Below are 70,963 nucleotides of genomic sequence, written 5' to 3'. Positions count from 1 at the left end.
TGGCTACGGCAGAACATCCAGTTTTGGATTTTTTTTTTTTTCCATGATCCCCTGCTGAATTGAAACCCAGAAGCCAGCGGCCCACCTGCCAATTATTACAGTTAATTCTGTGCAAGCTTGACTCAGGAACTGAGACAGAGAGTTCTGTTTGCTGCTGGAGTGCACAGCACGGGTTGGGGGTGGGCTGTGACCACAGGGCTGTGAATGCCCCTGTGTGTGCCCGAGCTGGTCCTGGCAGCTGCGGCGCCCTCCCTTGCGCCGGGGGTCTGGCATCCAAGTGTGACTTCGGAGGGGCCTCCTTCTCCTTGAGTCTGCTTCTGAGATCAGAGATGTTGACAGTCAAGAACTTTTCTTCCTTCTGCTACACGCCACGGCCACCCACTTCCCCCTCAGAACTCGGTGAAGAACACTTGTGTTTATTTTTTCCAAAAGAAAAGAGAAAACGACATTCAGGTTAAAACTCTGGGGGTTTTCTGTTGCCTTTTCTCCTCTGACCCATTGCCTTATGAGATCTTGTTAATTTGGGCAGAGAACAGTCACCCTTTGTTCCCCAGAAGCACCTTTCATGGTGGGCCATGGGCAAGTTCCAGTTCGGTCTCGCCTCATGGTGACCTCAATTCTGGTTGCTCAAGGCTCTCCTAAGTTCCTTCAGGCCTGCTTTGGTTGATTCATTAGTTTATCCAGTCATCAGCTCATTTGTTCATTTGTTCCTAGCAAACCAGACAACTGGGCTGGGCATCTGGATGACAGTGGAGAGGAAGATGGATTTCCTGCTCTCCGGGAGTGAAGTGGGAAAATAGAGAGTAAGCAAGTAATTACAGGAATAACCGAGTACCACGTGGCCAGTGCCAGGGGGGGATGCACAGGGATAAAACCCCGCTCTGACCCTCAGTAGGTGATGCCATGGCAGTACCCAGTATGGTACCCAGTGGTGCAAACCTACAAGAAGGAGACATAATCTAGACCGTGGGGAGGTACAGTCGGGAAATGGTCCCTAACTTCCTTGGCATTTAGGTGGACAGCTGAACAGTGAGTTGGATGAAGCAGAGAGTGGATCTGGGTGGTGGGACAGCAGGTCTCAGGAGAGGAAACAGTGTGCAAAGGCCCCCAAAGCCCATGGCTCCTTCCAACAGCTGAAGTCTACAGAGACTGGAGCACGAAGGAGAACAGTGGCAGTCCAGCACGAGGTGAGCTGCAGCGGGCAGCAGGGCGGCCATGCCCGGCCTTGTGAGCCATGAGAATGGGGCCTCCTTCTTCAGGACACAGGGAGTCGATGGGGTGAATTGAAGCAGAATTCGCAGCGCCACTGCTTCTGCTCCCGTCCTATGGCCACTGGATGTTGTCTTCCCCTGACTCAGCAAGATAAGCCATTGACCAATGTGGCTCCCTGTGTTGGAGACTATGCCACGGCCAAGGCTGGTATAAAGATGATGAGACACAGACCCTGATTCCAAGGAGCTCACCTAGGAGTGGGGTGGATGGACCTGGAGGTGGGTGACCTCATCACCCAGAGGAGGGAGCCATGACTTCTTCCAGATGGGGAGGGGTTGGAGGACGTCTGGAGAGGAAATAAGACTTGAATGAGTCTTGTGGAGGAAGCCAGTCCAGTCCTGAGGCCAGGGGTCCAGAGGTAGGAAGGCCATGGTGAGTTTGAGACCAGGCTTCGGAGGGAATGTTAAATTGGGCTGTCTCCTTACCCTAGAACATTCGAGCCTCCCGACTGACCCAGGCAGTGGGTGGCTGATTGGAACCATATGTTGGAACAAGTCTTCTCTTGTTGGTGCAGGAGGGGGGCTTCATTCCAAACACAGTGTTGAGAAAGGAGCTGGCTGGGAAGGGCAGTGCTGGGCTGGTCCCTCTTTGATGAAGAGCTCCATCCTCTGTGATGGACAGGAGACCAAGGCTCCCAGGTTATGACTTCTCCCTTGCATTTTGGAATGTGCTGACCCTGGGAGATTTCTAGACCAGAAAAGTCATCTTTAAAAAAACTCATACCTGCCCAGGGTCCCAGGGGATCCTGTGACCTGTGCTCTCTTCTGGTCTCAGCTGCAGCAAATGTCTCCCGACCGTGACCCAACTCCCAGTAGCCACCTTAATCACACGGTATAAGCGTCTATTTTAGTTACATAAACACAGTTGTCTACATTTGGACTCCGGGGCTGGCTGCAGGAATTTGTAAACAGCGTGGTGTACGTGTTTCACAGAAAGTTGCCAGGACGTGCTCCTTTCCTGCTGCCTGTTGCCCAGTTTTCCCTTTTATAGAGAGTCTGGCTGGGAAAGAGAGACAGAACTTATTTGGGAAGAGTGGGCAATCTCTCAGGCAAATTCCTGTCTCCCACTCCTGCAGCCACTACCTCCTCTTCTGAAATGTTGAGGTCTGGTGGGGAATTAAGGCTGCTCCTGAGTTATGAGTCCCTTGTAAATACTGGCTTCTCACAAATATACATATAAACCCCACGAAAAACAAATTTGGGGAGATTTTATTCTCGGAAGAGTAACAAGGAATTATGAAGTTTGAGGCAGGTTCTAAAAAACTGTTGGACACTGCTGTCTCTATCAGGGCCAAGACCCCATGTGACATCACGACATTCCCTTTGCTACTCCCACCTAAGAGCTTTCTTCAGTTTCAAGCAGGGGCTGCTAACGTTCTAGAATGAAGGTATGCTTGGAGCCACAGAGAAGTGGTAGCCCCAAGGGGAAGAGAGGCATTCATTCTTTCCCTTCATTTAACAATCATTAATGAAACATCTATCTGGATTAGATGCTGTATTCCTCACTGTGGACCTTGGAAGATGTCTAACACCAACCATCAGCATCAAAAAACTTCAGTGAGAGGTGGGAACATTAAAAGTCATGTAGATGGGACTTCCCTGGTGGTGCAGTGGTTAAGAATCTGCCTGCCAAGTCAGGGGACATGGGTTTGAGCCCTGGTCCGGGAAGATCCCACAAGCCTCGGAGCAACTAAGCCTGTGCGCCACAACTACTGAGCCCGCATGCCACAACTACTGAGCCCACGTGCCACAACTACTGAAGCCCATGCGCCTAGAGCCCGTGCTCCACAACAAGAGAAGCCACTGCAATGAGAAGCCCACACGCCGCAACGAAAAGTAGCCCCCGCTCGCCGCAACTAGAGAAAGCCCGTGCGCAGCAACGAAGACCCAATGCAGCCAAAAGTAAAATAAATAAATAAATACATTTTTTTCAAAAAAGGGCTGTGCCACTTTGCACCCTCACTAACAATATATGAGAATATCTATTAAAAAAAAGAGTCATGTAGATGGATTTGGAATGGCAAAGGGAGTTGAGTTTTATTTAACACACACACGTTTGCTAAATGAATGAGTGAATGAATAATAGGTCTGTGACTGAGACTGAAGCCTGCTACAGTGAATTCAATTAGGAATTGAATCCTAATCTTAATTTCATTGCAAGTTAACTTTTACTAAAACTTAAAGTTAGAGTCCCAAACTGTCCCTTTCAGCCTGGAACTCAGAGGGTTCCCAGGAGGCAGAATGGAAAAGAATTCCCAGGCAAACCAGCACAAATTGGTCACCCTACTCAAAACTTCAAAGAAAAGAGAACTAGGAAGAAGAAAAGTTCCTGGAGAGGAAATATCTGAACTGGGAAAAATGAGAGGTCGTTGGGACATGCAGCATATATGTAGCAGTTGTATTTCTCCTTTCATGTTTTAGGAGAACAAAGAAGCAGACAGTAATTTATCCACATAGAAAGAAACAGGGAAATTAGTAGGTTAGGAGGAATTGGGCATTGACAAGCAAAACAAGAGAGCTTCAGTTCTTAAAATATTCTCAAACAAACTCCACAGTAAAACAAAGCTACAGATAGGTTTTAATTTCCTCTCCACAGAAAACTGCAGAGAAATCATGGCTTTTAATCACTCAAAATGCTGTACGTGTCTGCAACAGTTACCTATGTCTCAGAAGCATTCATATAAGGAAAAGTTGTAGTTAAAATAAGCAGCAATTTAAAGCAATTAATGTTTAGTGTGCACGTTCTATCTTCTACCTAGATGCTGTATTTCTTTACTTTTTGCTGTAAAGTGTACCCCTTTTAGAAAGATGCGTGCATGTTCATATTTAGTGATTTGATTTTTAAGAAAGCAAGGATGTCTGCTCTTTTAATAAAGAGCTTAATGTGCTAGAAATACTATAGTAGAGTGGGAAGCACAGGATATGAGAATCAGTGGAGGGCTTCTGTGAAAAGTCCAGCTGGTCCACGCAATGAAAAAAAGCTCAGCTTTGGCGCCACCTGGTGTCAGCTACATAAATAAGAGCAAGGCACATTGTTCATTTAAGCTCGAAAAGTGACAGGAAAGGCCATTTAGATCACCAAAAACAACATTACATGAATTTTTGTACTGCAAGTAGTTGTGCAACAGAATGACCCAGACCTGGTTCTTTCATTCTAAAACTTTTGAGTCCAAGATTATGACTTCTGGTAGCCATTTTTTTCTCATCTGTCAGGTGTCAGACGGGGCTTGCAGGTTGGGGTAAAGACCAGAAGTGCCTTGTACATTTCCTGACACACAACAGGTGCTTAATAAATGGGAGTAGCTGAGCTAGTGACAATAGCTGTTGACATTATTGTTGGGCAGGGGACAGGGTGAACCTGGGAAAGCTAACTGGGGGCTGTGACTTCAGACCGTATTTGAACTTCGGTGATGTTAGTAATTTCCTGAGCGAGGTTAATGCAGTGGTGCATTAGAGCCGTGCGAGAATCCACAAGTGCAGGTGGAGTCTGGTTTCTTCAACGTCAGCAAGGCCGAGGTTGAATTTCCCGGGCAAGACTTTTCCCCGAGGCTTGAACACAGCTCTTATGTCCTGCTCTACCTTAGACAAGTTTGCAGAGACATCAGAAACATGAGACAGCTCTGCTTGAGATTGTCAACGGGGCAAACAGGGAAGATGGTAATAATAAGAGAAGAAATGGAGGAAGGGGAAATGATGTCCCTTCCCAGCGTCTTGGTTCCTCCCTGTGTAGAATCAATGTGCTGGACTAGAAAATCTTTAAGGCTCCATATGGTCCTAACGTTCTATTCAGGGTTCATAACCATGGATACAAAACACAAAGCTTTGCTGGTGAGGATACGGAGCAACTGGAATTTTTACTCATTCCTGGCTGGAAAGTACAACAACTCTGGAAACTAATTCAGCAGTTTCTTACAAAACTAAACAAGCATCTACCATATGACCCAGCAATTGCACTCTTGAACATTTATCCCAGAGAAATGAAAACTTATGTTCACACCCAAACCTATATAAGAATGTTCACAGTAGCTCTGTTCACAATAGCAAAAACCTGAAAACAATTCAAATGCCCTTCAGCAGGTGAAAGGTTGAATATCCCTATAACACTTCTCAGAAATAAAAAGAAAATAGCTGTTGATATACAGAGCAACTTGGATGGATCTCATGGACATTATGCTGAGTGGAAAAAAGCCGGTCTCAAAAGGTTATTTACTGTATAATCCTATTTTTAGAACATTCTCAAAATGACAGGTTTATAGAGAGTGAGACCAGAGGGTAGACAGTGGGAGAAAGGGGTACAAGTGTAAAGTGGAGTACGAGGGAGTTTCTTAGAGGTGAGGGGGAAGTTCTGTACCTTGATTGTGGTGGTAGTTCCATGAATCTATACATTAGAGGAAATTGCACCAAACTATACACACACACACACACACACACACATGAATGTAGGTAAAAACGGCGAAATCAGAATAAGGTCTGTGGTCTAGTTAACAACATCGTATTGGTGTGGATTCCCTGATTTTGATACTTTATTATATATAGTTATGTAAGATGTCATCATTGGGGGAAGCTGGGTGAAGGGTACATGGGACTCAACATTTTTGCAACTTCCTCTGAGTCTATAATGATTTCAAACTAAAAATAATTTAAAAAGAAATGTATAGAATGATTGTATCCATCACACTCTAACATAAAAATTTTAAAAATAAATAAGCCCAAACCTTGTTAAGGGCTATCGGCAGTTAGATCAGGCAGGGAGGAGAGCCCACCAGCCAGAGTATGGCAAGGCTCTACCTTATGCCCAGAACTGACCACGGCTGGACCGGTCTGCTTTGTGAGCAGTTGACAGCACTGTGGGGACACAGTGTGGCCGTTTTGAGCACCCCAGTCTCTGGTTTAGATTTTCTTTCTCTGGTCTGAGCTGAGGAGAACCTATTAAAAACACCCTGCCTAGTCAGGCTTGGAAGACCATGAGCTAGAAAGTGGTCTTTGGGCCATTCTCCAGAGGTGGACAGCAGGTTCCTCTGGGACATCCCTTTTCGGGATACTCATAAAGCTGTGCTGTCTCCTTGAGGTCGCTAACTGAAAGCAAATTCTTTTGTTGTTAGTTTTATTTTATTGTCATACGAACACTTAACATGAGATCTACCCTTTTAACAAAGGGTGCAACACATCATTGTTGACCCTAGGTGCAGTGTTGTGCAGCAGCTCTCTAGGGCTTATTCATCTTGCTTAACTGAAAGTTCATGCCTGGTGATTAGTAACCCATTTCCACTCCTCCCAGCCCCCTACAACCACCATTCCACTTTTTGATTCTATGAATTTGACTATTTCAGGTGTCTCATGTAAGTGGAAGCATGTAGTATTTGCCTTTCTGTGACTGGTTTATTCCCTTCAGCATAATGTCCTCAAGGTGCATTTGTGCTGTCGTGTATCACAGAATTTCATTCTTTTTAAAGGCTGTATAGTATTCCATTATATGTATATACCACATATTCTTCATCCATTCATCCACTTAAGTTGTTTCCACAGCTTGGCTCTTGTGAATAGTGCTGCAATGAACATGGGAGTGCGGACACCTCTTCAAGATCCTGATTTCAGTTCTTTTGGATAAATACCCAGGACTGGGATTACTAGATTACGTGGTAGTTCTAGTTTTAATTTTTTGAGGACCTCCATACCGTTGTCCGTAGCGACATTGCCATTTTGCTTTCCCACCAACAGTGTGCAAGGTTCTAATTTCTCCACATCATCCCCAGCACTTGTTGTCTTGGTTTTGTTTTGTTTTTAAATAATAGCCACTCTGACAGGTGTGAAGTGAAGCAAATTCTTAAAGCTACCAAACTTTGGAATCCAGGAGAGTCCTGGAGACAGTTTTCTCCCAGACAAGGCAAGGACTTGTTCTAAATGTTCAAGGAGATGGAATTCTTAGAAATGATTTCTTAAGGGAGCAGGTGCTTGGGTTGGGTCCTCCCTTGAGGTCTGACCTGAGTGCATCAAGAGGGCAGAAGGGCTGGGAGTCCACAGTGATAGGGCCGGGGTGGGGTTGGTGGGGTGCCTCGGGGACTCTTCCTGAGCTGGACACTCTCCATCCCAGGCTTCTGTCTTTGAATCATACACAAAAGTTCCAAAGAAAACCCACTCAACAATCTTCCTAAACAAAGGGCTCAGGAACAAGGAGAGATGTGGGCAAGGATACATCTGGAACGAGTTTCACTGGATGTGTTAACAAGAAGCTGGGTTCTAAGCAGAGACCAAAAGACAGGTCTCATTCCTGGCAAAACTGGAAAGCAGACAAAGTTTGCTGGTGAGACCCCCTTCTCTCTTCCCTGGTCTGGGTTGATCGGCTTTTCCCTACAAGGGTCCACGGGCCTCCCACTCCTTCTAGGGGAGAAGAAGCCCCCACGTCTCTCCCTTCTCACCTTTCCATCCAGTTTCAGTCCCCACACACCTGTGGCCCACATGCTGAGGCTTCTTTTCTCTTTGTTTTGATTCTCTTCCTCTTTGAAAATCATCTTTGCAAAATAACCCTGGTATCACAGTAAGGTATCGTGCACTCCAGATTAATGCACAGGGAAAGAAATGCTCTCCGAGACCATGGGGTGAGCTTCGTGCAGCCCTCGTTTTCCGCTCACAGAAATTAAAGACAGTACCCTGCCATTAGGCCTTGGTGCACGTGGGCCTCGCTGACATTGAGTAAGGTCAAGGAAAATAGAACACCATGAAGTTGAGACGTCCTCTGGCTTTACATTCCAAATTAGGCTCGCAGCTTCTTGGTGGCAAGATTCTCATCCCCAGAAGCAAAGCTGGCAGAGCACCTTGGGTCAAGACTCCACATAAAGAGGATAAACTTTAACAAAACTTGGTTTGCTCTATCAGTAAAGCAGCATCTCCAAAGCATCCTACAGGGTTGCTTCTCTTGTTGCTGGACCAAAGAATCTCCACATGTTTGGGGAGTCCTTGGTGAAGCCTTCTTTGTTGGAAATGGTCAAGTTTGTTTGTGGCTCAGAGAAGAAGAAAACTCCAGTAGTTCCTCAAATAGTGTCATCCACTCCAGAACTATTGTCATCTCTTCTAATATTCTGCAGCTGGGCAGAGAAATCTAAAGCTCATTGTGCAGCTGCATGAAACTCACAGTGTTTCTCAGCACAGCCAGCTTCAGCTTTTCACAAAACCATCATGCTCACACCAAGACCATCAACGAAAACCTCCTATTTTGTGAGCTCCATCTGGAAACTTCAAGTACCGTTAATGTTTCTGAAATGGTGAAGAGGTTTTTTTTTTTTTTTTTCCGAGAGTTTATTTTTGATTGGAAGAATAACCTTGATACCTTGTAAACAGGTGGGTTTTGATTTCATCAGAGGTGAAATCTAGAATTGTTACCTTTTCCCATGAATCTGGAAGGCACTGAGAACCGTTGTTCAACCAGACTCGGGATGAGCAATACAGACAAGGTTCCTGCTGTCATGGAACTCAAGTTCTAGTTAGAGACAGAAAAGAAAGCAATAAAACAGGATAACTTCAGAATTCAAAGATGCCATCATGTAGGGTGGTGGACATCAGTGTTACAGATTGGGTGGGTAGGGAAAAAACTTGTCTGAGAAGATATCATTTGAAGTGAAGAAGAAGCAAGCTGTGCTAAGATCTGCAGGAATATCGTTCCAGGCAGAGGGAACAGCTGATGCAAAGATGCTGGGGCAGGCTGAATGATGGCCCCTCGAAGATGTCCACCTCCTAACCCTTGGAACCTGTGAATTAAGTTAACTTACATGTAAAAGGGACTTTGCAGTTCTATTTAAATGAAAAGCCTTGAGGTGAGATTATTCTGGTTGATCTGGGCAGGTCAAGTGCAATCACAAAAGTCCTTGTAAGAGAAAGGCAAGAAGGTCAGAGTTAGTGGTAAGAAATGTGATGATGAAAGCAGAGGTTGGAGTCATATGAGGAAGGGGCTGTGAGCCAAGGAATGGGGGCAGCCTCTAGAAGCTGGAAAAGACAAGGAAACAGGTTTCCCCTGCCAGAGTCTCCAGAAGGAATCAGCCCTGCTGACACCTTGATTTTAGCCCAGTGAGACTCATTTTGGACTTCTGACCTCCAGAACTTTAAGATAATAAGTTTATGTTGTTTTAAGCCATTAAGTTTGTGATAGGTTATTGCAGCAACAATGGGAAACTAATACAGATGCTAAGGCAGAAACAAGAAGAGCAGGGAAGCAGGACCAGGCTTTGAGGCGAAGATGAGATCAGAGGGGGAACCAGGGGTCCTCTATGGCCTTCTGGGCTGCACTAAGGAGTCTGGATTTTATTCTGAAGGTGATGGGAAATCATTGGAGAGTTTTAAGCAGGGCAATAGCGTGTCCTGATTTATGTTTCTAAAAGGTCATGCTGGTCGCTCTTAGAAGTGGATGAATGAGGACAAAGAGTGGAAGGCTGAAGGCAGAGAGCAAGCCACGACATAGTCCAGCCAGGAGGCGGCTGGTTCAAAGTAGACTGAGTTGGGATGTGTTTTAAAGTGTCAGCAAACCACTGATCACCACCAAAAGCACCAAAGCAGTAAGAAATGAAGCTGAATCCATTGCTTGCCAGACAAAGGGACATGTTCAAAGGGTCTGTCTGTGCAGAAATAGGAAGACTGAAGCTTAGGGCAACAAGAAAAAATGTACAACAGAAAAGGGCAAGTTTCTGAGAAAGGGTGTCTGATTGGCTCATGAGACGGATTGTAACTCTTCTTTGCAATTGGCCATCTCAGTAGTTTACAACATAGAAGCCCAGATGCAGTTTCCAAAGAGGTTGAGCTGGGTTGCTACAGTTCTGGCTGGTTCAATATCACTCAGAGGGCAGACTCACACATCCAAGATCAAGATTTGGAGAGGCTTTTCTTTTCTTTTTTTCTTTTTTTAAAATCTTTATTTATGGCTGCGTTGGGTCTTCGTTGCTGTGCGCGGGCTTTCTCTAGTTGCGGCGAGCGGGGGCTACTCTTCGTTGTGGTGTGCGGGCTTCTCATTGCAGTGGCTTCTCTTGTTGCAGAGCATGGGCTCTAGGCGTGCAGGCCTCAGTAGTTGTGACCCGCGGGCTCAGTAGTTGTGACTTGCAGGCTCTAGAGCGCAGGCTCAGTAGTTGTGGTGCACGGGCTTAGTTGCTCCACGGCATGTGGGATCTTCCTGGACCAGGGATCGAACCCGTGTCCCCTGCATTGGTAGGCAGATTCTTAACCACTGCGCCACCAGGGAAGTCCCGGAGAGGCTTTTCTTGATGGGAGTCAATCAACAATATCTGCTAATGGATTGGATGCGGGAGGTTAGGAAAAGCAAGGAATTGAAGCTAATTCTTAGGTTTGCGGCTTAGGGAACTGAGAGGATGGTGGGGACCCCTTTACTGTGATGGTGGGAGGAGCACATGTGGTGGGAGGACTAAGCATTCTGTTTGGAACTTTGAAGCTGAGATGACCGTTAAACATGTAAGTGGAAAGGTTAAGTAAGCATTTGGACATTTGAGACTGAAGTTTAGAGGAGAGAATTGGGCTGGAGGTATAAATTTATAAATATGGATTTTTAAGATATCAACTTTATTGTGGTATAGTTTACATCAAATTACATGTACCCATTTCAAGGGTACAGTTCAATGAGTTTTGACAAATGCATACACCCAAGTAACCAAGACCACCATCAAGATATAGAACAATTCAGTCACCCCCAGAAGTTCTCTCTCCATCCTTTGCATTCAACCTTCCCCTCACCTGGCTCCAGGAAACAACTGGTCTGCTTTCTATCACTGTAGATTACTTTTGCCCTTTCTGGAATTTCTAGAAATGGACTTACACAGTAAAACCTCTTTTCTGTCTGACATGTTTTGCTCAGATAATGTTTTTGAGATTCATCCATGTGGTTGCATGTATCATTAGTTTGTCCCTTTTTATTTTTGAGCAGTATTCTATTGTCTAGATATACCACAATTTATTTACCCATTTGTCTGTTGAGGGATATGTGGGTTATTCCCAGTTTTTAGCTATTACGAATAAAACTCCTACAAACATTGATGTGTAAGTCTTCGTGTGGACATAATTTTTTCATTTATCTTGGGTGAATACCTAGAAGTGGGATTGTTGGGGGGTCTTACAGTAACTTACTAGAAAACTGCCAAACTGTTTCCAAGTGGTTGTATCATTTTACATTCCTGCCAACGACGATGAAAGTTCCAGTTACTCCACATCCTCACCGACACTTGGTGTCGTCAGTCTTTTTAAAATTTAGCCATTCTAGAAGGCATGTGGGGCATCTCACTGTGGTTGTAAGTTCATTTCCTGCTAACTAATGATGCTGAGCCATTCAGAGCCATAGGAAGAGGTTCAAGAATAGCGAGAAAAGAAAAGAAATAATTATCAGCTCCAAGAAAAACAAAAAATTTGTGTAGGAAAGATGTAATTACAGCCCACTACGTGGGTCATCAAAGAACAATGTTTCTATCATCATAGAAATGCAAACTCTGAGGTTGGATTTAACCCTAAATTGTGATGGAGCTGTACTGGGAGGGTGTGGAGGAGGGAAGAGGATGCGGATGTAGAGTCACCTTCCATCACAGGAGGGCAACAGACAGAGTCTGTGCAGGATATCTCTCCTAGCAGGATTGAGGCAGAGGCACTAACTGATCTGAGACTCTCCAAAGACAGTTACCAACCCTCTACCTTCACCATTATCTGTTACCAGAGTTACGTTCTACTTAAGGAGAGTTGTTAGCCCTTGGTTTGTATCCATAGAGATGCTCGAAGAACAATGCAGGTGACTTGAGAGGCAGACTTGATTCTAAATAAAGTCTTCCATGCTCTTCTCTTTCGAAGGAATTTTGGGTTTTTTAAGTGCTGGATATCAGACTGAATAACATTCCATTTAAATCCAAAGGCAGACTCAACTCACTAGATTTTAAAAACATGCCATGTGTAGGCAGAGGTAAGTAAAGATGTATGTAAAGATGTGGGTTGCAATTTAGTTTTGGAAGAGAACATTTGCTTTTACGTGCCTTGCTTTCTGGGCAGATAGCATTTTACTGTTGGGGACGATGCAGAGTGAGTCTATCGAGAAACTTCTGCAGAGGTCAAGAGGGTTGATGCCCATGGGGGAAACAGGAGACAGCTCTGTCCCCTTTCTTCTTTCTTCTCCAGCCTGTAACAGATACTTGGGTCACATTTACACTCTGCTTCTGAATCCGATTGCAGTCATATGGATTGTATATCAGGCTTCTGGAGGAGCTATGTAAAAATTAACCATTAAGGAACTAGTCTTCACCAGGTGCTAGGAAGCTCTTTTCCTTAATAAGGCTGGTCAAGCTCTGCTTCTCACTGTCACGTCCCCTTGTTTATTTCTCTTAAAAATAATAACAAAAGTTAGTATGTGTAGGGCACTTACTCTCTTACTATGTGCCAGGTCTGTACTAAGTGCTTTATGTCCTTTTTCTCATCTAATTTTTATGACAACCCAATGAGGTAGAAACTCTTCTTCCTCTCCATCTTACAGATGAAGAATCCACAGAACAGGAACACTATGTAATTTGCTCACCTGGTTTGTCAGCCTCCAAAGCCAAGCTCTTAGCCTCCAGGATATATCGTCTTCCAGTCCTGCCCTAATTACCAAAGTGTAGACTTGCACACTCTTTTGATTCTTCTTACATTTGCTCTTAGGAGAATTCAAGATGTGCGGTGAAATGGCCAGGGCTGCCTTAGGAGTGAGATTGGGCTCTGTTCCTTGTTTCATCAGCAGGGGGCACAGTCACCTCAGTTGAATTTCCCAGAGAGCCATTTGAACCTCCTGCTTCTGTTTCTACGGAGGCACTTTCAGTCCAACTGGACCATCGAACAATTCCATTCTGGTTGGGTTTGCTCAGTCTTGTTCAGTGAAGGCAATTTTAGAGAACAAATGGTGTCATGAGAAGCTGGCGCAGAGTTTTAGAAATCCTTATATTTCTTCAGCTCACACCTCATATTTACATTAACTACTATACTTTGTAGGTAGTTTTAAATACCAGCCATCTTCCTCTTGCCACCCAGTGTACTGCAAACCATACTGTTCAAGGCATCATTTAATGAGAAAATCCAAAATGAAGCAAAGTTAACCTTCCTTTACACAGGTACATTACAGAGTACTGGCCAGCCCCGTGACCTTCAAGTGACTTTGGTGGTGTGTAACTTCTGCAGCTGCCATTCAGGAACCGGACACAAATCCTGGCTCTACTTCTATGTCATTCTGACCTCTTGAGCTCGCTGTGCCTGCATTCCTCAGCTGTAAGGTTCATAGTACCTTCTACACCGGGTGTGGCAATGATCCCATGATGCTGATACAATAAAAGCGTTTGAGAAGAACCTGGCACATGGTAAGTACTCAGTAGGTATCAGCTTTTATTAAGTCCCACTCTGCCCAATTCCAAGGACTCCCACTATGATAGAAAAGGATCTTTTCGTAAGTAGAATTTGTCAGCTCTTTGTATACTTTGCAGACTTGCTTCCATCTCCTCCGTATAACACCTTTCTGTGGCAAGTTTCTATTTTACCAGACAACCGTGTAGTTATAAGTCATGTGGAAATTGTCCTAGAGAGGACAATTAAACGAAATTTGGCTAATCAGGAAGTGGTCAGAATAGGGATGATTGCCACAAATCATACTGGCCTTCTCCTCAACCCACACCAACCACTCAGGGATGGCCATATTCATGTCTGCTGTCTGGGACGCTTTTCCTCCCCACGAGGTCTGCAGGGAAGGGTGCTGTCCACTAAGACTTGTCCCAGCCTGGGCGGCTCCCTGTGCCCCCGCACTGCCCCAGCTGGAGCTGGCATCACTGGGCCTGAAGAGGGAACTTGTGCCCAACGCCAGACTCCAGCAGGCACACCGCCGCCGGCACCAAGGTTAATTCCCAACTGCCGGTCAGTATTTAACTTTCCTCATAAGATTAGATTAAATATTTGGGTTCATAAAAGCCTAGGATTGCAGACTGCGGTGAGCGAGGGCTCAGCTGGCTGCAGGCTGGAGCTGCCCACAGGCCAGGTTTATGCAGCATCCTTCGAGCTCCTGGCGCCAGCGGGAAGGTGCAGGACAGCCTGACTCTGCAGCGAGGAATTCCCTACTGCTGCGCGCCGCACAGGCAAGTTTCCATTGCAAATACTTCATTGTTTTAGGAATTAACTAACAAAGCTATATTTTTTTTACAGAAAATTATAAAAGGAATGATTTTTCCTGGTACAGACCTGGCCTTTCCTCCCTTCCCTTCCCTTCCCCACCCCCTCACCCCTCTCCCTCTCCCTCCCTCCCTCTCTTCTTCGCTCCTTCGTTCCCTCCTTCCTCTTTTGCACACTCTGTCTCTCTCTTTCTTCTCCTCCCCTCCTCCTCCCAGTCCTCTTCCTCTTTCTTCTTCTCCTTCTTTCCTCCTCCTCCCTCTTCTCTCTGTAGTGTTTTCCTTACTCATTTCTTCAGTAATTGCCTTTGGATGAAAATTTTGAGCGTTTATTTTTTAACGGGAGTTTCACGGTACATGTAGATAATCATCTGTTTCTATTCCTTGTTGTAACAATGAAAGACTCTGCTGCATTTTGTAGGTCCAGATGATAGTAGTGATCCGCAAGCTCTCTAGAAAAGAGAACTTTGGATTTGGGGATCAAGTGCATGTTACTTTCCCTCATAGTGTCAGACTGTCCTTGTCATGAATTACACACATTTGTGACAGGCACAGCTGGAATTAGGGGGTCATTATGTGTCCTGAAGAGAGGGCACAATCAATTGATGTACATGGGCTCAAGCCTTGGTCTTGGCCTCGTTTCTCTTGCCCAGTGAGCTGACCAGTCACAGGCGATGGAAACAGGGAGTTAGTGGACTTCGTGACCTCTGCTAAGACAGAGCGGGGGCTGAGCACCAGCCTGGGTGACTTGGGTTTCTAGACTTAGCACTGTGACCTTGGACAGGGGATTTAAGCTCGCTGGGCTGTAGTTACTCCCCCTGCCAAAGGAGCAGACCAGCCCAAAGTATCTCCAGGGCCCCATCCTGTTATATGACTGAGCAAGAACCATCTATTAAAAATGCCTGAAAATGTAGAACCACGTGTATTAGTTTGAACTATATGGGACGTTGCCAATATTTGACCATTTTTAACCTCTATAAAGGGCAACTTCAAATGGTTCAACAGACCATAAATAATAGTTGCCTTCACATTCCAAGGGTGAATGCCTATTATGGTATTCTACTTAGAAGAGGGATAAGTATTTATACCAAATGTGGTCAACGTCTATCAGTTAAATAGTTATTCTGGGTAGCAGAAAAGTTAATCTGCTTGTTTTAGCAGAATGTCCATCAATGAAATAGCTTTCATGCACTGTAATTTGATTTTTGCCTGTGGACGATGGGCTGCCCAGCCATGCCTCATGCAACAGCGTCCGAATAGTGACCCTTCCTTGGACTCCACTTTTTCAGCCTGGCTAGGGGTCAGCACTTAGGCAGTTAATCCCCATAGGCCCTATTTAGCTCTGTGATTAAGTTTTATCAGAAAGCACCTCCTGACCTGCTTAGCAGTGGGCCTTTGTCCATATTATATAGAAGAGCTGAACAGATAATCAGTAGTATTAGCTCTAACAGGCCCATGAATGCTGCCTCGCCCACACCTGGAAACAAACCCAAATCCAGGGGATCTCGGCACTAAAGTCCTTCACCTCAAAGACATTTCATGGCAGAGATTTTTGATTGGGATTTAGGGGCCCCAGGAGTCCCCTGAAAGTGAACGTAGAGCTTCATATGTGCATACGTACAATTTTCCGGGGAAAAATAAAGTCAAATTGTTTTATTTCGTTTTTCAAGGAATCTAGGGACCCTCCCCTCCCCACAAATAAGTTAAGAATCACTATTGTAGTTTCCAGTTGAATTCTGTAGAACACAGGAGAGGAGCGTTCATTCATTCACCAAACCTTTAATCAAGGTCTGCTATCCATCAACCCCAGTGCAGTTCCGGGATTCGAAGGTGAATAAAACAATCTCTGCCCTCCAGCAGCTCAGTGCTTATGTCATTTGGAATCAAAGGACTTTCTCTGTAAACATCAGTTTCCTCGTTTGTAAAATGGAGGTACTTGCTTACATTTTAGAGTGGTTTTGAGCATCCCATGAATAGCACACAGTAAATGGGAAAATTGAGAACAAGCAAGCAAACAAACATGACGGTTTGCAGGAGTAACACAGAAAAGGGATCTCCAGCCCATACTGGGAGGTCGGGGAAAAGCTTGTGGACAGGGTGCCTGCCGACCTAGGTTTCTGAAACTATAAGAGCAAACCATCTTTTTAAAAATGTGTGAGTGTGATGGATAAAGAAGATGTGGCACATATATACAATGGAATATTACTCAGCCATAAAAAGAAACGGAGTTATTTGTAGTGAGGTGGGTGGACCTAGAGTCTGTCATACAGAGTGAAGTAAGTCAGAAAAAGAAAAACAAATACTGTGTGCTAACACATATATATGGAATCTAAAAAAAAAAAAAATGGTTCTGAAGAACCTAGGGGCAGGACAGGAATAAAGACGCAGACGTAGAGAACGGACTTGAGGACACGGGGAGGGGGAAGGGTAAGCTGGGATGAAGTGAGAGAGTGGCATGGACATATATACACTACCAAATGTAAAACAGATAGCTAGTGGGAAGCAGCCGCATAGCACAGGGAGATCAGCTAGGTGCTTTGTGACCACCTAGAGGGGTGGGATAGGGAGGGTGGGAGGGAGAAGGGCAACCCAGGGAAAGTCCTGGAGAAGATCAGTGCTCTCTCCTCTCTCCCTCCGCCCCACTGCCCCTTCCCCTCAATACTTAAAGTGCCCATCCACATCCCAGCGTGGAAAGCTGGGGCTTCCCTTGAGGCACCCTGTCCTGGATGGTCTTGCTAAGCCTCAGAACATGCCTCTCCTGTGTCCGCTGTGGTCTCTCGGAGCCCTGAAGGAACAGGCCCTGGCCCAGAGTTTTCACAGGTGGTAAAAAGCTTAAGAGTCGCTTTGATGAAAGCATTCGCAGAACGATGTCGGCAGTGAGCGTGACCGACCCTGCTGTCCTTCCCCTGTAACACGGGGACTTTACTCCCTCCACTCAGGGGCGCCACTGGAATTCCAAGCACAGCGGCACAGCCACGAAGGATATGCACAGGAGGGGAGGCGGGCGGGCAGAGGAGCTCAGAGCACAGAGGAGCTCGCAATGCCCCCTCCTCTCTGGGGGAGCCCAGATCCAAGGTGGCCTCCTGTAGCCACTGCCTGCTGGCCTTGCTGCAGAGAACCGCTGTCCAATGAGCAGAAATAAGTAGACTATTTCCCATCTTGGCAGGAAGAACACGAAGGGGACCCAATTCTCTGCCCTGAAGAGGTCCCCTTCTTCCCCTTCTCAGTTGCCTCTTAGTCCACAGTCGCTTGGGGTCTTCCACAAGACCAAACTTCCCTCGTCACCCCCCAGTCTTTGCTTTTGTACACTTAGCTCCTCTGGGATTCTTGTTTGTTTGTTTTCGTTTTTTGTTTGCTTGGTTTTTGGTTTTTTAGTTGTCTCTATGTTCTACCCATTCTTCAATTTGGCTTCATAGAAGGAAACTGAATTCTCTCCAGAGGGTGCAGCAGGGGGATGTATAAGCTGGAAGAATCACAGTTTTCTTTATTGGATGAAGCTGTGGAAAAGGGTTGGCAGGAACAGAGGGTGAGGGCACTGGTGGGTGAAGTGATCCTGCCCCGTCACATTTGTAAGGTGAGCCCTACAGAGCACGGGAAGGGGGGGGAGATGGATTTTTTTTGGATGGATGAAACAAGTGTGACCTCCCCCCAAATGAGTAGACCTGGGCTCTTCAAGGGTTAAGGAGCCAGTGGTGAAGTCTTGACTCGGATTAAAGCCGGCTTAGCTATACTCTTTCACAGTGAACTGTGTTATTTTAAGGGGGAGAAAGCGTGCCTCTGTCACACTGCTTGGAAAATATGCTTGGTGAGTACTTTGGGGCAATCTTACCTGTTTGTTAAGTTTCTTTTCAACCCACTCTGTTCACACCTGTTACAACCCTCTGCACCTTGCACAGTCGTTTGTTTGCATCTCTCCCACTACACTGAGCTTCCACAGGCAGAATTCTCGTACTCGTCATCGCTGCATTTCCGATGCCAGCATGTTCCTGGCACATTCATTTACTCATCAGACATCCATTGTGTGCCTACTGTGTGCCAGTTTAGTTGGTTTAGTGCCAACATTCACTAAACCGAGGTAGACAGAGGCGATGTGAGCCCTGCCCCCACAGACATCATGGTCGAGTGGGAAAGGTGAGACCATAAGCCAATCATCACACACACACAGCGACATATACACAGAAGCACCACATATTGGGAAGAGTGCTTTGAAGAAAAGTAATAAGATGCTATGGGAGAAAAGTGATGATGGGGGTGGGGTTTGAGAGCAGGGCCGGGGGAGTTTTCTCAGAAGTGACAGTTAAGCTGGGCCCCAAAGGGTGAGGAGGTAGCAGAGGGAAGAGAAGGGGAAAAGTATTCCAGGTTGAGGGAACAGAATGTGCAAACGTCCTGAAGCAGGAGAAGGTTTACTGATGTGGAGGAAGGCAGGCCAGGAAGACCAGTTGCCATGAGCGGAGAGTAACTGGGGAGGTGGTCAGGGGCCAGCTGGGCCAGACCAGGTAAACCCGTTAAAGAATGAGGATTTTATTTTGTGAACAGGAAGGTAATGCATCATTTTAAAAACAGGGGAATGATGTGCTCCCATTTGCCTCTTAAAAAGAGCACACTGACTGCCGTGCAGGGCAGAGAGGGGCAGGTGTGACCCTGGGGGGGTGGTTTTGGGGAGGGTCGCATTGCATTGCATTGTATCAGCCAGGTGAGAGATGCTGGGGCTGGGCGGCGAAGTGAGGGTGGAGAAGAGAGTGGGAGTTGAGAAATATGAATGATCTCTCAGGTTGTGCCTTTGTATCACTTACCTAAAGCACTTCTTTCAAATATGATGCACATACCCATCTCTTTGGTACAACTGGAAAAAGCACTGCCTAGATATAGGAGATGGAGCAGATTGCAAAGTCTGTCAATGCCCCTTGCAAGCTTCTGACCCATAAGTCTCTGAAAACACAGAACGTACGTCAGTCATTGCTTCATTCAGCTGATGTCTGTTGAGTATCTGTTATGAACAAGGCATTGTGCTAGCCATTGTGAGGTGAGCGACCTATTTAGAAACAAAGTAATGAATGCAAGGTTATTGATGAAAATTTTGAACGGAAGAAAAATATAAGGAAAAAAGAAATCTGTGAGTATACCATCCACTATTAACACTTTGAACTATTTATTTCTCCAGTCTTTTTTCCATTTTCATCTGCATGTATATTTATTCACATAGGTAAATTGGGATCATAATACATATAGTTTTCTGTACTCCACTAAACTTTTATTGTAAGATATCATGAATGCAAACAATGCATCAAGTATATAGCAAAATTTAAAGAATAACAAAATATGCACTCACTCAGTCACCAGCCAGGTGAAGAAGAAATAATATTACTTCCCCCCCTTGCATGCCCCTCGCTCCATCCCTTAAGGTAGCCAAATGCAGAAAGAATTCATTTTCTTAAGCTTGTTCATATATTTTATTCTTTAAATTGCAGCAGGAGGGAAATATGCCTACTCCATCCAATCTGACACAGACACTGGAATATGTCTTCAAAAGGATTTTTGTTACTTATATGGACAATTGGCGCAGGAACACAACAGCTGAGCAGGAGGCCCTGCAAGCCAAAGTCGATGCTGAGAACTTCTACTACGTCATCTTGTACCTTATGGTTATGATCGGAATGTTCTCTTTCATCATTGTGGCCATCCTGGTGAGCACAGTGAAATCCAAGAGACAAGAACACTCCAATGACCCGTACCACCAGTACATTGTGGAGGACTGGCAAGAGAAGTACAAGAGTCAAATCTTGAACCTAGGAGAACCAAGGGCCACCATCCACGAGAACACTGGTGCAGCAGGGCTCAAAATGTCTCCTTGATTAGCGAGAGAGGCATACAGCCAACGTCTGATATGCAAATATGAAGATACGCCAGTGTCATGGAGTCAATCCAAGTTGCCATGCTTAGAAGACACTAAGTTCCTCGCTCTCTGTTGAGAATTTTCATGGAGATCAGGTGGCTGGTCAACTAAGACAGGGGACATTTCAATCTCAGTGATTTATGCTTGCTCACTGGAGCAGTAATTTATGCTGAAGAGCTCTTTTCCTTTCCGTGCAATGTCAATGTCATTTTAATCAATGTCAATAGTGAAAATAAAGCCAAATTTGAAGTAACATGCCTGGGCAGTGGCAGTGGGGATAGAAAGGAGAGATTAACAAATCATTGAATCTTCTTCCTCACGAAACATTTTGTTTGTGACTAAATCAATTTATAAATAACCCAGGTGTATTACCCAGAAGCTGAGGTTCAGAAATCTGTCACTTGCTCACTGGATTGATGTAGGAGCATTTATTTATTAATTCATGAATGTAGAGTCTGAAGTGATGAATAAATAGAACCACGGGGTTCCTTTATGTGTATTGTTTCCCTAGCATTGAGCTTATTTGGAAGTCTGAAGACTTAACAAACATTTCACAAGGGCAAAGAGTCCACACCAGAGAAGTAGAATCTTTAAGAACTACTTGGTGCAACAGAAACATACCTTTTAATTAACATTTAAAATTTCACAGAAAACTTTTAAAAGTCCTTGTTATTATAGAAAAAGTAGTAAAACATTGTAATACTGCTTTATGAACAACTCTTTTCACTCAATTTATTTTCCATATTTACAATTACTTATTTCCACTTAGTTTCAAGAAACTTATTTTCACTTACATACGGAAAGTGGCTGAATTGTTGCTGTCTGTTGAAGAGCTAGACTGTTAACTGCTTAGTATTTTGAAGCTTGGGGTTCACAATATCACAGAATGTCAGGGCTGGAAGAAGACACCTTGGAGATCATAGTATTCCTTTTTTTTTTTTCCCCAGATGTCCAGAGAGTCTGGGTGCTTTAATACCAGAAAATTAGACACAGGAAAAAACAAGCAAACAAACAAATAAATAAGCCTAGTCAAGAGTTAGCCAAAGACTGTCAAAACATACTCCTTAAGAAAATAGCCTCTGTGCTTCCTGTTTTGGAAGTTATTTGCTAATGGAAACAGTTGTGTCAACATTAGTCTTGAAGCAACCATGGCTGTAAGGGGTAATTTACATGAAAGTGTATGTTCAGAGAGCAGGCACACCAAGGGTTCATGGGTTATCTCAGGACGGTTATGAGCAGGTCTGGAACCCAAGGTCAGCCCCATGCTGCTTCCTAATCCTGTATTAGATTCTTACTGCTGCTGTAACAAATCACCACAAATGTACCGGCTTAAAACAAAGAGATATATTGTCCTACACTTCTGGAGGTCAGAAATCTGAACTGGGACTCACTGGGCTGTGTTCTTCTAGAGCTTCTAGGGGAGAATCTATTCATTTGTAGACGGGAATCTCCGGTCCACAGATTAGGCGACTTCATTCATTAATTCAAACAAGCATCATTTAATATCTATCTACTTGGGTCACTGGCCTAGACCCCAGGAGTATAGAGATGAATGGGACTCCCAGAGCTGCAGGAACTCACTCAGTCGAGGCGGAGTCAGACACGTGAACATCAAAACGATATAATGTGACAACGTTATAACGTAGAGCAACACAAAAGGGGCAGAGCTAGAGCCGGGACAGAGGCCCCGCCTAAGTCGGGTTAAGGTCTAGAGAGTAGCTGAGAGGAGGAAGCCAATGGCAAGACGGACTTACGGGCTGTAGCTTCACAAAGCTTCACGCCCCCTTACACTCTTCTCTTCCTCCAGCTTCCCATCTACTCAGCCAAGCAGAGCAATTGTGAGCAGAGCCTCAAGTCTCAGGGCACTAACACAAAATTCAAAACAGGAGTCCTTCTTCAACGTCTTATACGGATTACAAGCTTTGTGTCTTTAGAGTGAGATATATACAAGGTCTGTTTCCTAATAACAAAGATGCAATTATGCTAACAGAAGCGTTAAATACAGTTTTGGAGAAAACCATTCATGTTCCAAGAGCAGATATGGCAAGAGTGATTTCCCTCCTTAGATCAGAAACCCAGAAATGCTGTACCACACGGAACATTCTCACCAGTGTGCCCAGAGCAGCAACCCAGGCTACAAAATCTCAGCCTTGGGTCTGGATCCAGACAGGAATCCAAGGTTTCTACCATCTGACAAAGACTATCTCTTTGCCCAAACTCTGGTCAGGCTCCTCTGAGCCTTCTTCTTGACTAGACCTCTTGCCCTATAAACACTGCACATTCTTGGCAAAAAAGATATCATCCACCTCCCCACATCTGAACAAACACTACCATAGTTTCTAACAGCTCTAGGTTGCGTCCCTAAGGGGACCCCAGCCCGCTTTAAAGTGCTTGCCTAAGAAAACTCAATTTACTTTTTTTGCCAGCCAAAACCTGATGGTAGGCAAATCAGCCCCCTGAATCCCTCCTAGGGCAGTTATTTCAGAAATCTTACAATTATAAATCCTTTGTCTCCCCCTTTGAGCTGTAAATCTTTTACCACCCAGAACTGTCTTGTCTCTTTGAAATGCCAACATTCAAGGAGTAACTCTCCCCAACCTGTGGGCACGTTGCTCTAACATGCACCACTGCGGACAGTCATAAAGATCGAACTTTGTTTCTCCTCCAGATAAGCGTCTGTTAACAAACCCAGGTCAGGTTGACCAATCCCCTCTGCTTTTTGTAAATTTCCACTTCCCTGACTCTGCTCAAGTGCCTGCCGCCCCAATCCCTCCTTCCCCTTTTAAAATGCCCAGTTACCTCTGCACAAGACAAAGCTGAGTTCAGTTCATGCTGGACTCTCTCCCCTATTGCAATAGTTGCTTAATAAAGTCTATCCTTAACACTTGAACTGGTGTCCAGCTTTGTTTATCTTTGACATAAGGAAACAAATTAAGGGGGGGAAAACCTAGGTTTTCCTAATTAAGTATGTTTTCTTATCATCACTAAAGTATATGGGGCCAACATAGATGGTTATCAGTATCAACTTTACTTTTGGGGAATGGGAGAAATGCCCAGTGTCTACGAGCATTCTGGGTATACAGTTGCTGCCACCTGCCCCCCGTTTGTCACTCCAGCATCAATTTCCACCAAACCCAGGCTTGCCACTTTCAACCTGGCAACTGAAAATTCCATTTCGAACTTGTTAGTTTTCTCTTCCACCCCGTTTGCTTTTAGAGTTCCTTCTGCTTGGTCTACTGGCTCCAAATGACCTGAGCCCCATTTACTTCTTACAGCATAGATCAGGAGCGATTTGAAAAGGAACCTATGGTAGTGGCTGTCCTGAGAGAGTCCAGCTCCAGATTACCCAGAGTCAGACCCCAGCTCTGGCGCTTGCTGGTTTTAAAACCCTGGACAATTTACTTTAATCAGTTTGTGTCTCCATTTCCTCATCTGTGAAGTGGTTATAGTCATATTATGTCCTTTATAGGCTTGTTAGGAGACGTCAATTAGAAAATTGCCGCAAAGTGCTATTTTTGTTACTTTCTCCAGGAAAATTTCACTTGTTGACAGAACTAACCCCCCTCTCCCCAATCCTCCGGTTTGTCCTTTCCTCTGCACTCGCGAACATTTCGTTCTTCACCACCACCAAGATGTCCCAATGGGATTCGGGGTTAGGCTGCCTGGGTTCAAACCTAGATTTTGCCACTCCCAATTCACACGTTGTCTTGCGCCGGCCACATCATCTCCCCTTGCCTCAGTTTCCTCAACCAAAAAATGGCGAGCCAAGCACGTAGTAAGAAGTCCGTGAACTTCCCTCTCGTTATCCTTGAATTGGGAGGGGAGGGTATCCAGTTTGCGCCATCCCGTGCGGCAGGGACTGAGTGGACTCAACCTCCGCTCCGGTTTTCTAAGCGCTTGTTGAATGAAGGAAACTGGGAACCTAGTACCGGGCACCCTACTGCTATCCCAAGGGAAAACACACGCATTTTTGGCAGAGAAAATGAACGCTAAATTTGGAAACCTCTGGGGAGCCACGTGCCCTCAGTCGCACACAGCGAGGAGCGTCCAAGGATGCGAGACGGCTGAGCGAGAGGAGCCCCCGCGACGCCCGCCCTCCGGCCGCTGTCCTCCAGCTCAGGTAAGTTCAGAACGAGAACCTGCCCGGGGCCAGGCCGATTCCGCTCCGTGACCCACGTCACTGCCCAACGAAGACCGTCCGGGCCCACAACGCATGCGCGACGAGCGGCGCACCCACCCAGGCGGCCCGGGCCCACTGCGCCGGCGCGAGCAGCGGCGCGCCCTCCTAGGCTGCCGGAGCCCACTGCGCCGGCGCGAGCAGCGGTGCATTTCGGGATATGTTGTTTCCCCGCGGCATTGTGGGAGTCGTGGTTCGTGTGCCGGCGGCGAGCTGGATCTTCCGCGGCCTGGAGCTGTAAGTGGGTGGCGTCCGTGTCGGCCGAATCGTTCCGAGACCCGGCAGCTGTTTGGGGGCGCTGTGGAGTTCGGCGGCCCGCTCCGCTTTTGCGCTTTCTCTGCGGGACGCTCTCCAGCGGGCCCCGGGGGACCGCGGGGTTGACAGCGGTCACGGCCCCCCCCCACCCCCGCAAAGCGTCCTGCCTGGCTAGGTTGTCCAGGCGCCGCGAAATCAGCGGATCCGGCGCCGGGGGCGGCGTGTTGAGGCTGGCACGCAGGCCGAGGGGGCGACCCAGAGGTAGTTCTCGCCAGAGAGATTTGGGGGCGAACGAATGCCCTGGAATGTTCTGTAGAATGGGGGGGGGGAAGCAGTGGTCGCCCTTGGTCCTCATCCTCGGGTCTGAGCGGGGCAGGCTTTGCTCCCAGGTATCGCGGCTGTAGCGGACCCTCGCCCGGCCCTCCGGCTACGGAGGAGCCGAGGCTCAGCCCGTCGCCCTGGGAACCCCGGCCGACCCGGGCGTGGGGCAGAGGTCGACCAGGTGATACCCAAGGTTCATCTGGAACGCTCTCCTCCCCGCACCTACCTCTACTTCAGATGACTGGGTGAAGGGTTGGGGTGAAAACGGTAGAGACGGGGAATGAGAACAGCTTCGGACAGTTCAAACTAAGGACACCGCCTAATGAGTGGCTGGAATGAGACACCCAGAGGCAGACCGACCCTTGGGTGTGTTAGGTGTGCCAAGAAGAAAATTGTGGACTACACATTGTCCATATTGCTGTAATTGGCCTAATCAAAATAAGCCACTGGTTCTTCTGTTTTTTAGGAGAAATCTGGCAAAGGAGGAATCAGGATATTTTTGCAGTGAAGGAAAGAACTATTTCTTCCTAAGCCATTGTTATTTTTGGGTTTTAAGCTAAGACGGTGGATAGTTCTAGGGGTTAAAACTTCCTGCACTTCACAGATTTTATGCCTCTCAAAATTGTCCCGGTCTTGTTGGCTTTTGCAGTTCAGCCCTCAGATGCCAGCTGTCTCCTGCTTCTAATATTGCATCAGGTGTACATATGGCAGCCGAGCAAATAGCCTGATGATATTTTTAGCTTTCTCAGTTGTTCTCATTTGCTGAAGTCCGGCAGGGTGCTACAAAAATGGCTGAGTTGGAGCCTGTAATTTAAGGGAGATGGGGAAAAGTTATCATTTGGAGGCAGTGGGTGGGGATGAGTTTGATTGATTTGCCCTCTCATCTCCCACCCTCAATGCACTCCTTCCACTGCTTTGCAGATGGACTTTAAATATGTTTCTTTCCTAAAGAGATTGAATTTTATCACTCTAGATATGATGTTGAGGCAGCTGCCAGTATATTTTTAGTCAGATTCTGTGATATCAAAGAGAGTGGTGACTTAGGCATTTCAGCGTTACAGCGTTGTTCTTTGGATGCTGGTTTTTAAAATAACACTTTGGCTTAGAGAGGCTAATGGCTTGCCCCAGGTCACATGCCTTGCCATTGGTGCCACCAAGAATAGAGTCCAGATCTCCAGTTCTCCTGGTTGCCCAATGGTGGTTCTTTATACCATACCCTGCTGTCTCACTTTGCCCTGGATGCCACCTGCTTATGTTCTGCAGCTTGACATTTCCATTAGTGGAAAGAGGTATTTATCATAACAGTTATGGTTGATAATTTGTTCAGTGCTTTTCATGTGCTGAACATGGTGCTTAGTGTTTATGATCCAATCTTTGAAGGAGAATTTACAGACAAGGGAGCTGAGGCTTAGAGAGGCCCAGTGACTCGTCCAAGGTCACACTGCTAGTAAACCTAGTACATGTTTACCAGAGGGCCAGACCACCGGGCGTTCTTTTTATTTCCCCCTATAACCTTTTTGGACCTATTCGTGGTCCTTGACCTTGGGAATTAATATCTTACCTACTTCAATTCACTGAGTATGTAATTTGGGCTCAGAAAATGTGTGGGGAACAGCCAAACCTGTCTACTTGTATCTGCAGACAACTCAATAAAAGCAGGAGTTGTAAAAATAAAATTTGCACAACCTTAATCATTTTAATTTACAACATGGCTGATTCCTGAGATTACTAGAGATTTATTCAGAGTGAAAATTCCAGCAACAGGTTATAACTTGGTAGGAACATATTTCTCCAGTGCAGGGCAGAATCTGCTGCTACTTAAAGACAAATAGGCCATTTATACGTGAAGGTAATGAGCACCTTCAATCATGGTCATCGCATTTAAACAGATTTGTGGTGTAAATTCCTGTTGTTAGCTTATCTGACTTTGAAAAAGTCACGGGGAAAACTTGGCTATCTTGTGCCAACTGCCAGCTTGTTTTCAAGATACTATGACCTTGAGTAAATGAGGTCTGAACTTTTTCTATTTAGATGTTTTTGTAAGTGAAAGTTTTAAAAACCATCTTCCCTGAAGTTTATCTCATTAGCCCCATTCTAAAGGCCTGTGAAATTTTCTGCTTTCTTGATTCTAATTGTAAGTATATTTAAAGAGAAGCATCCCCATGATTTTTTACTGCAAAGCTCTCTGTCTGCATTAGGATAAGACTCTGGAGCCTCACTGGATGAGTTCGAATCTCAGTCCCCACTGTGACTCTGGACATGTCACAGAAACTTTGTTTCCTCATCTCCGAAGTGTAGACGGTGAACTGCACCTCATGGGGCTGGTGTGAAGACTAGCTGAGTTAACACATATAGTGCACTTCCGCACAGCCGGGCACAATAAAGTGAAGCTGTGACTATTATGCTGAAAGTCGCCGAACTGCAAAAAAACTAGGGGCCCCAGAGCCCGTCTAGTTGACACCCCCATCTTCATTTGCAGATGGGATGGAGACCCCCAGAGGGAAGTCGCTTACCAGAGTGTGTAGGCTCTTCATCCAGAGCTCAAGTCTTCTGACTCTTGGGGCATGTGTCGTATTCTAAAAATAGTGGCGTAGGAGGCCTCAGAGCAAATCCTGTGCTCCAGCCGTGTCCCTGCCTTGTCACTTCCTGCCTCACCTTCCCCTGGGTCTCCTTCACGTTTTAGAGGGAATTCTAGATTTGAATGGCTTTCTTAGGATATTTTGTTCCCCTATCACTTATTCCCTTCCTTCCAGATATTTTTAAAAACCAAGATTACCTAAATTAACACTCAGAGGACCTGAGAAATAAAATGACACTCATCCCCAGACCAGCTCTCGTTCAAGGCAGGGGTGGCTGGAGGAACAGATTCTGGACCTGGGCTCTTATGTCTACAGGTGGATGGAGCGGGAGCATACGTGCCTCAGGAGCAGTGCCGGCCCCTCTGCTTGGCGGGGCTCCCCTCCCCCGTCAGGAGCACCCAAGGGGATCCTCCTGCTCAGCAGGAGCCAAGGCTGTCTCGACCTCACCCAGGCCTTCCGCTTTCCCCCAGCCTCTGGTCACCTTGCCGGGGACGCTTACCTCCTCTCTGCAGAGCTTGCTGTCTCTGTTCATGGGCCTTCTCTCCATCAAAGAGAAGTCTTCCTAAGGCGGTCTGCTCTAGAAAACCCAAACTGACCTGTTTCTTCTCTTCCCCACCAGAACAGTGAGATCTGCCCTTCCGGCTCCCTCTCCTCCTTGTCTGAGTGGAGTGGCCCGCACTGACCAGGAGTGAACTCCCAGCTGGCCCAGCATGAACTGGAAGGTAAGAATACCATTAAACATTTATTTATGGCTTGGGGTTTTTCTTTCTCCTGATGGTAAAAATTCAGAATAATAGTTCTGTAGAGATGGGTTGATTAAGAAGAAAGAAAAGAAAAAAAAAAAAGTAGGTTAAAGCAGGAATCATAATAATATGTAATATTTTAAATAAAAACAGATAAATGTACATTTATTCGCCAGACTTTTGGAGGAAGGCTAGGCCTTTTCTTTGAGAGGACATCGACTGCCCTCAGATCTGCCTCCTCACTTTTCTTGCAAAAACCACGCCTTTGAAGTTTCACCTATAATTTCACACTTTGGTTTCTTTAAAGTGGATGAGGAAGATCTGATGAAGCAATCTGCATACAAAAGCTTTCCTGATTTTTATGCTCTTCTTCCCTAATCTTTTACATTTGTGTTGTCAACAGTATCATTTTTTTCCAGTTCAAATTGAGTCTTTGAAAGCATGCAACTTAGTTTTCATGGAGACAGCCTTTCCTTTACATAGTCATATTTCATGGATCTCATGTTTAAATAAATTATCTATTATAACATCAAGTGCTACTTAAGTAAACTGGCTGCAGAATAAACACAACTGACCCCTGTAAAACCTTAGATGCAGTTGGTGGGAGCAGAAGTTCAAGGGCAACCAAAGAGTTTCCTGTTAGCCGCAAGCATTGGGAGGGCTGTGGGCGATAGTCAGCAGGTCTTAGAGAGGGAAGGGGAGTGTCACGTTACCTCCCGGAAGGAGATGGAGTGGGGTAGGTTGGAGGTTGGCTAAGAGAGCAGTCAGGAAAATAGATGCTTTGAAAAGTATCAAATCAAATCAAAATCATGTATCGTCTCACTATCCAGAGATGGCTACTATTAACAATTTTGGTGTATTTTCTTCCCGTGCTTTTTCCACATATATGTGTAATGTGTGTATTCTCAAACTTAGGATCTCATTGTATGTATTTTTTCAATTATCGTAAGCATTTCCTTGTTCAGAACAGCCACTGGCTTTCATCGCAAGAAGTGGAAAGGTCTGGAAGCAGGATCAGGGAGGCGGCAGAGTACAGACCCCCCTCCTTCCCCAGCTCCATGGGGCTTGGGGGGCCCTGCGGGAGGGCTCTGGGGACTGTTCAGGAAGAGCCTGGTTGAGATTCAGCAGGCAGAATGAGCATTCTGTGCAGGGCTTGGAGATGCGGGAGCGTTTGTTTCACCTGTGTTGGGGTTCCAGAGCAGCCAGTAGAAAGGCTGGGAAGGAAAGACAAGGCAATAAGAGGGTGTGGGGTAGGGGAAGCAGAGAGCAGTGTGGGGTGAGATGCAGGGAAGGCTTTTTAGCCTCTGCAGAGCCTGACAACAGGCGGTAGCTGGTACCACGTGGTGTCAGCCAGCGAGGCTCAGACCGTGTGCTTGGTGCTGCGAGGCCGCAGCATGTAGCACAACCACCTTGAGGGCTAGTTAAAATACGGATTGTGGCCCCATGCCCAGAGTTTCTGTTTGCGTAGGCCTGGGGTTAGCAAGTTCCCAGGCGACTCTGATGTATACCGATGAGGCACTACGCAGAGAAAGTTTTCTTTTTAATTGTGGAGTGACATCGACCCACTTGACCACCCAGGCCAATCCTGCTTGTCACAAAAGGAGTCCTTTCCTGTGTCAGGAACAAAATCTGCCCGTACCGTCCCAATTTCGGGCAGACACACAGCTCCAGGGCTACCAGGGAGCAGCTTCACGTTTAAAGGGGGGCGCCCTTCCACGTAGTGTCAGAAAGGAGTGGCCTCTCCTGCCCTGACTGCGGTGACCCCCCAGGAGGTTGAAGGATTACGGCGCCCCCGGTGAATCCTGTGCTTCCCTTTCCAGCTCGGTCGGCCTATGGCCATCAGCGACAGTCAGCCCTACCTGTGTATTAGGACCTTAACAACAGAGTGTGTTTAAAAAGTCAGTCATTCGCATGACACAGGTATTGGGATTTTGTTTAAAAAATTGTTATAGATCTAATCCACCCAGCTATATTTTACTCATTTACCTCCTTGAAGATTTGCAGGTTTGGGGAGTTAACGTGAGGGGTCTGTTAGAAGGAAATCAGAGGAAGAGATTTAACACGACTGAAGATTTAACAAAACTGTCCAAGAGCGTTGCAGGAACAGGGGCCCTGAAACCTTCGCTTTAGCCCTTGTGGTGTCCTTGACTTCCACTGCCATTGCCCTGCCCCTTCTCAGTCCCGAAACTTCTGCCTCTTGTCACCTTCTCTCCACAGCCTTTAAAAAGAAAGTAAATACTGAAACCACTTACCTGGGTCCATTTGTTGATGTGTTTCCATTTCAGTGGGTTTCTAACTTCTGGTTGCGATGTACATTCCTGTAACTGCCACAGCTTAGTTTTGGGTTTAGGTCACGGGAACCATGGGCGGTGATGGGGGCTCGGTTATAACAGGACTCCAGAGGGTCATCCATAGAGATTGAGAGAATTGGAAGAGGGTAACTTTTGCCAGAGTAAGCCAGGGTTCGGTTAGCCTGGAAAGTCCTAGTGGACGTAAAAAGAAGTTTATATCTCCAAACTGGTGATCTTTGCCTCCAGGGAGGTGCAATTTAGCAATCTTTCCTTTCTTAGCTGGCTTATAAACATAGAGCCAATCCTCATCCCTAAAATGTGAACCTTCAAGAAAGTAGATGAGTTAGAGGGTTACTGGGGAGAGGTCGGGGAGATTAGCCATAGGTCTGAGGCAGGAAGGACCTGGACACCAAATCAGTATTCTAAGCTGCTTCTATTTGTCAGGATAAAAGGTTTCACTTTTGTAACATTTTTAGTCTTTTATACTGTTGCCAGAGTGAGTGTTCTGAAGTGCATATGTTGTGCTTATTCTTTACCTTAAAGTGATTTTGTGGTTGAAAACCATTATCTAGTTACTCAGAGTGTTCTTGGGACATAATTTGTTGATTTCATTAATTCCACTACATTAAAATCAAGAATCAGTGGAAAGACAGCTGGCGTAGGGGTTGGAATGTTCTGTTCCAACTCTGGCCTCCTCATGAATTAGCCGTGTAACGTGGATGGGCCTTTCAATGGCCCTGAGCTTTACTTTCCTCGTTTGTATAACAAGGTGTAGACCAAGTCGTCTTTAAAATCCTTTCTAGCCCTCCACGTCTGCAAGCATACTGTTCTCAGCTAAAGGTTTCACTAACTAGTTTCAGACAAGCTTTAGTTAAACCATTGGAGGGAGGGACTAATGCACTGTCCATCGCAGAGTCTCATTATACTGGTGCTGCGTATAATAAGTGATGTTTGGCATTTAACCTAATGGTTTCATTGGACTAAATCCTACCTAGTCCTCTAGAATAATGATCTCTCAACGAAGGCATACCTTTTCACTTTATTTGGGAAGGAATTTTTAATCACACAGAAAGCTCATAATTATCACTGAGGTCATACTAATCATGTTTACAAAACTAGTATAGTATTTGCCTTGAGATACTTGTGATATACAGAATTTCATAATAAAGCCTGCTGGTGCAAAAAGTGAGTAATTCCAACCCCTAGTTATTCCCCAGACTTCATTCTAGCCAATGGGTTAAAACTTCCCTCCGACAGGAAATTATAGGAACAATAAACAAGTAGCTAAGTTTTAACGTTTTAAGTTTTATTGTATTTTATTTATATATTTATTTTATCTTCAAATACCAGTGCTAATGAGTAGCTGGAACCAAGAGAAAATCATAGCATCCTATAAGGGTGGAGAATTCAGAAGGAAGTTTTGATCCAACCTCCCTTTGCAGATGAAGAGGCAGAAGCTCAGGAAAGTCAAGTGACTGACCCAGGTCGCACGGTCTGTCAGTGGGTCAGTCAGTGGCAGAGCTGGGCTGGGGCCAATCCCCTGGCTCCGGCTCCTCGCACTGGACTGAGCTGCTGCCTCAGACGCAGGGGGCCAGGTGATCGGCAGAGTGCAAGGTCAGGTTGTGAGGGAGCAGAGTTATGACATCTGCAGGCCACTGGTGGTCCTCTCTGTGAAGCCAGCAGCAAGGGAGTGATGAAGGGCACCTAAAACTAGACTGTCAGTGACACGGGGACAGGGACCTTGTCTGTCCTACACCAGTGAAGCTCTGGCATCTAGTGTAGTGCCTGGTGCATAATAGGTGCACAGGAAATGTGTGTTGAATGAAGGAACATGAAAGAAACCTTCCTTATCAATTACAGATCATCTAGGATAGTTTCTTTCCTCTTTAAGGTTCTTGAACACGTGCCCCTGCTGCTGTATATCTTGGTAGCGAAAACATTAATTCTCTGCCTGGCATTTGCTGGAGCCAAAGTATACCAAAGGAAAAAATTGGAAGCAAAACAGCAAAAACTGGAAGCTGAAAAGAAGAAGCAGTCAGAGAAGAAGGATAACTAAAGGGAAATCACAGGTACTGGGACTTTGCAAATGCAGGCTGCACAGTGGGTTAGGGCGGGCCTGTCCTTGGATGTGATAGTTCAGAGAATTCCGGATCCCACGGCCTGAAGGCTGTGGGTGAGCGCGGAGCCCCACCTGTCACAGGAGGTAGAACAGCTGTGTACAAGGTGCGGGGTGCAGGTCCTGACCCTTGAGCCCCGTCTGCTCGTGAGCTGCAGGGCGTGTGTGATTAGTCCACGCCTCTGCTCTCAGCCTGCACTGGTTCCCCCTTGTTGGGAACAATGGTGCTTAACTGGATTTGGGTCACAGGACTCTTGAGAATTTCATGACAGTTGTGGACCTTCTCCCTGCAGAAGCTCACATACTAGAAACACCTAAATTGTACATAAAATTGCAGACAGGGGTGGGGAGGAAGTGGGGTCACAGGTCATATAAGACCCCTGCCTTTACCTAAGATTAGGAAGCCCTGCTAAGCTCAGGATAATGCCTCCTAGGTATGGCATATAAATCTCTTCCCAGTGTATCCTCACCCCGGTCACATTTGCCCCCTTTGCTGCCTCTCTCTATGCTCCTGCAGGCCATTGCTTCACCACGATAGACTTTCATGCCCCTTGGCCTTTACTGGTTGGTCCCCTGGCCAGAGAGCCTTCCCGGTGACCACCTCACTGGGCACAAAGCCTTCCTCATTGCTGTAGCCCAGTGCCTGTCCCAGAGCACAGGGGGTGCCCAGAAGGTGTTTGTTGAGTTAAGGCACCAGGAAGTTATTAAACACCCCCTTACAGATCGAACTTATGACAATTAGCAGTTTCCTTAATTCTGTGGTGCTCATCCAGTTTCATCACTTCTCAGGTTGAGTTCTATGCTTTTCTCTAAAAATTAGAGGATTCAAATATGGTAGCGGGGAGTTCTAGATCAGTGGTTTCCAAACTTGGCTAATGGTCAGGATTTGCCTGGGGTGCTTGTTAAAATGCAGATTCCCAGGGTCCAGCCTCAGAGACATTCCATTCTGCCTGTGGTTGGGTCTGGCATCTGTTCTTTTGAAAACTTTTTAGGTGATTCTTACGCTGTCTTCTCAGCAACAGGTCACTGTAGGAACCACTGGGTTGGTGACCTCCAAAACCTCTGTCCACTCTGAGACAGGCTTCTGTGGACGTGAATTCCCTTACAATACCTGTAGACTTGTTGAGGCTAAACAGCATCCCTGTGAGTAATAATTGTAACAGCATATTGAATGATTGTCCTGGGCTAGTGTTTTGCTGAGCCTTTCGCATACAGCGACGTTACTGACCCCTCCTGACAGCCCTGTGTGGTCCATTCGGATTGAAAAACGGCCCCCACCAGACATGGTGAAGAGCAGAACCAGAATTGACCCCAGGTCGAACGTTCAGCCACAGTGTGTCACTCCCGGCTGCACTGTGTCCTGGTCCTGAACGCCAGATGCTGGGAGGGGCTGCGGTAAGCACTCAGCTCCTGTTCCTCACCCCGGGGGAGGAGACGGTCCTCTCACTGGTCCTGAGTGAGCTGTATGCAGTGCCAGGCAAAAGAAGTTATTCTTATGAAATCTTGCCTTTTTTTAAAAAAAAAAAAAGATGTTTTATTGACTGAAATTCATGAGTAGGCACTGGAGTGGGGAAAGAGGGAGCGCTTCAGACTTGGAAAAGGTGAGGGAAGGCAGTTTCCACTGAAACGTTGATTGGATTTCTGATCCACAGAGTCATCATTTTGTGTGTTAACCGCAAAGAGAAAGAGAAGATGAGGCGTGAGGTCGTAAACGCTTCTTCCTTCCCGCAGACTTCAGTAGAGGCCCGTCAGCGAGGTAGGGATGGACGGCTTGTCCAGCTGACCCTAGAACTGACCAGGGGAGTCCGTTTCCCGTCCTAGGCCGGCAGCTTATCAAAGCTTGGCGTGCAGCCTTGTTTTAAACAAAAGGGATTTTTAGATGAAAGGAAATTGTGATGTTAAAAATTCATTCCTTAATAGATAAGCTTCAGTGGTTTCTGTTTAAGTGTAAATGGCTGAACGTAAAGGTTAATGCTGAGCAAGTAGAACAATCACTATTACTCTGTGAGACGTTTCATACTTCTCCCTTTGGTCTTCCTTTCTAGATTTTGTAATTTAAATGTCAGCTTGAGTGGACTCCGGCTGAGAAGAAAGATTTAATTATTGAATGGTGTGTCAGAAGAAAACTCCCAGCCTATAGTCTAACTTAAAATGATGTGAATTTTTATGTGCTTTTAAAAGAACCAGTATTTTGTTTACTAAAATAAAATACCTTTGTAAAAAGGGTGTCTCTGGTCTTTGGAATAAGCCAAAGTATGTGTATGTCTCTCTCTCCTTCTCCCTCCCTCCCTCTCCCTCTTCCTCTCTCTCTCTCTCTCTCACACACACACACCCCCCTCTGTGTAGTGAGAGGAGGGAATTTTGCATTTCCAGCATCTCCTAGCGTGGGTACCAGATCACAGGTGCACCTCCACAGACGACCGGGCCGTAGCTGTGGCGTCAGCCTGCTCTCCCTCACCCACCCCTCCATCCCTCTAACCTGCTGCCCTAGTGCCTACGCCCCTTTCCTCCTCTTTCTCTTCTCCGAGCACTGGGGCTCTTTCTTGTGTTTTCATTGTTGGGGGGAGGGGCTGTTGGCTGCTCCAGGAGCATCGCGCCTCTGCCGACCCGTGAGGTCCTTGCAGGGAGGAGTACAGGATGAGACCCTCCTGCCCCGGTGGGTACCAAGTCTCGGAGGAATTGCCTCTGTTTGTGAGGAGGAAAGAGGAGCCCAGGTGTGCTTTGTTCTCTCCCCACCAGTTTGCTTGTTCCGATTTGCTGATATGAGATGAAGGGCGGGACATGCCCAGGAGACTTTAAGATTTGAGAGGAGTGGGGTCCATAAGTATTTTGATTCAACCCCTAACAGACTGAGGTCTCTATTAAAAGGTTCCTGTTTTTTCACTTCTCTCAAGATACCACAGAGGATGGGGAATGAGGCAGCAGTAACCAAAGCCACGAATATGGTGGAATGTTTGGTCTCGTTGCAGGCAGCCACGTGGAAAATCTGCGCGAGGGCATGTCAGTAGGTACTCCCCCTACCTCACCCCCGCCCCACGCCATCCTGGCCCAGGTTGGCAGAACTTGGAATTTTAAGCATGAGGAATAAAGGGAATTATATTTTTCTTAAGTTTTACTGTGATTACTGGATGCTCCTAATCACAATTTAGAAAACAGAATTTGCACAGAATCAAAGTTTTAAATACAGGAGACTTTGACTCTACAAGCTACAAATCCCAGAATAGAAGGGGACTTTCCCTCATGCTCGCACCTCAGCCTCCCTGCAGGACGCTGCTCTGGCCTTTGCCTGGGAGCCTCGCTGTGGCCTGGGTCTCGTGCAGCAGGAACAGATGACCGTAGCAGAGGTGAGATGCCCTGGGATCTCTGCAGCCTGGCACCCTCGCTTCCCTGACCTGCTCAGGTAGGGTCCAGAGCTGACCCTGGGCCATGGCCTAGCCTCCTGCCTTTGTCAGGGCGGGCTCTGCAGCCTGGCGGGTGACCCACCCACCCTGCTCTAGGCTCCTGCGCTAGGGCCTCGGCCTCTGCTTCCTCACCTCTCTGCAGGATGAGGGCATCATGGGCTCCCAGCACACCTGGCGTCACACCCACTACCTCTGGGCACCCTTTCCTCATACGTACTTACACCTATGTGCCTCATAAATCCAAGGGCAGGGGATGAAGAGTGGCCTTGGCTTTTCACGGAGACTCTATGCCCACCTAGTAGATGTTCAGGTTTATTTTAAACACAGGTGTGTTTCTAGGCTTTGGGATTTAGAACTCAGTTTTGGAATTGGTGGAACATCTGGCCGTCTTCTTGGAAAATTCGGTAGCAGATCATCTAAGGATAGGAATAAACCATTGACCACGCCCACAGGTTTTCTGTAAACTGTGTTTTGGAGTTTAACCTTTCTGATACTCTCTTCTTCCACTAGGGGGAGATAATCACTATAGTAAGTCCCCTACATACCAACGAGTTCTGTTCTGAGAGTGCGTTCGTAAGTTCAATTTTGTGTGTACGTCCAACAAAGTTAGCCTAGGTACCCAACTAACACAGTCAGCTATACAGTACTGTACTGTAATAGGTTTATAATACTTTTCGTGCAAATAATACATAAAAAACAAACACGAAAACATTTTTAACCTTACAGTACAGTACCTTGAAGAGTACAGCAGTACAGTACAACAGCTGGCATCCAGGGGCTGGCATCGAGTGAACAGGCAAGAAGAGTTACAACTGGAGGAGGGAGAGGAGGTGGGAGATGGTAGAGCTGAAAGGGTCGTCAGCAATAGGAGACGGAGGGCAAACTGCAATTTCACTCACGCCTGACGTTGATGGCACAGGTTCTGGTTCCTTGCTGGAACCAGATGCATGTTTGCATCTTTGAAAGTTTGAAACTTGAAGGTTTGTATGTAGGGGACTTACTGTAGTTGGAGTTACTGATACTATTCCAACCCTGTGTACATGAAGTCAGTAGATTTGTAGCTTGACTTTAAATTAGTGGTTGGATGCATGAACACGTGGGTGGATGGAGTGATTGGTAAAGCCCACACCCAGGACCCCATCTGACTGCACCTACCCAGCCTCTCTCGGGACCATAACTGAGAACGATTCCATAAGAGCACCGTCCCTGGGCAGCTGAAAGATGTTTCAAAGAACGTAAACTGGAATCTACATCCTCCACGCACAAGAGAGCCCCAGGATCCCTCACACAGATCATATTTCATCTTATTAGACGGGTTCCTAACACGTTTTTGGTTTTCGAGCTTACAACATACTAGAATCAGATATGAAGAAAGGCTGTTGGCCTTACCTCAGGGCAAGAGAGACGGCCTTTGAGCAGCAGACCAGGCCTGAGAACTCGTCTGTACGATCGCCAAGCCCACACCAGGAACGCCACCCATTATGACTTGTTCATGATGATGATTCTAGTCATTAAGGAAAGGTGAAACTGTCTTTATATACTTTGCTTAACGAGACAGAGACGTACATAATATATTTCAGGAACTGAATATTTCAAACAAAAAATCCGGGGTGTTTGAGAAAAGGTCACCTCTTGCCCGTCTGTCTCCAAATTCTCATCTCAGGGAAGCACACCTGCCTGGACGCAGCCTTCCCAACCTCCTGCAGGGGCCGGGCCTGCGCATGCGCAGTACTGCGACTCTGCCGACTTGAGGACCCCGGCTGTGCTGAGATGCCACAGGTCTTGTCCTTGTCGGAGGGAAGCCACGGGTGATGGAGAGTCTGGAGGGAAAAGAGGATTGAGGCTGGGTTCTTAAATGTGAGCGCACACGAGAGGCTGTTTAAAGTGCAGATTCCTGGGCTGGGCTCCAGACCCACAGCATCAGAAGCCATGCGGGAGAGACCAGGAATCTGTGTACAAATTTGAAAACCCCAAGGGGATGCCGATGAGGTGGTCCTTGAATCTCCTCTGGAGATTTAAACGATGGGCGGAGGGAGATGAGCCGGAAGCCAGGCTGGGAAAGAGCATCTGGAGCAATAGGATGAGGAGCAGGAGAGAGAACGCAGCTGCGGATCCTTGTTTAGCCCTTACCTCTCCCTCCTGCTTTCCATCTGTTCCCCCCAACATCTGTCATCATCCCCGTCTCACAATAAGGAAGCCGAGGCACAGAGAGGTTAACCTCTCTGTCTAAGGTTCCCCAGCTGGCAAGAGGCAGAGACGGGATGTGGACCTCGTAGTTCAGCTCTGGGCCTGTACTTTTCACTCCCGTGCAAGGACAGGGCAGGTGGGCAGGCATTCTTGTTCTTCCAAGTCGTGGGTCATCAAGTCTTCAAGACGACAGGATGAGGACAGAGGCCAGACTGTGGGAAGTGGGGAGGGTCTGAGGAAACAGAAACAGTGCTGTTTGCATCCTAATTTCAAGTGTGTGTGTGTGTGTGTGTGGGTGTGTGGGTGGGTGGGTGGGTGGTCTGCAAAGTCAGGAAACAAATTTTTGTCTGAGCAATATGTTAATTACAAATAACTGGTTAGTTTTCAAATAATTGGCTCAATATTTCCCTTGAGTTTCCAGATGTTTTGGACACTCTCTAATGTACTGATTGTACTTTTCAAAGATTCACAATTAGCCCCACTGAATTAAATTTGGAGGGACTTCATGGCGAGCTGATTATTTAAAAATTGTAAAAGAAGTTCTCCCAACTTTGCCGCCTGCTGTGCACCTCAAAGGTGGGGACAGAGACATTGGTAGCTTTAGGGGAAGGCAGGGTTGAGGGAAAGGTTTTTCCAGAAGGAGTAAGCTTGAGCATGATCACAGGCTGAAGGAGATGCGAGAGGAAAAGGGACGGGAAGCTGGCCGGGCTGGAGGTGGGTGGCATCTGGAGGCCGGGCACTGAAGGCGCCGGTAAATGCAGGGCAAGGGGATACCCAGGGAAGCTGTGCTGGGTAAAGGCCTCGGTTTCCCCTTTAGCTTGAGGCAAGTCCTGCTCTGAGCGTGGGAGGGATAGGCAGAGCCCGAGGACCTGCGGTCTGCACTCCCCTCTCCCCTCTCCCTCCAGGTCAGGGGCCTGAGTCGTGGACTACAGGTCCCTTCAGAGACTGCAGGGCCCTGGCTGTCACCAAGTCTGCTGCGGGGAGGGTGGCTTTTGCCCCCATGAGCCCTGCTGGGTGACACCTTTGTAACTGCCTGCGGTCGGGCCTGGAAAACCACACATGGGTTTTTAACCAGGAGCTGGACTCCTTGGTGGGAAAAGTTATGCTTCCCCACCCTAACCTGAAAACTCTAACCCATCGTCCTGCTCAACACCCTTCAGTGTCTTTCCTTTCCTTCTAGAATAGCCCAAACTCCTTCTCATACAACACGTTTTCTTTTTCCATCCTGTCCCTTCCACACTTGCATTCTTCCTTTCATTCCACTCACACTGCTCCCTGCTCGCCACACGCACACTTGCACGCACACGCGCGCACTCACATACCCCGTGCCCTGGGAAGTGGGTAGGCTGGGCACACTTGACCTTCTTCCTGGGCTGCCCGTCCCCTTCCCCCTCTACCCACTGTGATGAAGTCCCTGCTCTTCCTCTGGCCTCGGCTCCAGTTTCACCTCTTCCTGCCGCTCTGCCCCGGACGCCCCAACCAGGCCCTGGACTCTGAGCCCTCACTCCCCACACCTGCTAAATCTCACTGACCGAGAGGTACTCCACACCACCAACCTGACTGCCTCCAGGGCTCGAGCTTACTTTCTTCGGGCCCCTGTCCGGGCCACATGTTACAGGCACATAGAAGGTGCTCAAATATTTGGTGAGTGGATGAGTGGTAACACCCAAAGGAAGGGGAGCAGGGATTTTCAGCTGGCCACATCACCACCCAGAATAAGGACTACCTTTCCCAGCTTCCCTTGTGACTAAGTCTGGCCAATGAGACTTAAGTGGAAGGTTTAAGTGGAAGATTTAAGTGTGAGACTTCCTGGAAAGCCCCTTAAAAGAAAAGGGATGAGCCCTTCTTCCTCCTTTTCTCCTTCTCTGCTACCTGGAATGCTAATGCAATGGCTTTTTCAGCAGCCATTTTGGACTATGAGGTGACTTTGAGGATGGAACCAAGTCTAGGACAGTAGAGGAAAAAGATAAGACCCTGAGTTCTTTATGATCGTGGATCCATCATATTAGCCCTGAACTGCCACCTTAGCATTTCTTGTTTTGGTGGGGGATGGGAGGGTACCTTCTATTTTGTTTAAATCTCTGTGGTTATGTCTCCACTACTCATAGCCTGACCTAATCCTGACTGACCCATAGAGCCAGCTAGAGAGGGGTGTGAGGACTTCCTGATAGGAAGACGTGGATTCTAGTCCTGACCCTCCTGTCACTACAGGTGGGCATCCCTCCAGGTGAGCCAGTTACCACCCGACTTTGTCTTCATTTGTAAAATGAGCTTAACGATCACTGCCCTGCCTATGTACAGGGTGGTTGTCTAAACTGAATAATGCCAAGTATATAAAAATGTTCTGTACATGTAAAACGATCACAAATGGAAGGAGTGTGTACCACCTGCGGGGATGGCGGGGGGCAACTCGGTCCCCTGATTGGCCAGGTGCGGCTCGATCAACTCAGTTGAGCCTGGACCTTCCTTGAGTGGTCAAGGCCAGAGCCAGTGGGCATTCAGCTCCATTTGCCTATTTCCCTCTGGGCCCTTTCCAGAGCAGCACATTTTCCAACGCCCCACCTCCTCAGGGGGAGCCTGGCCCACAGGAAGGGAGTGGGCATGTGGTTGTTGGTCCTGATGAGGACCAAAGTGGATGAGATGTTCCCTCAGCCAACCTCTCCGAAGGAGTCAGCGCCACCGACATCACGAAGGGTCTTCCGGAGGATGTGTCCACACCCACAGGGCTGCTGGGCCTTGTCACCCACTGTTTATTTCATACAAGTGCTGCTCCCCAAAAGGTTCCAGGCTGTACTCACCAACCTCGCTGTCCACACCACCAGAAGAGACCTCTTATCCTTAACTCCCTAACCTATCACAGATGGTCTTAAAAGAAATGCCAGAGAAAAAAATTTCCTTTGATCAAAAGACACATCTTAAGATGTGTCTACTCTGATTACAACCCAGTGATAAAAAGCAGCAAGAATTTGCCACAAAGAGTGAAAAGGAAATGAGGTCAGCTACAGTAGATCTAACAGTGGACGCACTTGCTGGAAGCCCAGCCTGCACTGCAATAACCGGAGCTCCAGTTTATTGAGCGCTGAGTCGGGGCTGGTCACGATGTAGTGGTTTGGTGTGTGCTAAGTGTTTAAAGCCCTCAACTCTGGTTTACGAATGAGTTCATTGAGCCTCAGGGAAGTAACTTGTCCAAAGTCTCATAGTTAACAAGCTGGAAACTTCCGATTCTAACGAGATCCATCCGCTTCCCAAAACCCCGTGCACTTTCCATTATTTTCTCCTGGAAGTTTCCATGCTTAGCATAAAGCAGCATTTCTTAATTATGAGTACAATATTATGTAACTCAATTGCACATTACCCGTGGCCCTTTGATCTCTGGTTATATCGATGTTCTCTTTTCCCCTACTTGCTTTCTAACGATTGAACAAGGCCTCGAAGGAATACAATCCTGAACTCGTTTTATTAGATCGTCTCAGTTTTCCAAGAAAAATAGCTCCTGTTGGTCTATCTTGGTCATCTGATAACCCAAAAACCTCCCATTTTTTTTCTCACTGCAAAATAGTGTGTCTTTAAAAAGTACCTGCCTCTAGCTCAATATTGTGCTAAAGTATATTTTGTCGTGTCCAGTTGGAGGCAGCCACTTCAGCTGATTGTCTGATGTCAGAGGCGAGCCTTACACCGTGTTTCAATAACCAAGCCAAGCATGGCGGCTGGGCACACGGGCTTAGGATCTGACTGGCCTGAGTGTCTCAGTCCCCTCATCTGTAAAATGGGAAAGTGATAGAACCTACCTGAGAGGTTGTTTTGAGGGTGAAATGAGCTGCTCGTTAGTAGAGGGGCTGTGTGAATAACAGCTCTACCTGGGAACTCTGGATTTGAACCTCAGCTCTTCCGCACTGGAGCAAGTTACGTATCTCTCTGTGCCTCAGTTTACCCTTCTGAGAAATGGAGACAATGGTAGTTCCTACATCGCAGACTGTTGTGAGGATTAAGTGAGTTAAGCGTGTATAGCTGTTAGTGCTTGTCACTACAGAACTCTGGACAGGTGTGAGATAAATGTGACGTAGGGGCAAAACGCACTCACATCCCCAACCCAGGCCGCCGACACTGAAGTCACCAAGGAGGTCTGAGTCCTATCACTTGCTCTCAAGGAACATAAATTCTAAAACATACATGAAACAGGTAGTGAAAAAAACCACACAAAAGTACCACGCAGTGGACTTCCCTGGCGGTCCAGTAGTTAAGACTCCCCGCTTTCACGGCAGGGGTTGCAGGTTCCATCCCTGGTTGGGGAACTAAGGTCCCGCATGCTGCGAAGCATGGCCAAAAAATAAACAAAAAATTTTAATAAAATAAGTAAAAGGTTTAAAAATAAAAGTACCACACAGTGAGAGCCATTTCACTGAGGGTAACTGCCAGTGGGAAATGCAGTATTTCAGCTGGCAGAAGAAAACCTTCTTTAGAACCTGTGCTCAGCTGAATAATGGTCCCTAAATGTATCCAGGTCTGAATCTCTGGAACCTGTGAATGTTACCCTATATGGAAAAAGAATCTTTGCATGTGTGATTAAATTAAGGATTTTGAGATGGTGAGATGATTTTGGATTATCTGGATGGGACCTAAATGCAGTCACACGTGTCCTTATAAGAGGGAGGCAGAGGGAGATTTGACACAGAAGAGGAGAAAGTAATGTGGCCACAGAAGTAGAAATTGGAGTGATGTGGCCACAAGCCAAGGAAGGCGGGCAGCCACCCAGAAGCCACAAGAGGCCAGGGATGGATTCTCCCTTAGAGCCTGTAGAGGGAGCGTGGCCCGGCTGACAGCTTGATTTTGGCTCAGCAGAACTGATTTCAGACTTCAGGCCTCCAGGACTGGGAGAGGATAAGTTTGTGTTGGTTTAATGCACCAAGTGTGTGGTAGTTGTCACAGCAGCCACAAGAAACTCATACTGCACGATTGGCTGTAAAGTGGGAGGTGCAGCTGAGAGTGTCTGGTTCCCAGTGGTTGGAGGTGGTAAGTGTGATTCATCTGCAGATAAAATGCATAATAACAAGATGCTGCAGAAGTCCACCGCTTAGTTGCTGAAAAGCACTGAACATCTGTTTTCTGACGAAGTGTTTCTAAATAATCCAGGGACTTTCAGGAAGGAATTAGGGCAGAAGACAAGCAAAGAATCTGATTTTTCTGTGCTTGGCTGGCGGGAACCTGGCCTCACCATCTGATATATAGGCAAGTCTGTTGGGAGTTGGTAGCAATTTTCAGACGTTGTTTTCGACATACCCCAGAATAATTACTCCTATTATAGAATTACTGCCTGAACATACATAAACAAGAGTGAATTTTGTGATATGTTTAATAGGAGGCAGGGCTTTTTTTTATAAAAGTGAAAAATACCACCACAAATCCTTACAACCACCATTAGCAGCAGCCCCAGACTTTAGGATGTTGTTGTACCAGCCACAGGTGGCTCAGCAACCAGGGCCCCGAGATGCAACTGCATGACAGGCGAATGACCTCCCGTTGGGATTCTTGGAGTTGGAACGGGAGGCGGATTGGATAAGTGGGTTCTGTAGACCCTCCTGTTTACGTCACCTGTTCACCCACCAAGTCCAACTTGAACCAACCACTGTCATAGCTTTCCAGGTTCCTTATGGGGACCACCAACTTACCTGGAGGATCTGGGCGGGATTTCACTTCCTTGGATGTCTCTTGCTCACCCTCTGCCTCCTTGCTTTCAAGCGATGGAAGGGAAAGAGCCTGTTCAGCCACCGTCGGGACCACATCTGTTGATGGCAAGCCGGATCCCAGTGGATTATTTTGGTGGCCTGAAACCGGTAGTTAACCGGTAGTTTTAAACCGGTAGGCACGCTAGTTAATTTCAATTTTTTGTGAGCACACTCTTGGTTCTCTTTTATTCCTCACACAACCTTTAGCTCTGTTCATCTCTGCTCACTTCCAAGCTCCTTTGGGCTCGGTTAACCCTCATCCTCTCAGTGACATAATAGCCCTCAGAGTGGCCTTAACCAGATGAAAGTCAAGATCACTAATTTACCAACAAGATTTAATGAAACCTTCAGCAAACCATAAGCACTTTGCCAGTGTCCTTAGGAAGCCGTCCTCACAGCATCCCTGTGAGGTCATTGTTGGAGTATCTTTGGCTGCAGTGGTCCAGAATCAAACCCAACAGAATTGGTAAAGATCATGCCCACAGCACAGCCCTGCTGTTTGTTAGAGGAATCGCACTTAAGAAAATTTACCAAGATAGTAGTTTTCCCATCTTCGTACTTTGTTATTTAGTGTTCTCCATTTGCTTGGGTTTATCCTTTCAATCCCTTTGCTAATTAAATCACTGAAGAGTATATACTGGTAAGAATAGACACCATCAATGGACTGCAAACAAAACTCCTTTCTGTTATTGATGATAAACCATTTCAGAGAAGACCAGGCTGAGTCTAGAGGGTTCAGATAACTGTAAGGGGAAGGCAGAGAGAGTAGTTTATGGCCATAGGACTTGGCCACCTCAGGACAACATGTGATGTTCGTTAAGTTAATGACTGATGGGACATGGGCCTGGACCTCGGATTCTTTGTCTTCCTTTGGCTTCATCTCATCCTGCCACCTTCTCTCTTTGACCACAATGGTGCACTTCCCGTAGGTCTTCTTTGCCACATCACAGAACTCAGAGAAGAGGCTGTCTTCTTGTTTGATGCATAACTCATCCCTTAGGAACATCCGATATTTCCAAGGCATCCATCCTTGACTACCACCGGCATGCACAATACACCAAGTTGGAGTTGGCATGAAATAGCCATCACTAAAATCTTCCCCTGTCACAAGACTCTCAGGGATATCAGTTTCCCCAAAATATACAGTTGTAAACCCATCATATTGCAGTGTTCTCAGGGTTTTCAAATACTGGAGACATTGCTTCCTCTTCATGCTATTGAATAGATTTCTGATAATAATGTTTCTTAAAAGAGGTTTTGCAAAGTGAGGCATGGTAGCTCTTCCAGTGTTTTTCAAAGCTTGAGTGTCTCCATCTGCAGAGATCTGGCAAGAGTGGGATGATGACCTCATAAAGGGCTTTCTTACAGTTGAGCTGGTCCCATAGATACACTTTAGATTTCAAAGCATCATGAAACACACACTCAGAACAATTCTTTTCTGGCTTATATGACGTGGGAATGGGAATGGCTAGCCATCCAAGATGTTACTTTGACATTGCATCTGTAGTAGGTCTGGAGAGAGATTGGCAATTGTATTAGTTTGCTAAGGCTGCTGTAACAAAACAGCAGAAATTTATTTTTTCACGGTTCTGGAGGCTAGAAGCCCAAGATCGAGGTGTCAGCAGGTCTGGTTTCACCTGAGACCTTTCTCCTTGGCTTGCAGATGGCCACCTTCCCCCTATGTCCTTATTTGGCCTTTCCTCTGTGTGTCCACGTGTCTCTGTCCTAATCTCTCCTTATAAGGACACCAGTCCTGTGGGATTAAGGCCCACCCATATGACCTCATTTTACCTTAATCACCTCTTTAGAGACCCCGTCTCCAAATATAGTCATATTCTGAGGTCCTGGGGGTCAGGGCTTCAACATGTGATTTGGGGGAGACACAATTCAGCCCCTAAAGCAACCTTTTAACAGTGATGAGCCAAGTTCCTGACTCATTTCCATTTGGGTCATGAGGATGGAGTGTAATATATTTGTTCATTCATCCATTCTGAGCACCTACTATACACCAGGCACTGGGCCAGGCCCCAGGGGTACAGTCATGATGTGTCCGGTGAGGCCTAGACACGTATATGGTTTATGTCTGTGTACACATGGACTTTGTGCCTGCTGCCCGTCCACTTTCACAATCAAGAGTGGTTCTTCCAGGTGGCAGAAAGGGTATGGCAAACAGAGAAAGAAAGTCAGCCTGCGTACCTGTCTTTCACTGGGGCCGCCAATTCTTGAGCTAATTCAATACCCCGTCTACAAAGGACTTTAATTTTATATACTCAAGGCAGAATGACAGTTTACTTCAAACTCTAGCAGCCTCTTTAATTTCCTTCGTATTTTCTTGTCTCCTTAAAGATCTTTCATAAATGTGAATAATGGGTTCCCTCAAATGAAGATGTGGACAAACTGATTTATTGGGTCCTTTTCTCTACTGTTGAATGGATGAAGATTTTCTTCCCACAAAGTTTTCTTGGGACTCAAGTTTAGGCAACGCCAGACAGTAAGACTAACCCAGCATAGTAAAGTTAACATGAAGGCTGTGCTCTCCAAGCAACTTTCTCAGAGGCGAGAATCAGTGGGTTTGGGTTGATAATTGTGGCCATTTTCTCTTAGAATTTTTCTTCTGGTGGCAGGAACCATTTTCAGACCAAATTTGATATCGATGCTAAATATGTAGAAATGTGGCTGCTCGGTTGAGGTGGTGATGGTGGTCCAGAGCCCCGCCCTGTTCAGACACCCCTTTCTGTCTCCTGTCCCACAGGACCCTGTGGCCTGGAGCGATGTGAAAACATTATATAATACAATGAAGTCAATTCCAAGACAACAATTCTTTGCTTCTCTCTCATCCAATCTTCAGTTATGTATGGATATGAGAAACATGCTCAGAAGTGTAGAAGAAAATGTATAATGTTACCTTTGTGTAAATATATGTGTGTGTATAAATGACAAAGAATATGCATATTTGCTTGCATTTTCAAATATAAACAACACAAGAATAAACCTAACACTAATTAAAAATGCTTACCTATAGGGGAAGGGATAGAACAGGAGGGAGGAAAAGAAGTGAGAAATCTTTTCTGAATGTATCTTGTTTTATAGTTTTGACTAGAAAATGTAAACATTTCACATTTTTTCAAAAAAAGAAGGGTAAAAAAAGAAAACTAAAACACAATGATCTCTAAAATATGCAAGAAAACTGAAACTAATGAACCTCACTGCTTATCATGTCAGAAACCAGAACAAACAAACAAACTCAGTAGCAATGTATACTCTTACCCTCCAGATTATGGTCTCTCAATATTATTTCCTACTGAAGGAATCAGGGGTCCTTTGATTGTAGGTTTGGGGAAGGAAATGTGCAAGATGAGCTTGGGACATCTTGTCCAGCCTGACAGAAAGGAAGCCAACAAAGACCACAAGCCTCCACCCTCACTGGCCCAGGGAGAGGCCAAGCCTGCATCCGGGCAGGACCAAGAAGTAGCCTGCCAGGCAGCAAAGTGGGGTCTGGACTCAAGCAAAGCATTGCGCCATGGGCGGCCAGAGAAACTCAGAGAACCCTTCCCTTCACTCCTTCCCCTGATGCTATGCCTTGTGGCTTTCCCCTTCTTGACTTCAGGTTCTGTTGGGCGATACTAAGGGCTTGGGAGAAAGAACAAAGCTTCACCCGGGTCACGTCCCACTTTGGCGAATTCGCAGGGTGGCAGAAGGACCACCAGGAGGCAGTAGTTATATGTCTCCTTGATGACTTATAAGGCAACACCTTTTAAGTACCTCCCAGGACTCGAGATAGAACCTTGCTTTCCCAGAAGCCTCACACCCCACACCCCTTCCCAGTCACAACCTTCTCCCTTGGCCCTAAGAGTCACTACTATCTGCTTTTCTAGAAAACACTTCTGTACTTCTTTCTTCTTTACTGCCTGGGTAATGGATATTCTAAGGTAGAATGCTGTCACATGTTTAATTCGTTGAAATTAATTTTGTATAATTGGGAGATCAAGTTTGTTCGGTTCAAAGACGGAAAGTAATAGAAATCTTAACTCAGTGTGTAAGTATTAGTGTGGTTCTGTTGGCACACCTGGCACAAATTCTGCTCGTCACCAAAAAGGGGGAACATTTGGAAACTGGTTTCACCAACCGTAAACTCCCCCCACCAAATCCCATAAACTAAAAGAGTTGCCACACATATACACAGATGTGTGTTTACATGTGCTACTTTGAGTCTTATTCCACAAACTTGGTTGTGCAGGAAACATTATGCTTATTTTATTTTTGAATTTAATTTTTTTTTAATACAGCAGGTTCTTGTTAGTTATCTATTTTATACATATTAGTGTATATAAGTCAGTACCAATCTCCCAATTCATCCCACCACCACCCCCTGCCACTTTCCCCTCTTGGTGTCCGTACGTTTGTTCTCTACATCTGTGTCTCTATTTCTGCCCTGCAAACTAGTTCATCTGTACCATTTTTCTAGGTTCCACATACATGCGTTAATATACGATATCTGTTTTTCTTTCTGACTTTCTTCACTCTATAAGACAGTCTGTTATTGATATAAATCAATCACACTGGACTCGGGCATTGTAGAGGCTCCTTATCCTGCCCTCAAGGCCAGAGCGTTGGCAGGATGCTGAGGCCAGCCCTCCCCGCTGCTCACTGTGGGCACACGCGGATGTGCCTGCATCCAACCCTGTGGTCCCGGCACGTAGGCACTGCAGTCCTGCTGGGGCTGACAACCTCAAGGCTAGGATCCGGCCCACTGAGGTGTGTGCCCAAGGCCACTGCCCCAGGAGACCCAGCCAACTCCAGGGGGACCAAGAGTGAATAGGCTGAGGACCCCCCAGTTCCCCCAACCCAAGAGGCTCTGTCCGGCCCCAGGCTTGGGTACAGCTCTGCCCCCATTCTCTCCTCTAGGCGGCCCTGTCCTCCCCTACCTTCTGCAGGACAAGTAGCACAATCTCTGCTACAGGGGAAGAGGGCCTGCCCTCAGGCTTTCGGCCTGGCATCCTGAATCTCCTCCAGGGCAACGAGCACAGAGCCCAGCACCCCCTACAAAGGGCAGGGCAGGAAGGAAAAACTGCTGGGAAGAAACCCAAATTCACTGCTCAGCAGACGATCCACCAGTGACTCTGTGTGTGTGTGTGTGTGTGTGTGCGCACGCGCGCATGTGTGTGTGTTTGCACACGTGTGTATCCGACTTTTCATCGGCCCACAGCCCGCTGTTGGAGTGTCACCCCCAATGAGACATGTCTGTCAAGTGAGGTCACAAAGCCCCTGCTCTGTCGGCGACTGGGGGTGATGATCTTGTTCTAGAGCACTTAGTGCTGGAAACAGCACTGGTCCCTCAACACGAAGCATCTTGGTTAATCCTCACGGCGACCCATGGAGCTGGAATGATCATCACCCCGCTTGGGAGACAAGTCGCTTGGGAAGAGAGGACAAAAGTGCCCCTTTTCCTCTCTTTGCCAACCAGGAGAAGAACCCCCAGTCACCTTTTTTTCCACAAAAAAACAAATTCTTAAAAAAAAAATCCTTCTAATGTACTTTCTAGAGCTAAGGAGAATTGACCAGAACCAAGGGGGGCTTCTCACACGCTTTGACCCTCATCACAGCTGCTTTTCGTCACACGTAGGATGAGAGAATTGGACCAGGCAAGGGAGGAGTTTCATTCACCCCAAAATGTGATCTTTCTCTTTCCTGTGGAACAAAAAAGATGCATGTGAGTATGGATGTAAGAGTGTGTGTGTGTAGAGTGTGTATACATGTGTGGAAGTATGTGTGTGTGTGAGGTGTATATGTGGGGTAGATTTAAACATGTGAGTGTGTATGTGTGTGTGCACATTCGTGTGTGTGTATATGTGTGTGGGATGCTGTGTATGTGTGTTGTGTGCAGATGTGTGTGTGAATGTGTGTGTCTGCGTGTGAGTGTGTGTGGACGGTGTCGTGTGTGTGAATTCTGAACACCTGGACCTGTGGGAGGACGTGCAGCTCTGGACGCGCTTCCCGTGTTCTCAGCAGCCGAGCAGCAGCGCTCAGAGAGGCCACCTTCCTCAGGCCCAGCCCAGTGCCCATTGGGCACTCCTCCCAGGGCCCGTGGGCCACATCATCCCCAGCTCCCCGCCGCTGGGAAGGAGCTGGAACCATCAGGGTAATGACCAAATTCTCTTCAACCTTCCTCCGCTCGCTTCTTGCCTCGTTTAAGGGAGGCAAGACTCCCACCCCCAGCTTCTCCTCCCGCCTTCACCTGGAAGACAAGAACCAGCCCTCAGGGCTTCAGCTGCTTCCTGACACTGCTTGGAACAGCACTGAGGAACTGTCAGAGGAACTTTGCTTATGCCGGGGCCCCGAGCTCGGAGGTTCTGATGGAATTGGTCCGGGGTGAGGCCCAGGCATCATCAAGCTTTTTACAGACTTCTATGTAATTCTAAGGTGAGGCCAAGTTGAAACCCCCTTTTGAGAGCAAGGCCTGATCAGAGCCTGGTGGGGACCTATGGGTGTAGAGCTGGCAGGGACCCCAGAGTTAGTTTTAAAGGGAACAGAACAATTTTTTTTCCTCACATAAAATTTATAGACTTCTTTTTAATGTAGAAAGGTTTGAGTTTTATATGAATGAAAAGGATAGAATGTAGGGAATGGGACTGGCCTTTCCTCACTCCTGCGGAGGCCCGAGGAACCTCCGTGGAACAAGGAGTCTTAGTCCCTTTGTGCTGCTGTAACGAGTTACCACAGATGGGGCTTAAAAATAACAGACTTTTATCTCTCACAGCTCTGGGGGCTGGGAAGTCCAAGATCAAGGTGCCTGTAGACCCAGTAGATACAGTGTCTGGTGAGGGCCCACTCCCTGGGCCCTCAGACAGTCATTTACTCAGGGTTTCCTCACATGAAGAGGGCAGAAGTTGGAGGCGGCAAGCTCTCAGGTCACTTCTCCTAAGGGCACTAACCCCATCATGGGGGCCACACCCTTATGATCTCATTACCTCCCAAAGGCCCCACCTCCTAATACATCACATTGGAGGTTAGGATTTCAACATATGAACTTTGCCGGGGACACAAACATTCAGTCCTTAGCACATGGTTTGAGAACCTGGGATCAGTTCTGTAGTAGCCATTGGTACTCTTCCTGGATTGTTTGGCTCTGGCCTTCCAGGCACAGGGTAAGATGGCACTTCCCCAGCCCCTTGTGGTTGGGAGGACCATGGGCTACTTTAGCCCGTGAGTGGTAGGCAGGTGTGATGTGCGTCTCTTCCGGGCTGGAGCATTTAACCATCCAGGTGAGACTCTCTGGAGCTCTTCCCTTCAACACCAAGACCAGAGATGTTTCAGACAGTGGCTGCACCAGAAACCTGGGTCTCAGAGAAAGGACAGTAATGACACAGAGCGGAGCCCCAGCCAACCCACCGTGTGCAGGGGGCATGAGAGAGAAATGAACCTAGCCCGAACCAGTAGCCTTCTCATTCCTCACCTTGGATGAAAATAAAGGTACATTTTGGAGAAATAATTCACAGAAATATCACATGGACCTAGCTTTGAACTTCTTGCCCGCTGTTTGACAATATACAGTTTTCTTAGCCTCGCTGCACCTCAATTCCTGGATAGCATGCACCTCGTGGTGTTCAGAAAGGGATCACCCAGCTAGTATACATCAAAGCACCCAGCGTTTGGTAGTGTTCATTAAATGTTAGTTTTCTTCTCTTCCTACGGCACCTTTAATGGACACATGGTTGCCTCTCCACTTCCATTTTCCCGACCACCCCCCCACCCCGCTCCCCGACAGTGCCCTGAGTTCGGTTCCAGTGTTCACCTGTCTCCCATGAAGCTCAGGTTCTTTTGGAGGAAGCCATGTCAACTCCTGCTCCAAACTTAAGCCAATCAGCACATCCCACTCCCCCAGCCACTGCTTGGTTCAGGGAGTGCTTGTGACATAAGCAGCCCCCAGTAAATCTCAGGGCTCTTGCCAGGACTTCTGGGCCCTCAGGACCTGAGAGGGGCCCAACCTTACTTCTCTCATCTCTCTTTCCCCAGGAGGAGATCTGTCCTCTGTCCTTCATGCAAAGAGCCTCGCTAACACTTGTTCAGACACAGCCGACCCCAGCAGGGGACCTGATGTCCCCTGGGCTCCAGCTGGGACACCCCCACTTGTTTGTTTTCTGCTAATTAAACTTCCTAATATAACTTGTGCTAAGTGGGTTTACAAAGCAGGGGGTGTGGAGTAAAGGGCACTGCCTGGCCTAGAGAGGCTCCCCTCTGTGCTTCCTGCTGATAAAGAGACACATGCATGAAAGTGCTTGTCTGGGGTGACAGCTTAGGGCAGAAGGCATGAGGCAATCAGGGTTTCAAACAACCCAGGAGGAATACGACTCGGGGGCAGACAGCTCAGCATCTCCCCAGCAAATAATAATTACAATAATTATACTCTCCAAAGAACTTCAAGACTTGTGCACACATGAGAGCAGCACAGAAATCCATGTCATGGAAATGATGTGGCTTAATTTGACATTTACGACTTTTATTGGAGGCTCATCAACTGGTTGGTTTCACTTCATTAAATTTTCCATTGTGTCAAATTATATTGCTAATGCTGATGGTGGATGACATAAATTTCTTTTTCTGTTCTGACCTGAGGTTTATTGATCAAGTTTTCAGTTCTGTTGTAACACATTGTCCCGAATCACCCACACTTTATACATGCTTCTTTTACAAAGAGTGCATGGCCTGTGTCTTTCTTCCTATAGGGACGTTAATCCCATGGTAGGGGCCCCACCCTCATGACCTCATCTAAACCTAATCACCTCCCAAAGACCCTATTTCCTAATACCATCACATTGGGGATTAGGGCTGCAACATATGAATTTGGGGGTGGGGACACAAACTTTCAGTCCATAGCACACTACCAATGGCCTAACTCCCCCACTGGCCGTCCACTAGCCTGTGCTGGCCTCTGTCCTGGGCAGTTGTTTTCTGCAGCCTTCCCATCGTGGTGCAGTGCACAACAGACTATGTGGTACCCTGCCTGTGAGTGGACTCCCTATACCCCAATTCTCTTTATGCACCCATTCATCAGCCTTGGCTCTGCTGGGCCAGAGAAATTGTTAACTGCTGCCCAGAAACTGTGGCCCAGGCAACACTGTGAACCTCTCCACCACCCAGTGGCTGCAGCCATACCTTCTCCAATGAGGTCTGCACCTCAGCCTTAGGGAGGGGACCCCCTTCCAAGTTTGTCCTTCCCTGGGCACTCTCCCTCAGACCTTGGATATGCTTTAGAGTTCTCTTTACATCTTCATAGTTTCTTCCCTATTGTCATTTAATAATTCTTTATACGAAACTTCCTCTGTTCAAATGACTGCATGGTTTATCTCTAGCTTCATTGGTGGGTGTTAGCATAGAGGCAGCATAGGACCTGGGGATGCAGAGAATGGGTAACAGGCACACAAGATAATACATGTAGAACATTTAGCACCTGGTACACACCAAGTCCTTTTATTTTAGCTGTTATTATTTTTAAATGAGTATTGCTATTTTTTTGGCACATCTGTACGAGACTGGGCAAGGGGAGAAGGCTTTCTGGAGAAGAGGATATCTGAGCTGGCTTGAAGACAGACTAGTGAGTCAGGTCTATGGGTGGAAAGGGAGCCATCAGGGCCAAAACCAGGAACTGGCCCACATCCCATGGTTGTTATAAGGACTGAAATGAGATAGAAAGATAAGTGTACTTTGTAAACATAGAGAGAGATTATAAACAGTAATAATCCAACTCCCTTTGCTTGCTGGAAGCAGACCTTAAGGACAACCAGTCCCCTGTGCAAATTCCATGCTCATTATATTTTGTCTGAGGACTGGACATTTCCACCAGGAGAAAGTGCCTAGAGAAAATTGTTAGTACCTACCGTCCCAAATGGAATAGCTCCCATTGTAAATAACTAAGTTGACACACTTGCAACATTCACTCGTTCAGCAAATACTTATTGTGTGTTTGCAAGGAGTGAGTGATGTCAAAATTAATAAGATGTTGTCCTTATTCTTAAAATCATATTCTCATGCGTCGGTGGGGGACACAGACTGCAGACCAGTCTTTGTAGTCTTATGTGATAAGTGCTCTAATAGATGGACCAAGTTTTCAGGTGTCCCCCTCAAGCACTCACCCCACCCTCCCTCTTCCCCATACCCACTCTACAGGGATTTGGTTAAATTTGGTACCAGCTTCCCCATGACTTTTGTTACTTCTTGATAGTTTAGCTAAAACTAAACTGGAACTAAAGCATTTCTGTCCCCAGCATCCCATGTCCGCCTGCTGCTTCAACTCTACCTGCCACAGACTTGACACGTCACCCAGTCCCTTCACGGTCTCCCAGACCACTCACTTCAAGCGTTTGTTTCATGAGTTTCCTAACATTGTAGATCAGAGCTGGTGGGACTGGTGGTGGGCGAGTCATTGGAGACATTCCTCAGTGTGTTCTGCCATCAAGCTAGATCCCTTAATCACCCCTCTGTCTTTTCCTCCCTCCACCTCTCTTGAGAAACAAATTCTTCTCCTGGTCTCCTGTAGAATAGTTTCACCCATATTCAGGAGCCTCTGGGGTCTCACTTCCTGTACCAAATACTTGGTAAACAAATGCAGTTCTCATCCTTGGAGAAATTCTGTTAAACAAAATTTTCTCTTTGACCCATCCAAGTGTTTACCAAGTGCTCTGGCAGCCCTGGAGGAGCAAACAAGTCTGCCTTAGGAGTCAAGAAAGTTCCACAGAGGGTGATATCTGAGCAACAGTTCTTTTTATTGGCATTTTCTTCCTAGACTTAGTGCCCTCAGGTCACATAAGGGAGCACATGACCCAGCCTCAGCCAGTCAGAGCTCTCCACTCCCTGGGCCCACCCTCAGGGTGATTGGTCCAAGGGGTGGGCACCTGCTATACCTGATCCAATGCAATGCTCTCCTCTGACATCTGAAACGTGAGTAGAGGCACAAAGAGACAGCATGGGAGCTGAGACATCTTCTGGTAGGACCCTAGAGAGTAGGTTCTCCAGCTGAGGGCACTGAGTGAAGGCCTTGAGCAAACTGACCTCTCTCCTTCCTGAGGCCTGGATAAGCTGCTGCCCTTTAGATTCTGTGAGCTAGCTCAGTTGCCTTCTCCCAGATCCTCCCCCCGGCGCCCCCAATTTTTTTCATGAGTTAGCTAGAGTTGGTTTCAATTTTACCAAGAGAAGAAAGTCTAACTTTAATTGAAGGATGATTTGACATTCTTCTGCTCTGGTGGAAGTCTAGACAATCAGAATCAGTTCTGAGAATCAGAGCCACCTGCCATTCTACAAAAAGCTGGGTAAATACTAACAAATGTTTACCCTCTAAATTCTTTTTTAAAATCCTCTTTTAAAATCTTGTGGTAATTATATCACACCAGACAAATCATAATGCAGCAGAGCTGATTAGACTTTTATTTAGAAGAGATGTGTTCTGATCACCCAAGAAAGCTGTGGTAACCTTGATTTGATTTGGTACAAACCCTGGTACCGTCAGCCACAAATCCCAGAGGAAGCCATTCTTGGAGACAGTGAACCAAATCCATTCTACATTGATTTTAATTTTAATTTTTGTCTGGGTTGGGTCTTTGTTGCTGCACACAGGCTTTCTCTAGTTGCAGCAAGCAGGAGCTACTCTTCGTTGCGGTGCGTGGGCTTCTCATTGCAGTGGCTTCTCTTGTTGCGGATCATGGGCTCTAGCCATGTGGGCTTCAGTAGTTGTGGCATGCGGGCTCAATAGTTGTGGCTCGCGGGCTCTAGAGCACAGGCTCAGTAGTTGTGGCACGGGCTTAGTTGCTCCGCGGCATGTGGGATCTTCCAGGACTAGGGATCGAACCTGTGCCCCCTGCATTGGCAGGCGGATTCTTAACCACTGCGCCACCAGGGAATTCCCTGTACGTTGATTTTAAATAATTCCCATTTCAGAGGAAGGCCTTCATCTGACCTGATCTGCTAATCTTGGAGAAAACTTACTATAGGACAAAGAAAGAAAAGGTGTCTGAATCTGGGACTCAGTTTACTCTGTTCCTGTCTCCACCAGGGTTGGTGAAACATGCAAATCTCTTCCCCAGTCACTGACTTGAACACACACTGTGGTGCTGGAACCTCTCCCTCCTAGTCCAGCTACATAGGTTTTGCCCAGACAGTGATTAATTGCTGTGAGCCTAAACATTTTAGATTTAAGGGATTTTGCACAAAATATTGTTAATACCTGAAGTTCTTTCCCACCAGTCTAGCTTATAATGGAGCCTACATGGATCTAATTCCCACCCAAGAACACATCTCCCTGGCAAACTCTCGGCCCAGCTCCCCAGAAAGTGGGTAAAGTTGGATCAAGCAGGGAAAATGTCCTTGGATCCCATGTAACTAACTGTGTCTGGGTGTCAGTAGGAAGACAGTGGCTTTTGCTCCTTAGGAAATACCTTTGGAGCTAGTCCTGACCTCATGTCTAACATGACAAGCCCTCTAAGGAGTTTCCACAACAAGAGTCAGGGGTTAGGGATTAAATGGAACAAAATCTCACTGAATGCTCTTTGAGAGGTCAAGTTACGAGAAATCTTGCAAGTGACTATTGAGCTGACATAAGCATACCAAATCTGTGTTTTTCCTATAAACCCAAAATCCTATAAATATAAAAATCTTTGTGAAAGAAATGATCCCACCTTACCACATCACGTTGCTTTTTTATCAAATTCCACTCCAAGGCCCACTTCCTTCAGGAAATTATTTCTCCAGTGGTATCATTGAGGATATTTTTGGTTGAGGGGGACAGAAAGCCTACCTCCAAAGGACTTAATAAAGGGAATTTATTTGCCCATAAACTAAAACAGTCCAGTGGGAAATTAAGGCTTTGGGCACAGTCTGCTCAGGATTCTAGCCTCTGTAATTTTCTCAGTTCTCCTCTTTATGTTGGCTTTTGCCCTCAGATTGGCTTTTCTCACGGTGAAAAAATGGCTCCAGCAATTCCAGACTCAGATCTGTGTTTAACACCATCCAGCACAAGAGAGGGCATCTGTGTTCCAGAATTCCCCATGGAAGTCCTTCCTGTCACTCTAAGGCTTACTTAGGTCATGGGTCCAGCTTGGCCCCAGTGAGTGAAGCTGGAGATAGGATGCACTGATTAGATTAACCTAGGCCTCTTATTTCAGCCTTGCACTGGGAGTAGTTTCAGCTTTCTTAGAGCCATATGGATTCCGAAATGCAAATTAGGGGGTGTTGGATTAAGGAAGAGAAAAATGCATAATGAGGAAGCAACCAACAAGAGAGTATGTATTTTATCTTCAAATTCACTTAAGTTCTGACGTTTTGCTCCCATTTTAGTGCATTCTGTATTCCTAGTCACCGTGGATTACATTTTTATCTATCTTTGTGTCTACTGTTTTATCCTGCCCTGTAAGCATCTCAAATATATGGATGAAGCCCAGCCCTAACTATATAAACAAACCAACACTTTAGCTAGAGAGCCTGTGAGATGATGATGTGGAAAATATGAAAAAAAGAAAAATAGTTGGAAGTCTATCTCATCCTCTCAAAAAAAAAAAAAAAGGCTTGGCATTTAATTCTACCTTTATTAAATCATGGGGCTGGTTGTAGACCACTGTCTGAAGACAGGGAAAAACATTTTATTGTAGTCCAGGGGACCCCTCCAAAAGCCAAACTAGATAAACTTCACAGAAGTTGGTACAAAATATATTTTTCTCTTTGCCTACTGAAAGCCACTTGTAGAAATTCAGCTAATCACAATCTCTCTAAATTAATCAGTCTGGTAGGCAAGATCCTATTTCTCTCTTTTTTTACACACACACAAACCACATACTTTTTTTTTTTTTTTTTTTGGCTGCGTTGGGTCTTCGTTGCTGCACACAGACTTTCTCTAGTTTCTCTAGTTGGGGCGAGCAGGGGCTACTCTTAGTTGCGGTGCACGGGCTTCTCATTGCAGTGGCTTCTCTTGTTGCGGAGCATGGGCTCTAGCCATGCGGGCTTCGGTAGTTGTGGCACATGGGCTCTAGGGCACAGTCTCAGTAGTTGTGGCACACAGGCTTAGTTGCTCCACGGCATGTGGGATCTTCCCAGACCAGGGCTCGAATCCATGTCCCCTGCACTGGGAGGGGGATTCTTAACCACTGTGCCACCAGGGAAGCCCAAGATCTTATTTCTCTTTGAAGCAGAGACAAGAATATAAGTAACAGATATTTGTAAAACATTTGAATGAATCGTTTGATGTCTAAGGTAACAAAAACTAAAAATGACTGTTTTGTCTACATGTACAACTTGAATTTCATGGACTTGATTCAGAGCACAGGCCATCAACTGTTACGCAGATGGGTTCTCCTGTAGAATAAGGTAATATAGCCATTACTTATAGCTATTACCAGTAGACCAGTCATTTCCTGATCCACAGTAGCATCACCAGCACCACCATCAACATCAACCACCACCACCACCATCAACATCAACCACCACCACCACCATCAACATCAACCACCACCACCATCAACATCAACCACCACCACCACCATCAACATCAACCGCCACCACCACCATCAACATCAACCACCACCACCACCACCATCAACACCAACCAACACCACCACCATCAACATCAACCAACACCAACACCATCAACATTAACATCAACCACCACCACCACCATCAACATCAACCACCACCACCACCACCATCAACATCAACCACCACCACCACCATCAACATCAACCACCACCACCACCATCAACATCAACCACCACCACCACCATCAACATCAACCACCACCAACACCATCAACATCAACAACCACCAACACCATCAACATCAACCACCACCACCATCAACATCAACCACCACCACCATCAACATCAACCACCACCAACATCAACATCAACCACCACCAACACCATCAACATCAACCACCATCGACATCAGGCATCAACCACCACCACCACCACCATCAATATCAACCAACACCAACACCATCAACATCAACCATCAGCCACCGACACCACCATCATCAACACCAACCATCAACCACCACCAATACTACCATCACCACCATCAACATCAATCACCACCACCACCACCACCACCATCAACCATTATCACCACCACCACAACAGGGCTTATATTTACATATTTATTTTACTTTCCAAAATACATTCGTATGCATGATCTCATTAGCTCTTATCTACTTTGTAAGATTGGCTGAAAACTGGCATCACTATCCTCACTTTATCTGTAAGGAAACGAAGGTCCAGAGGGGTGAAGTAATGTGTGCAAGGACAACAAAGTGGTCCATAGTCAAACTCAGACTAGAATCTGGTTCTTCTGACTCCAAAACTAATGCTTTTTTTTAATGGTCCCCACCCTCTCAATGAAAATGAAGAACTTCTGAAAATGAAGATGTTGATATTGACAACTTTGGTTCGGTAGTCCAGTCAGAGTTTTCAGAATGAATGGCCCTCTGGGACCATATATCCCAACCCTCACATGTTCCAGATGAGCCACTAGCCACTCAAAGTTCACGTGACCCTCTAGAAGTTGAATTTTCATCCAAGGGATTTGACTCCAAATTCAGCCTTCTTTCCATGACAAGAGGCCACCTTCACGTATACACCAAGAGTTTCCCAGACTACTCTAAGAACACTGGATGTCCCATGCCCTTTCCTGGAGCACAAGCTTTTCCAGTGAAGGTTGAGTTGGGCTGGAAGCCACTACCCCTGCTCATCTCAAAGCACCAGAAAGCCTGAGAAGGAAACAGGATGCTGGCTTTTGGTCACACCCCCCTCCACCAGTGGCTCAGTGATGCTCTTCCAGCCCCACTCAAGGGCTCGACTCCTCTCTCAAGGTTCCAGTTAAACCCAAAGCTTCTACCCAAAGCAAGAAGTTTGGGCCTCTTCTACGGAGGCCTGCTTGCCTCGACTTTCAATGGATTCCTTGGATTTTGGTGTGGGGCTGCTGTTTCCACACATTATCCTCAGGCTGGCCTGGTTGGGCTGCAGGACAGCTCTGTTGGTAATGGGCAGTGAAGAGCATTTGGCTGCCTTGCTCTGGAGCCCTTTATTCTTAAGTTCAGAGGTTAAGTTTGAGTAATAAATATCTTCCAAGGATTTATCGTTCTTTCTGAGGACGTTGCTGGCCAGTCGGAAGAGAAAAATCACTCCGTAGATGCCAATGATGGTGAGGATATACCAGGCGGCACTGGTCCCATCTGGAAGCTTCAGGGCCCTGGTGGAGTTGGTGCTGTTCCTTCCCTCCAAGTGGTCCCTCAGCAGGTGCCCCAGGACAGGGCTGGCCTGGGTCTGGTTGGGGGCTCCCTGATCCCCTGAGAAACAGAGAGGTCCAGATGAGACCCAGCATTCTGGGCTGAAGTTTGCCTGGCCAAGCCAATAGCAGTGTCTTTACATCAGTGGGAAAATGGGACTGCTGAAAGAGGCTTTCTCTGTTCAATGGGCAGAAGCCTAACAACATACGTGTCAATATATTCTTTTTAGACAGGAGAAAATCACACAAAAGTTTAATAACATGTATACATGGGGGAGACCCAGGAAAACTGAGTAACTCCCATGTCAATATATTTTTAACAATCAAGAGAGTTCAAAACACCAAATTCTTGAATAGGAAATGCAACATCATAAAGATGTCAATTGTCCCTAAGATCATCTGTAAAACTAACATAATTGCAATTAAAAGATCAGTAGGATTTTTTTGTGAAATAGACAAACTCTGCATACTGAAAAAGTTTTCCTAATTAGGAAAACTCTGAAAGAGTGATGAGTGGAAATTAGTTTAGCCAGAAATTTAAACCTAACCAGCCAGAAAAATGTTTACTATTTTTTGAATGAATGAGTGCTTTATTTGTCCACAGCCCAGCTGGGGCTTACTGGGCTTTGCAAAGGGCATGAGGGGCTGTTCAGAACCAAGTACAGCTTTCCCTAAAAAGTCTCCCTATAAAACTACAATAGCTAAAACAGTGTGACATAATACATAGACAGGAAGACCAATGGAATAGAGTAACAACATCAGTAGAGTTGGAATTGGAATTTGGTAGATAATAAAGGGGTATTTGTAATCAGGAAGGAAAAGATGGATTATTCAATAAGTAGCATTAAAACAAGATAGCAATGAGTTCACGTCTCTCACCTCATGCCCCAAAACAGTCCAGATAAATCAAAGATTTTAACATTAAAAAAAGAAACAATTTAAAGTACTAGAAAATAGCATGGTAGATTTTTTTCCCCCTTATCATCTCAGAGTGGGATATCCCTTTCTAAGCATAACACAAAAATTCAGAGGTGCAAAAAAAAAGAAGAAAGAAAGAAAATGCTAAATTCAACTACATAGAAAATTTTAAAGTGATTGCATACTATAAAACCAGAAGACAAATGACAAACCAGAGAAAAATGGCAATTTATGCCACTAAACTTCTTAATAAGCTTCAGTTCTATAAGAAAAAGTCCAAAACCCCAGTAGAAAATATGCAAAGGATATGGGCAATTAGGTTGGAAAAAGAAATGGACCTTGAACATAAGAAAAGCTTCTCAGTATCACTCATAATAGCAGAGATGCAAATTAAAACTGCAGCAAGATAACATTTTGTTATCTATCAGGTTTGCAAACTCATGATGTCTCAGAATACACTGGATATGTCTGCAGGGTTGTCAGGCCCTTGCTTAATTGCTGGTGAGAGTGTAAATTTATACAACCAATATGGAAGGCAGATTGACAAGTTCTATTGACACTACAAACGCATTTACCGTTGACATAGCGAGTCTACCTGTAGGAATTTATCCTAAAAATATGCTGGAACATGTCCAAAACAATGCATGTGTAAGGTTAGTCATTGCAGCATTGCTTGTGATGACTAATGTTTAAGAACAGCCTGAATAGCATCAATTAGGAGATGGTTTAATCCATTTGGAACATCCATGCAGTGGAATACTATGCAGCCATAAAAAGTAACAAAGAATTTTCTTGGTACTAAATCTTAACAAATAAAAAAGTGTATAGTGATACAGCTGATACGATCCTATGCATAAAGGAGGGTATGTTATTTGCTTGAAGCTTATATACGTGTAAAATATCTCTGGGAGAATATACAGAAATTGGTACCTGAGGTTGCCCATGGGGAAGAGAACTGGAGCAGGGGACGTACTTTTCACAGATGCCCTTTTGTACATTTTGTACCCTGTGTGTTTATTTTCAAAAAGAAATTAATTTAAAAATGGAAGAGTACAAGTGGGCACTTTCCTGGTCTCCTTGGTGAAGTGCCCCTGGGTAAAGACACTGTGTGCCCTTCCAAGACCAGAAGATTAAGATCTTAACTGCTGTTTAATACAAAACTGTTTTCTCTACCAGGAGAGCCAGTGAAAATGAAATGATTAAAGTCAGAGAAGTAGTACTGTGAGACATTTTCCAGCTGTTTTATAGGTTCAAATTCTCATTTCTTGCTCTATGTAAACACAGATGTATCCAGACATGTCATAGGATAAATCCCATCACCTGCTGGGTAGACCAAAGGTGCTCCATAAGTGCTTTCTATTTGATATTCACTTGTTGTTAATTCATTTTGCTAATGCAAGGCTCAGAGAGACCAGTAGTTTTACTATAGTTAATTGTCGAATGAATGAATAATCTATTACTTTGAGATTAAGGGAGAAACCATTTAAAAATAACTGCACAAACCACATGTGACACAGCCCAAATTAACAGATTTCATTATATAAAATTTGTCACTCATAAGAAACAGTACAGTGATAAGGAATTTTTTACCGCTGTTGATAGAACGGTTTGAGAACTTAAATAAGGAAAGGGAAAATGTTCCCATAATTATTGAAAAACAAATCAACCCAACAAGAACATCACAAACTTTAATTAGGGCAAGAGAACTTGTTTAAACCTGGAACGCATGTATAAACTTATAGACCTTTCTGTGGATTGTTATAGAATGATGTAATATGTTCAAATACATATAAAATATACCCAACTAAGAACTACAGAACATTAAATTATTTGAAAGCCAGTCCATTTTCCACATGAAAGAAACTCAGTATTTTAATTATTGCAGTACATTGTTCTTTACCTTTCTTTTTAAATGTATAAGTTAGATGGTATCTTCTGTATCCTATAGAAGAGACAAAGCTTTTCATCTGTGCTGTTTTGCACTTATAAATTAATAATGCGACATATATAAGAAATTCTGCTCATCCTTGCGTCAGAGCAGAATACTCACGTTCCATGAGGTGGTCTTTTCCTTGACTCTTAAGGAGGCAAGTATAAGCAGCTGCCATTGAAAGAGAATAACTTCTTTTTGCAAATGATCACATTCCTACTGAAGTCAGGCTGCACTGATGTTCAAGAGAAGATAACAACGAGACGCCCAAAGAATCTCAGGGCAGCACCAAATAGAAACTTAGCAGAGAGAAACTGGACTCATTTTCTCTCTTTCAATTAATCAGAGGATCGAAGTCGATCTGTCATCTGTTGGCTCAGAATAGAAAGCACTTCCTGGCTTTGGCTTGCTGAGAAGATCCAAAGCACAAGAGCTGTTTAAAAACATGCTGGTACCAAGGAGCCTCCAGCTCTTGCAGGTCCCATCCAGGACAGTGGTGGCAGGAAGCTCTCCGAGGCTGGCTTACAGCCTGGAGGGTTCCTGAAATTCACTGTTCTGCACCTGTTGCAGGTGTGGCTGATTGTCAGGTGTGGCAGAAACCCGTTGTCATAGGGCCAGGAAACTCCCTGGTCAAGAGTCACCAGCTTCCTCTAGGACTGTCCCGGATGAAGAAACCCAGACAGGAACGAGCCCGTGCAGGAGGACACAGCTGAGGGAGTTGGGTCCCCCTCAGGGCTGGGTGGGTGATGGGCTCATGGGTCAGGCTGTGAGGAACGGGGCTTCTCTTTCCCACACCCCTGAATCACAGGCCACATTGGAATCAAAGCAGATTTAACTAGAACGGGTGAGAAGAAGAGTCCGGGAGAAAAGGTCGGAAGACTTGGGCCGGGTCTGTGATGCAGCCATTGTTCTCTGAATCCTCACTAATGTGGCCCTGACCTGCCTAACTCATGAGGCTCGCTGGCTTTTAAGATGTAATTTGATCAAATTTCCATCAATGAGGGACTAGATAAGTAAATTTGAAAATAGGCCATATGATTCAGGAATTCCACTCCTAGGTATATACCCAGGAGAAATGCAATCGAATATCTAGACAAAGACTTGTGTATGAATGTTCATAGCAACGTGATTCATAATAGCAAAAAAATGGAAACTATCCAAATGTCCATCAACTGATGAACAGATAAGTAAAATGTGGTCTATCCATATAATGGAATATTATTTGGGAATAAAAAGGAATAAAGTACTGATACATGCTACAACATAGATGAACCTTGGAAGCATTATGCTAAGTGAAAGAAGCCAGTTACAAAGGACAACATGTTGTATGATTCCATGTATATGAAAGGTCAAGAATAGACAAGTCTATAAAGGCAGAAAGTAGATTAGTGGTTGCCTAAGGTTGGGGTGGGGGACTAAGGGGTGATAACTAAGGGATACAGGGCTTATTTGGGGAATGATTAAAGTGTTCTGCAATTGATTTGGTGATATTTGTGAACATACTAAAATCCATTGAATCATAGACTTTTAGTGGGTGAATTTTTTTGTAAGAAATCTGATTATTCAAATTTATTACCGTCAAGAATTATGCAATGATGCTGTAGTTTTCTTAACAAATAGAAAACAGACTGTGTACAACAGTGAACTCTATAACGCTAGCATCCACGAGGTAAAAATGAATGTCTCATTCATAGGATGTGGATTGTATTTCAATAATATAATATACGTACACAATGGAATACTACCCGGCTATGAAACAATGAAGAGGCTATTTGTGTACTGACGTGTAAAGATCTCCAAGATGTTTTGTTAAATGGAAACAGCAAAGAAGAGAGTATGTTACCATCTATGTAAGAAAGTAGGGGGAAAAATCATCCAGATCTGATTTTGCTCATATAGGCATTGAAGAGCTCCTTAAAGGATGCCCGAGAAAGTAAGAGCAAGAGGAACCTGGGGAGGTGAGAACTGGGTAGATGGAGGGCAGGTGTGGGAGGGAGAATGCTCACTGTATATTCTTTATGAATATAAAGAAGTTTAACAGTGTTAAACACACCCATTCATTAAATGTAAATCTTTGTCAAAGCTCTATCTAGGCTCTTGCTGTCTCTTGCTGTGGGATGGCTGGACCCTGGTACCTCTGGCTCTGCCACAGAGACAGGGATTCCCAACACCCACCGTGAGAGGTGAGAAGGGGCAGATTGGAGATCCTTCATGATAAAGGGCAAATGGGAACTTCCCTGGTGGCTCAGTGGTTAAGAATCCACCTGCCAATGCAGGGAACACGGGTTCGAGCCCTGGTCCGGGAAGATCCCACATGCCGCGGAGCAACTAAGCTCGTGCACCACAACTACTGAGCCTGCGCACCTAGAGCCCGTGCTCTGCAACTAGGAGAGGCCACCGCAATGAGAAGCCCGCGCACTGCAACGAAGACCCAACGCAGCCAATAAATTAAAAAAATTTTTAAAAGAGGGGCAAATGGCAGTGAGGAGGGCTGGGAGTCAGGGTTCTAGTTCCCAATTTGTCCTTGTTGTGTAACCCTGGGCAAGTCCCCACCCCTCCTGCAGTTTCCTCCCTGCAAGGTGGAGGAGCAGCAAGGTCAATATCCTCGGGTCCCAGGGAGACAGGGAGGAAGCCTGGGGTGTAGGGAAGAGCTGCTCCTTGTGAGGGTGTCTGAACAGGAAGGCTGCCAGCACTGGCCGCCTCGGGAGAGGGAGAACACGCCTGGGCAGCTGGCGCCCAAGAGGTGCAGGCTTTGGAGCGTATGTCATCCGTGAAGTCAGAAGGTTTCGGCATTCAGCTCTACAGGATGTCAGTGTGGGACCCTGGGAGGGATAAGCTCCAGAAAAATAAGGGAGATGTAAGGAGAGGTGGCCTTTGGTCTCATCCGTACCACCAAGGGAGCCCTGACATTAGGAAATAGCTCTGTGCCAGGCGTTTTCTTCCTGGATTCTGCCTCTTAGAATTCCTGCAAGGCGGGAGTGTCATTCCCAGTTAAAGAGGGGAACGCTCTTTCAGGCTCAGAGAAGAGACTTACCCAAAGTCATACAGCTTGTAGGTGCCAAAGGCCTTCTCCTTCCACACCGCAAATGTCACCTTCAAGCTCGACCCAGAGTCCCTTGAATTCTCCTGACTGCTTGTCCTACAGGTTGACTTGTAGACTGTCATTGCTGAGACATATCCATGACCTTGAAACCCTCCCTGTTGGCCGAAATTAAACTGTTATGTTAAAAGTCAAGGTAATAGGTACCTTACAGTTGAGGGTGTCTAGAGGGGGCAGGAGCGGGGCTCTAGGGTGCTGGTCATGTCCTGTTTCAGGGGTTTGTTCAACTTGGGGCACATCCTAGAATTGTGTTCACTTTTCTGCATGTATGTTCTACTTCATTTCAAACCTCACCTTGCTGTTTAACATGGAAAGCCCTGATAGGCGACAGGAAAATAAAGTTGAAGGCTTATCTAGAAAAATACAAATGCTGTTTTTAAAAAGGGTTCTATATTCTGTCATGGCTGTGGCCACATGATACCATCTAAGGAAAAGTGCCCTGTGCCTGGGGTGGGGATGGTCAAGATCATGGCCACAGGGCCTGGGCAGCTGCCTGCCTTCTTATGCAGTGTGGGTGATGCCAACTATTTGTCATTCCCGAATGCTTACATAACAGCGAAATGTACCACCACGTGCGCCAAGAATTTCCTTCCCACTTATGTATGTCTCCTCTGGCCTTCTGGTTCAGTCTAGACAAATACCAACCTCAAGGCAGTCAAGGAAAGCCACTCACTCAGTAAATATTTGACTGAGCTGGGACAAATATCCTCCTTCCTCTGGGAGGAAGGACCCCAATACCCTCTGGCTCCTTTGACGTTAGAACCTGAACTCTCCCAGGGGGCCATGGCTTTTTTTGTTACTGAAGAGCCAGTCAGCTTAGAGAATGGCTAAATTGGGAACCAAGGTGGCAGTGATATGCATTTGACATTCCAATACAGAGAAAAAAAGAAAAGAAACAAGTGCTTTTGCATTTCATGGGGACAGAAATGGTATTTTTAAAATGTCAATAAATAAATGCCCATATCTACACTTGACCTTCTTTCTAAGAAGTATTTTCTGGGTGTGGGAGGAAGACCCCACCAACCAAGTCTGACACCCTGCACTGTGAAAGGACATTAAAGCTGATGTCCGGGAGTCGTACGGCCAAGAACACAGATTCCAGGTGTTTCTGCCTTTGCAGGGGATACAACCTCCCAGAGGACTTTTAAAAGATGTTTTGCATATTTTAAAAAGTCTCTAACTTATATGTCACTCCTGCCCTTCCTTTCACCTTCATTGTCGTCTTCTAGCACTTAGGGACATTACACTTCTCTGCTGTCTCCAGGGAGTTACAGAGGAAAGCTCAGAGCCTTTGGAATTGGAGGACCCAGGTTCTAGTTGGGGCTTTCCCACTTATTAATTGAGGGACTGTGGTCAAGTCACTTCCCTGACCTGAACTTCTGCTGTAAACAAAGGATAATAAATTGTGATGACATGAAGGACTCCAAGGGGCAAATAGAGTCACATCTCATTTCTTCTCCCAATTAATTACTTGAGCCCTTGGTTGTCTGATTCATAGGAAATCTTATATTTATTTCCCTCTTAAGGCCTCCCAGGTTGACCAGGACTCCCAGGAACTTTGTCCAGAGTAGGGAAGGAGGGCAGCCTGGCTTCCTCAGCCAAGCCCAGAGGACTAGAGTCTGAATAATCCTCTGCCGCTGTTGCCTCCAGCTGCCACATGGGGCCGCTGTTGAACACTGACCTTGCACAGTCTGTCAGATGAGGATGAGCAAGTCTTCAAAGACTGAAAAAATGAACCCACAAGAGAAGGCATTAGCTCTAAACAGCTGCCTGTTGCTAGTTCACACCACAGAACTGACACATAAGACTGTTCTGCTCCCTCTCTGGTTCCCTTGCTTCAGCCCTGGGGAGGTCAGACACCACAGTAACAAGGTGGGAGCAGAAACAGAAGAGCAGTGATGGAAGGAAGAAGGCGGCCCCCACTGCCCCCCTGCAGTTCTCCTGCCCCTGCAGCCTGAGCTGGAGACGGGGGAGCTTCAACCTGAGATCGAGCTCAGAATTTTGATTATGACATGAGACTGCATGATCTTAATTACCGAATTAAGGTTCCCCAACCTGACTATAGGGCAGGGGAGGTCAAACCCCACACTGTGTAGAGCCCACAGAACAGAATTAAAGAAGTGGGAGCACAAAAGTGTATTACTATTATGTCCCACGAGTCTTGTCTGTAATGATTGATCCCATGCTCTGGGATGCAGAGCCAAATTTAAACAAGAGTTAGCAGAAAGGGAGATTTTATGGGTTCAAGCAAGCAAGAGAGAGGGCGGGATAGAGCTGGCTTACAAGGCTAATGCAGGGAGGAAGGTCCATTTCTGTCTTCCTTCTCAGCCTCTCTCCATGTATTGTGGCATGTGGCACTCAGACGTACACCCAAATAGTTTCACCACCAGATGGGAAAGGGGGTACTTTTCTCCCTGTTTAGCCAGGGATATCCCAGGGAATGGCTCTGATTGGCCAGACTGAGTCAAGCATCTACTGTGGGCAGTCAGAATTGGGATGGGGTCCAGTAATTAAACCAGTCTATAGCACATGCTCAGAAAAAGACAAAAGTCACCTGTCCTAGATCACACAGACTGCATTGTAGAGCATGGGTTGAAGAGGGACAGGACTGGAGGCAGAGAAACCAGTCAGGCAGCTGTGGGCTTAATCCAGGCAAGAGGGTAGTGGGAGTAATGCTGGAGAGAAGTCATGGATTCAAGAGACATTCAGAAAGAACAGAGCTTGATTAGCTCATGAAGTAGGTTGAATGATGTCTGCTATGAACTGAATTGTGTCTGCTCAAAATTCATTTGTTGAAGCCCTTAGCCCCCAGTGTGATAGTTTTTGGAGGTGGGGCTTTGGGAGGTAATTTGGTCTAGATGATGTCATGAGGGTGGGGCCGTCATGATGGGATGAGTGCCCTTATAAGAAAAGACACCAGAGAGCTTGCTTCCTCCTTTTCTCTCCACCATGTGAGGACACATCAGGAAGGCAGACACCTGCAAGCCAGGAAGAGAGCTCTTACCAGACACTGAATCTGCTGGCACCTTGATCTTAGACTTACCAGCCCCCAACTTTGACAAATACATTTCTGTTGTTTAAACCACCCAGACTATGGTATTTTGTTATGGCAGCCCAAACAGACTAAGACAGTCTTCCCTCAAAAGATAGGTTCACCTGGAATTTCAGAATGTGACCTTATTTGGAATAATGGCCTTTGTGGATGAAATTTAGGTAAGGGTCTCAATCATCCTGGATTAAAGTAGATTGCAAATCCAATGGTGAGTATCCTGATAAGAGACAGGAAAGGAGAAGACACACAAAGACACAGGGAACAAGGCTGTGTAAGGGCAGAGCAGAGATTGGAGTGATGCTGCCACAAGCCAAGGAATGCTTGTAGCCACTAGAAGCTGGAAACAAGGAGAAAGAATTCCTCTCTTGAGCCTCCAAAGTGTGTGTTGCCCTGCTGATACCTTGATTTTGGATTTCTCACCCCCAGAATTGTGAGAGATTAATTTCTGCCACAAAGTCAGTGGCAATTTATTGACATGGTGCTTGGACACTAATATAGTTGGATATAAATATAAGTACTCGTATCTATCATTATCACGATTATCATATAGGGAATCATTGTTTATAAAATTGGACTAGTTTTGTTCCATTCATTCAAACATACATTCAAAAAATATTTATTAAGGACCTACTATATGCCAGTCAGACACTGTACTAGGTAAATGCTGGAGGTACAATGATGACAAGACAGATTCCCGGCCCTCAAGGAGCTTATATCTAGTGGGAAGAGAGAAAAAAAACAAATAAGCAAACAATAAACTAATAAAAACTGGACTTCAAGCCATAAAGGAAAGAAATAAGATGCTGAAATAGGGAACAAAGAGGTAGAGGAGGAGAAACTTCTTTAGAAAACATCATCAGAAAAGGTGGTCAGGATAGGCAGGACAGTTAGTAGTATTCTAATTTTATTTTCATCCATATTAGCTAATTAATGGATATTGTTCAAGAAACAGGATTAACCACATTATAAAAAGTATGTTTAAAAATAACCAGTGGAACAAATGGCCAACAGGCACATGAAAAGATGCTCAACAGCATTAGTAATTAAAGAAATGCAAATCAAAGCCACAATGAGATATAACGTCACGAGAAAAAAAAAAAAGGAAATGATCATGTGTTGGTGAGAATGTGGAGAAATTTGAACCCTTAAACACTGCTAGTAAGAATGTAAAATGCTGCATCCACATCCACTGTAGAAAAGAGTGTGTTGGTTCCTCAAAAAGTTAATCATAAAATTACCATGCTATCCACCAACTCCACTCCTATGTATATAACAAACACTCATACATGAATGCGTACAGCAGCACTACTCAAATAACCAAAAGGTGGAAACAACCCATATGTCCACCAATGGATGAATGTATAAACAAAATGTGGTCTCTATATACAATGTAATATTATTTAGCCTTAAAGAGGAATAAAGCACTGGTAGACTATACTACAAAGCTACAGTAATCAAGACAGTATGGTACTGACACAAAAACAGAAATATGGATCAATGGGACAGGATAGAAAGCCCAGAGATAAACCCACACACATATGGTCACCTTATCTTTGATAAAGGAGGCAAGAGTATACAATGGAGAAAAGACAGCCTCTTCA

General features: G+C 45.9%; 4 protein-coding genes across 6 annotated transcripts in view; 2 read left to right on the top strand and 2 right to left on the bottom strand.

Annotated features, from left to right (window-relative positions):
- Positions 1–17,041: 17,041 nt before the first annotated feature.
- KCNE2 (potassium voltage-gated channel subfamily E regulatory subunit 2) lies at positions 17,042–47,277 on the top strand. The gene is made up of 3 exons (XM_082393080.1): positions 17,042–24,429; positions 28,261–28,363; positions 46,855–47,277. The coding sequence occupies exon 1, from the start codon at positions 19,897–19,899 to the stop codon at positions 20,266–20,268; it is 372 nt and encodes a 123-aa protein (XP_082249206.1). The 5' UTR covers positions 17,042–19,896; the 3' UTR covers positions 20,269–24,429; positions 28,261–28,363; positions 46,855–47,277.
- SMIM11 (small integral membrane protein 11) lies at positions 24,689–35,014 on the top strand. 2 transcript variants are annotated; one of them, XR_014244968.1, is made up of 5 exons: positions 24,689–24,723; positions 28,261–28,363; positions 32,567–32,744; positions 34,444–34,547; positions 34,837–35,014. XR_014244968.1 is itself a non-coding variant. In XM_082393082.1 (4 exons), exons 2-3 carry the CDS (start codon positions 28,352–28,354, stop codon positions 32,729–32,731), a joined length of 177 nt encoding a protein of 58 aa, XP_082249208.1. In that variant the 5' UTR covers positions 24,689–24,723; positions 28,261–28,351; the 3' UTR covers positions 32,732–32,744; positions 34,837–35,014. The 2 variants fall into 2 exon arrangements, 1 of the variants encoding a protein (XP_082249208.1); XM_082393082.1 differs by lacking the exon at positions 34,444–34,547.
- Positions 40,619–46,846, bottom strand: LOC309629269 (uncharacterized protein C21orf140 homolog). The gene has a single exon (XM_082393079.1). It carries the CDS (start codon positions 45,451–45,453, stop codon positions 44,620–44,622), a length of 834 nt encoding a protein of 277 aa, XP_082249205.1. The 5' UTR covers positions 45,454–46,846; the 3' UTR covers positions 40,619–44,619.
- Positions 47,278–58,781: 11,504 nt separating the features above from the next.
- The window catches only part of SMIM34 (small integral membrane protein 34), a 21,337-nt gene continuing 9,155 nt past the window's right edge, over positions 58,782–70,963 (bottom strand). The window contains exons 1-2 of one of the 2 annotated variants that reach the window (XM_082393020.1): positions 63,331–70,963; positions 58,782–60,423 (exon numbers count right to left, since the gene is read on the bottom strand). The exon at positions 63,331–70,963 is cut by the window's right edge and continues 9,155 nt beyond it. In XM_082393020.1, coding sequence (XP_082249146.1) covers positions 59,969–60,423; positions 63,331–63,388 — 513 coding nt within the window. In that variant the 5' untranslated portion in view covers positions 63,389–70,963 and the 3' untranslated portion in view covers positions 58,782–59,968. The remainder of the gene's footprint in view (positions 60,424–63,330) is intronic. The other variant, XM_082393021.1, reaches the window with a different exon arrangement.

This window comes from Balaenoptera borealis, assembly GCF_965194805.1.
Source record: "Balaenoptera borealis genome assembly, chromosome: 5".
Taxonomy (NCBI): Eukaryota; Metazoa; Chordata; class Mammalia; order Artiodactyla; family Balaenopteridae; genus Balaenoptera; species Balaenoptera borealis.
This window is presented reverse-complemented; position numbering and strand designations above follow the sequence as displayed.

Excerpts from the sequence above, each read along its gene's own strand:
- KCNE2 (XM_082393080.1), top strand. The coding sequence starts at position 19,897 with ATGCCTACTCCATCCAATCTGACACAGACACTGGAATATGTCTTCAAA.
- LOC309629269 (XM_082393079.1), bottom strand. The coding sequence starts at position 45,453 with ATGAGGTCATCATCCCACTCTTGCCAGATCTCTGCAGATGGAGACACT.